The following is a 72,089-nucleotide window of genomic DNA, read 5'->3' on the forward strand; positions in this document are numbered from 1 at the left end:
CTGAATTTCCATAGGCCTAAATATAAAATTTCATTCATTATAATGTAAATAATTCAAGTCATTTGTAAGAGGATGCACCTGGTTGTGTGTTAGGAAAAAAAAAAATTTTTTTTAAAAGAATCCATGACACTAAAATAGAGAAGGAGGAAAGAGGAAAAACACTGTTGTACAGAAGAATGCCAGCTAGTAAATGTGAAAAACAGGATAGAATTAGAAAAACATTTTGTAACTGTCACTGTAATAACTGAATCAGGTAAGAATCATTTGTTAATGTTAAAATTATTGGGTGAGTGGTACTGGAAGACAGGAGAGTCATATGATCACTCCACAGATGATATTTTAGCTCCAAAGAGAAAAATGGTGATCTGGTAAAAATATCCTCACCAAGAGATCAAACTTAATTTCAACAGTAAAATAACACAGTGACATTATATAATGTAACACATTATACACATCACTCATGCAGCGTTCTTGCCAAAAATGTTTAACCTGAACTTAATCATGAGGAAATAATCAGACAAATCCAGGTTGTGGAACATTCTACAAGACAGTTGTTTTGGACAGCTCAAAATACCAATATATGTCAGACAGAAAAAATATAGAGGGATTATTCTAGAATATGTTAAAGGAGATTAAGGAAATAACCAAATGCAATGCATTATCTTTGTTTGGATACTGACTCAAAAAAAAGTATAAAGGACAGTTTGGGGACAATTTAGCAAATTTGAATATGCACTCTCTATCTTTTTTTTTTAACATTTATTTATTTTTTGAGAGACAGACAGTGAGCAGGGGAGGGACAGAGAGAGAGGGAGTCACAGATTCTGAAGCAGGCTCCAGGCTCTGAGCTGTCAGCACAGAGCCCGACGCAGGGCTTGAACCCATAAATGTGAGATCATGACCTGAGATCAAGTCAGATGCTTAACCGACTGAGCCACCAAGGTGCCCTGAATATGCACTCTATATTTAACATTATTAAATACAACATTATTGCATCAATGTTAAGTTTATTGAGAGTAACCATTTTTGTTGTAATTTCATAGGTTATTACCCTTGTTTCCACATGCTGAAGTAACATGTACAACTTAAGAAAATGTGTATAAACACACACACACACACACACACACACACACACTCACAGAATGCAATGCGGCAAAATGTTAAGCATTAGTGAGCCTAGGTGAAGGATATTTAAGATATTCATTATACTCTTATTTTTCTGTAGGATTGAATTTTTTCAAAATAAAAAGTTGGCTAAAATATAATAGGCAGGAGGTGGGGAGGAGGGAGAAAGAAAGAGGGAAAAGAAGAGGGAGAGAGAAGAAGAAGGGGGGAGGAAGGAAGGAAAGAAATGAAAGAGGGAGGAAGGGATAAAGGATACAAAGAAGGAGAGAGGGAGGGAAGGAACGAGCGAATAAAGGAAGGAATGAAGGGACAGAGGAAGGGAGAAAGGATAGAAGGAAGGAAGGATAGAAGGGAGGGAGGGAAGAAGGAGGGAGGGAGGGAAAGAAGGAAGGAAGGAAAGAAGGTCCAGCAGGAAATACCTAATGATGAAAGACCTTTAATCCTCATTGCCTAATTAGGAACACCAGATTTCCTTGATATAAAACCTTAAATATAATGTTCCCATAATCACAAATGCACACAGAACAAGATACTTAAAAGAAAATTCATCCGTGCTTTTTTATAAAATTCAGGATTAATCTTAACATTTATAATTTCAATTTTAATATATTTATATCATGAAACCATTATGTAGCCATCAAAACACTTTCTCAAACAATACTGAAGGGCACCAGAAAACACTCACAGTATAATATTATGTCAAAGAAGCAATAAATAAAACTCTGTGATCATTTGTATTTTCTATTACAGCATTATTAACATATAATAGAATGTACAGATCTTGGTGTCCAGTTTTATAAGTTTTGGAAATTGTGCACACTAGTGTAACTATCGTCCAAAACAAGAACTAGAACATTTTCAGAATCCCCCCAGATAGTCCCCTCTTGCCTCTTTCCAATTGATTCTCTTCTCCCATCCTCACTAGGCAACCATTTTCTTATTTTTATCTCTATAGACTAGTTTTGCCTTTTCTTGGACTTCATAGAAATGGAATTATACAACATTTACTCTTTTGGGTCTGGCTTCTTTTGCTGAATCATTAGATCCTTACACTTTGAGACTCACTCTTGATGTTGATGTTTTAGGAGCTCACTCTTTTGCATTGCTCAGTAATATTTGATTGTGTGAACATACCATTTTATAAGTATTCCATTGTCTAAGTCTGTTTTTCCTTCTCCCTGTCAATAAACATTAGAATGTTTCCAGTTTTAAATGTTTATGCATAAACTAATATAAATATTGCCACGTCTAAAGTTTTGTGGACATGTTTTTCTTTCTCTCGGGAAAATACCAGATGTGGAGTAAGCATTAAAGTTAACCTGATAAGACACTGCTAACCAAGTCTCCAAAATGTTTGTCCTATTTTACATTCTCACCAGCGGCGATGAGAGGTCCAGTTGCTTCACATCCTCGTCAACATTTGGTGTTGTCGATCTTTTTCTTTCTAGCCATCCTAATGGGTTGAAATGGTACTTCACAGTGGATTTAATTTGCATGTATTAATTGACTGATGAAGTGGCCACGTGTCTTTCTATACGTATTGTTCATTTACATACATCATCTTTTGTGGTTGCTTTAAAACATGTGCAGAAAACATTGGCTATCCCTCCATCCAAAAGCGGAGCCTAGTTGCCCTCACCTTAAATATGGGCTGTACTTCGTAAGTTGCTTTTAATGAATAGACTATGGGAAAAGTGGTGCTGTGGATGTCTAAATTACAACGTAAAGATATCATGACTTCCTCCTTGCTCTGCTTTTTGGATTGCTCGCTCTAGGGGAAGACAGTTGCTATATCATGAGGACATTCAAGCCGTCTAGAAAGAAGCCCACGTAGCAAGAGAATGAGGCCTCCTGCCAACGGCCCTGTGAGTAAGTCATCTTGGAAATGAGTCCTCCCGCTCCAGTCAGGCCTTCAGTTGACTGCAGCCCCAGCTTGTACCTCAAATGCAGCCTCACGAGTGACACTAAAACATAGCCACCCACCTAATCTGCCCCCAAATTCCTGGTCCTCAGACAGCATGAGATAATAAATGTTTGTTGCTTTAAACTAAGTTGTAGACTAACTCATTATGTAGCAATAAATAATGCAGTCATTTTTAAATTCACTTGGCCTTTTATTATTGATTTTTAGGAGTTCTTTATATATTCTAGATACAAGTCTTTTATCACGTATATGTGTTCAGAATATTTTTTTCTCTCAGTTTATGACTTGTCTAGTCATTTCTGAATGGTGTCTTTTATAGAGCAGAAAAAACTGCACGATCCAATTTAACCTTTTCTTTCTCTGATGATTAATGCCTTATGTGTTTTTTTAAGTTTATTTATTTTGAGAGAGAGAGAGAGAGAGAGAGAGAGAGCATGGTGGAGGGGCAAAGAGAAAAGGAGACAGAGAATCCCAAGCAAGCTTCGTGCTGTCAGCGCAGAGCCGGATGCAGGGCTCGAACTCACGAACTGTGAGATCATGACCTGGGCTGAAGTCGGACGCTTAACCGACTGAGCCACCCAGGCGCCCCATATCTCAAATAAATTTTTTATGTATGGAGTGAGATATGGGTCCAAGTTTATTTGTTTTCTTCCATATGGATATTCAGTTGCCCCAGCTGCATTGTTAAATCCTTTGGATGGACCGGCACATTAGTTGATCTTGATTTTTTTTTTGTTTCAAATAATATACAGACAAAAAAGCTACAAGTGATACTAAAAATGTTAATGACGATTACTATTAAGTGGTAAAATTGTAAGTGGTTTTCTTGCCTTTAGATTTTTCTGTATTTCCATGATTTTTAGCAATGAACCTGTAATACTTTATAATAAAAAGGTATAAAACATTTAATTTTTCTTGTTTATTTTTCCTCCTTTTCTTGAACTATAACATAAAATCTGTAAAATTGTGGCTTTTAAATGCACATAAACAAATGTAACAAAAAGCATCTTAACTAATTTAAATGGCGGTCCATCTGAACAAGTGGACACATTGTAAAAAGTACTGTAAAAATTATTTTATATTTGAACTCCATTTTTATGACTTTGCTTTACATTGAATAATTCTGAAAGTCCATACAATTTGCCAAGTAGAAAGCTGTGGACAGGGCTTTAGAATATGAACACTTTGTCATTTCAGTTTTGGAATTATTCATATTCTAATTGTCTCTGTGCTGGCAAAGTGTTTTTCAAAGGCTCCGAAGTCCCTTTTTCCTTGCCTAGGTTAAACAGTTATGTCACAATCTACACCATTCTTTGGAAACTCTTTCTTGTAAGTTCAAAAGTAAACATCAATTTCTATGTGTCTGAGTATCACAAATGCAGTCAAAATGAAAGCAGTTTTCCTGTAACATGGTATTATGCCCGAAGAGATAAATATATACTGGCAAAAGAGGAAGACAGGCTAAGTATCAACAGTGAAAATTTATAACTCATCAGTTTCGATCACAGAAATGTCACATAAAACTCTCTTCTTTCTGTTTTGAATTGCCTTTGGATTCCCTGAGGTTCGCCTGAGGTTTGCATTTTTGCCTTAAATGATCAAACACCCGTTCTCTCAGTGTGGCTTTCTCACTTTAGCAGCAATTCAAAGGAGCTTAGAAAATTCAACTTCACCAAAATACAGGCAAACCTTTGGAAAACTCTCAGCACACCTGGCTGAGCAGCATACGTTTGAGCAGTATGCCAGCCTGGCTTTCAAGCATCTCTGTGTTCATCCGTGGGACACGCATTAGCTGCACACTTTGAGGGGTGGGTTGTATCTCAACCCGGAGGTTGAAAGTGGGGGTACAGACAGGAGCCTGACAGCAGCTCTTCTAACAGATTACATCATCAAACCATTTACTTTTACTGCTAAAGCCACAGTGTCAAGTGTACTAACACACACGTCTCGGTGACACCAAATAGAACATCAGAAAACCGTGGGAGAGCAGCACTGTGAGAAACACATCTACCAGAGGGGACCTTGCAGCATGGAACAAATAGTTAAAATGGATAAACGCTGGTGGGAAAAAAGGATCCTGGAAAAGTGATCCCCAAACTGCAAAATGACCGGTTAGGACTGAAAGATTTCATGTGGAAACTTTTCTGCAGCTGTGACCACTTGTCTGTATTAACAACAGACCTGTTTTGTTTTGTTTGGGGGTTTGACAAATTACAGTATCCTGTGCTGTTCTCTTGTCTTGTGGAAAACTGAGGGGAAATGTAACACTATGGACTCTTCGTCCTGTATTTTTTCATTTTCCCCAGTTCTCTTGAGCTCACACACAGTCGCAGAGGAGCTGAGAAAGTCTTCGCACTTCAACTGTAGAGTCAGAGGGAAAGGCTTGATCTTGGCGATTGTCAGTCAGGCACTAATGGAAATGAAATCTGTCCACTCTGGAAACCCTGGCTTTGGTGCTGGGCGATCATGTGCGAACTGGAGGGCAAGTGGCTGGGCCGGAACCTGGAACGCCTTCCCTCTGCCTTTGCCCAGTCTCCTGTCCTCACAGTTTCCATGACTGCCTCTCCCAACCCCACGTCTCTGCTTGCACTCATCCAATACCAATTAACAGTTTCATCAAAAGTAGTTGTGAAGCGCCTAATGCTGACAAAGGCAAGGTACCATACCAGGAAGTGAAATCATTTCCTCTCCTCCAGGACAAATGTGAAGTTGTAAGAAAACCAAAATGAGTTCAGAAAGGATTACTTTTCAAAGACCAGTAGATGCGATGCTTGTGTTTTATTTTTCAAGCTTAGGGGGAAGGAGTTGGTATGTTTTAGGCAAAAAGGAGAATATTCTTTGTGCTTGAACCAAGGCACCCAACATACACACACATACGCACACACACACACTTAATGATTTTTTTTTTAACAAAAATGAGTTTGTCTTTGGATGATAACTGATTGAGGAGAACTACAGTAACAGAGTGTATGTCTACTACCTTCTATCCATTGTTATTACATGGGATCTAGAAGGAAGATGAGGATTCCCTGTCTCTTTCCAATTTCTACGTAGAGATACCATCTCTGTTTTTCTCGCAGTCCCTTCAGTGGGTTGAATGGTGGCCCCCAGCAAGATGTGTCCAGGTCCCAGCCACCAGAACTTGTGATGGGACCTTATTTGGAAAAAGGGTCCTTGCAGAGGAAATTAAGCTCAGGATCTCAAGATGAAGTCATCCTGGACTATCCAGATGGGCCCTAAAAACAGTAAGTGTTCTTATAAGAGACAGACTAGAAGAGGAGAAAATGGGACAGAGATTGAAGTGGTAACAGCAACAGGCCGAGGAATAGCTGGTCTGGAAAAGAAAAGGAAGGAATCTCTCCTTAGAGCCTTCAGAGAGTACACAGCCCCCCAACACTTTGACTTGAGGCTTCCGGCCTCCAGGACTCAGAGGGAATACATTTCGGTTCTTGTAAGCAGACTCGGGAGACTAATGCAGTCCCCAAAGGTCTTTATCAGCTGCTTCTCCCTCGATCACTGATTCATTCATTTGTTCAGAAAACAAGGTGACTGACGTGTCAGGCACTGAGCAATGCGCCAGGAACACCAGGCTGAAAAAATAATTTTTTTTGTTCTCAAGACTTTTATAATCCGGTATTACTGGCATCATCATCATCATGCGCGGGCCCGAGAAGAAAGAACTCACTACTTCCTGGGATGGTCACAGTAAGGGTCCAGAGGAGAGACACATGAAAGTTGAGGTGTTTGGTAGTTTAGCAGGTTGGGAAAAATGGGAAGGGAAGAATTCTGGGAAGAGAAAGGAGCACAAAATCGTGTAGCCTCAATGGGAATTGGTTGTTTTTAAGGAAAATTCCAAAGTAGGTGTGGTGAGAGAAAAGGTGAGACAAGTCAGATTACAGAGAGCCAAGTCAGCCAAGCTGAAGAGTTTGGAAGGCATCTTGTGGCAAACGGGAAGCCACCAAGGGTTTTAAGCAGGGCGAGAATACCATCACTCCTGTATTTTATAAAGATCGCTCAGGTAGAGGTGGGGACAATGGCTTGGAGACTCAACCAAGGCAGAAGGATTCAGAAGGAAAGTAGTGACATGATCTAGGTGGCAGATGATAAGGGGCTGAACTAAAGCACAGTTGTGGGGCTAAAGCACAGGGACGGAAAAAAAGAGAAATTTACGTAAGAGTCTGAAATTAGAACAGTTAGAAAAGTAGGAAGCAAAAAGAGAAAATTCTATTACTGTACCCAAGAGAGATGAGGGTTCAAGAGGGGAGCAACAATGGTCAGAAGCCACTGAGAAGCCAAGAAATGTGAAGACCAAAAGGAACCCATTGGGTTTGTCCATCAAGAGACTACTAGTGATTCTGTCAGAGCTCTTTGAAGGTAGATGTTGTCCACTAGCAGTGGCAATTGTTGACAAGTCCATTAGCATCAGCAAAATGAGAGGGGTGGTTAATAGCTCGTTAGCTGTCAGAGTGTGCTCCCTGCTCCTTCCCCAGCATCATCTGAGAATTCAGAAATGCAAACGCTGGGGCCTCATTCCCATTGATTGAGGTACTTGGGGTGGAGGCCAAAACTCCATGTTCTAACAAGCCCTCCATCCCTTCTGGCACTGGCTAAAATTAGAGAACCTACACACCTACACACACCAGACAGGGCCTCACTACTGAAAATGTAATGTTGTGGACTCACAACATCAATATTATTTGCGAACTTCTTACCCGGGCAGAATTGTGAACCCCACGCCTGGCCCACTGAATCAAAATCTGCATCTTTAACAAGATCCTAGGGGTTCAGATGCACTGCTGAAGAATTTCAATCTCAACAACTTCCTTGGCCAATGTCTCAGATTATGTATTACATAAATCCAGTGAATGGCTAATTCAAAGAACAGGAGAGAATGCAATATATAACACACCCAAATTTCCTCGTCTCAAATGGAATAATAAGAGATAGAAAAGAGCCTAAATGTCCATCAACTGATGAATGGATAAAGAAACTGTGGTTTATATACACAATGGAATACTACTTGGCAATGAGAAAGAATGAAATCTGGCCTTTTGTGGCAACGTGGATGGAACTGGAGAGTGTTATGCTAAGTGAAATAAATCATACAGAGAAAGACAGATACCATATGGTTTCACTCTTATGTGGATCCTGAGAAACTTAACAGAAGACCATGGGGGGAGGGGAAGGGAAAAAAAAAAAAAGTTACAGAGGGAGAAAGCCAAACCATAAGAGACTCTTAAAAACTGAGAAGAAACTGAGGGTTGATGGGGGGTGGGGGAGAAGGGAAAAGTTGGTGACAGGCATTGAGGAGGGCACCTGTTGGGATGAGCACTGTGTGTTGTATGGAAACCAATTTGACAATAAATTTCATGTTAAAAAAATGGGCTATAGCTTACATGAGCCTGGGAATATTCCAGGAATAAACAAGATAATGTAGGTGCTTTCTAGTTCTTTGGCATTCAATGCCAGGTTATAGAATATTTGTTTTTCTTCAAAGAGCTAAAAAACTCACTGAAGTTCATTTTATTATTCGGGAACACTAGGACTGTGTTCAAAAAAGTCTCCTGCTATCCTCGATGGAGACAGGTAAATCTTCACATGACTTAGGAGGGAATTGCTTAGGGTAGCAAACCAAGACCATTATAATCTGTGCAATTCACTATGTATAAAAACATAGCTCAATTTTAAAAAAGCAGAGAACTACTATTTTTATTTTGTGTGACTATAGTATGACCCAGAGGTTCTCAAAGTGTCCTCAGACCGGCAGTCTCAGTGTCCCCCTCTGGACTTGTTAGAATTTGCATTAGGCTCCACTCTAACCTATTGGATCGGGATCCCTGCAGATGAGACTCAGGAAATTGTTCTAACAAGTCCTCCGGTCTATTCTGATGTACATTACAGCCTGCAAAGCACTGGTCTGGCATCAGAAACACTTCAATAGAAAACCCTTCTGCCTGGAGCGTCTCCTGTTTGGCTCTTAAACTCTTCTCCATTTAAGTGGTTTCATTTATCTTTCATGTCTTTTCAAGTCTCCTTCTTTCCTCCTTCCTCTTTTTTCTTCCTCTATCTACCTATGTCTTTCCGTTCTACTTTTTCACTTCCTATTTCTTTCCTAGCTCACTTTAGCTTCAAACTGCCCAATTCTCGAAGATGCATACAAATCTAGCACTTCTGCTCAAAAGTTTGCCAGCCTAAGCAAGTCTATCAGATACCCATGCTCAGCATTATGAAAGGAAAGAAACAGTACATCAGCCGCTTTGTCCTTGGAACAATGCAGCTTGCAGAAATGACAGTATAGAACCAGCCATTGCACAGTTCTTTGGTATTAATGCGACTTTAATTAGCAAGAGCACTCATGATAGTCATGTGCTAATTGTCCACAAAACGTCTGATGGCACGCAACAGTACAAGATTTTCAGTCTACAGGCAATTTATCTGAACAATGGGCCCTGTTTTAGGATTAAGTATTCACGCCTTCACCGCAGGAGGTGGCTAATAAGCACAGCAGGAATAAATATTAATAATATTAATATTCGTAAAGAGTGTTCTTTTGTTCAACTAAAAATAGTTTGTCTTTATTATACAGCCTACTGTTAATAATAGAATTGCTCCTAATTACTTGGTAGTAAATACAGTCCAGGCCTTCTCCTAGGAGCTTTACAGTTATTAATGTATTGAAATCTCCCACAACCTTATGAGTTCGGTACAATTACCATCTCCATTTCACAGATAAAGAAATGGAGGCATGGAGACATTAAATAACTCAACTAGGTTCCCATTGCTGGTGAGTGCTAGAGATGGGATTTGTGTAGAGGGTACTGTATGGACCCTTTGGGGTCCCAGGTCAGAACCACTGTGTTATACTGTTTCTCAGGTGAAAATGAGTTGAACTACACAAGACACATTTGGCTTTCACACTCCCTCCTATTTCACATTAAGAGGCCAGATTTATTAAATATTTTCATGTCCTAACACTTTCCGTTGGAGAGCCTATGGTGTAGGAAGACAAACCCTAGACTGGGAGCCAGAAATCCTCAATTTTGATCTTCGTGTTATAGGCAGCTTGCGGGATGATTATGGGAAAGTCACGGGTTTAAGCTCAACAGGTAACAATTTCCTCTCCTGTGAATAGAGGATTACATTTTATTAGATCATATTCACGGTTCTCTCCAGATCCAATATTCTAGGAATTCTAAGAATAAAATGTAGTCCCAGGGAATAATTAAATGTAGGAATATAATGGTACACAGAGGCATAGTTAGTCAATTTGCTAGGTATTCCTTTAGCTATCATATAAACAATAACATGAAATAATTCTTGATTATTAAGGCAGAATGGAAGTATTTGCTATCACACACGTGAACAACATGCATAGAAATACATTAAAGACGAAGGTACATTTGCTCAATATAGTAAAGGCCAGAGCTGACGAACTATACTAATTTCCCATTGTTGCTGCAACAAATTATCACAAAAATAGTGGCTTGAAACGAAACAGATTGATTATCTCATAGCTCTGGAGGTTAGAAAACAAAAATGTGTTTCATGGGGCTAACATCAAAGTTTCAAAGGGCTGCATTCCTTCTGGAGGTTCTAGGGGAGAATCCATTTCTTTGACTTTTCCAGCTCTTAGAGGCTGCCCACATTCCTTGGCTGATGGGTCCCTTCATTCATTTTCAAAGCCAACAGTAGCAAGTTCATTTCTCACATCACATCACTCTGACCTCTTTCCTTTCCTCTTCCACATATAAGGACCCTTGTGATTAGATGGACCCCCACCGAGATAATCCAGGCTACCCTCTCCTTCTGGAGAGGGAGATTTTACTCACATCTATGTAAGCAACATATTAACAGGATTTGGGGGTTAGGACATGGGCATGCGAGGGGGGAGTCATTTTGTGCCTACTATACAGGATATTTTTGGGTTCTCCAGGAAGGCTTATATTTCATATACTTAAGAACAAAACAGTGTTCACAGTGAAGAGGAAAATACTCAATTCTGGAATATTGTCATCTTAATGAGGTTGTCACATTTAGAAAAGGAAGTGCAAATGTCTTACTGAACATTTTCTAGAGTTGAAATTGCTTTGAGCACAGAAGACTATCAGAGCCCAAAAAGACTACGGGGGTCATCCAGCGAAGTCAACCGTCCTTATTTAACATACGCAGAAACTAAGGCCCAGTGGGGCCAGTGAGTTGCCAGTGATGATACAAATGAGCCTCCGGCCTCCCGGCTTCGTTCTCAGGTGTAGGCCTCTTCTGTCACATCTTGAGGCTGTCTCTCATTTTTTTCACCCTACCAGTAACTATTTAGCTAAATGTCCTTTGGCATATCATGCAACTCAGACACTCTTTCACAGCTACTACTAATGATTAGAATAGCCCTCTGACTCTTCCTTTTTCTTTAGGGAAGTATGTGGAGAAGCACAGTACTGCAGGGAAAAAAAAAAAAAAAAAAAAGCCATGGTCTTTTGATTGCCATGTGACGATAAAGAGTAGGAGGAAAACTATGCTGTGGTAAGGAAAGCAGCTAAACCACAGACGAGGGGCTCACGGAAGAAACATTTTGTAAATACCTTTTCTCCCCCTTAAAATGCGTCCGATGCGATGCCTTACTTATCATGAGGAGACTGAATTCCATATGGGCCGTGTATGAAGCAAAAACTATATTAAACACACAAAAAATGTCAGGATCACAACAAACTTAGCTGACTCCTTAAAGTATGCCATCATTTTTCTCGGCCAAATGCTTGTTTTGAAAAGGAAAATCGTAACTTCTGCATGGCATAGAGCAGAAAGAGGGCAGTGCCCGCCCTAAACACAGGCAGCATGAATGGCATGGTCAACCTTCCCACCCTTTTCTTAAAAAGTAGAAAATTTTAGCTTCTCCTTGGAGAAGGGCAGCAAAGCCCTTCTGAAATACTGCTGTTAGAAACCCTACCATTAGGAAATTATACCGACAGATTAAAGGTTAAAGAGTATATGATGACTTCAGTAGATGCCAAGAAAACACTGCTGAAATACAAAATCCATCCCAGTTTTTTTTTCTTTTCATCGTAACAAGCTAGTAATAGAAATTTTCTGAAATAAATTTGTTACGGAGGACCTACTAGAATTCTATCTAGTGCAGAAGTCATAATGGTGAAACCCCTGTTCCCAGATTCTAATTAGCTTTCTAATGCTTCACTCATAATATGAATAAATAGTCAAGGATCCTTAGACATTTGGTTAAAACCTCTAACAAGAGAGGCGCCTGCATGGCTCAGGCGGTTAAGCAGCGGGCTCTTGGTTTCGGCTCAGGTCATGATCTTACAGTTCATGCGTTTGAGCCCCAGGTCAGGCTTTGAGCTCTGACAGTGCAGAGTCTCTGTAGGATTCTCTCTTCCTCTTTCTCTGCCCCTCCCCCACTCTCACTCTTAAAATAAATAAACATTAAAAAATAAAAAAAACTCTAACAAGCTCATAGGTGGAAAAAACAGCACAGCATAGGGGGAAAATGAAGGAAGCAGAAAAGCAAATAAAAATTTTTTTTTAAAAACAAAAACTACAGGGGCTCTTAGGTGGCTTAGTTGGTTAAGTGTCTGAGTTTGGGTCAGGTCATGATCTCCCAGTTCATGAGTTTGAGCCCTACATCGGGCTGTCTTCTGTCAGCACAGAGCCCCTTTTGGATCCTCTGTCCCCCTCTGTATGCCCCTCTCCTGCTCACTCTCTCTCCTCTCAAAAATAAACATTAAAAAAAAAAACAAAAAACTATAGACAGGAAGGAAGGGTGGGAAGAGGGAGGGAGATAGAAAAGAAAGGAAAAAAAAGAAAGAAAAATACATTCAGAAAAGAGCTCTGGAAATTTAAAAATAACATGGAAAAACAAAACAAAGCAAAAACAAGAGAAAGGTTGGAAGATAAAGTTGAGAACATCTCCAGGAAAGTAGAATGAAAAGATAAAGGCCTTGAAAATAGTGGAGAAAAGATAAGATAATTAGAGGATCAATGCAGGAGATCAATAGCTGAATAACAGAAATTCTGAAAAGAAAGCTCAGCTAAATTGGCAGACAGGACATTATTAAAGAAATAATATAAGAAATTTCCAGAACTAATAAGCATAGATTTCTGGACTCAATTTCAAGGCCCAAAGGCACCCAAGGCACATCACTGTGAAACTGCACAGCACTTGGAACAAAGAGAAGATTCTGTAAGTTTCCAGAAGGTTACATAAAAATAGCATTGAATTTTGGGGCACCTACGTGGTTCAGTTGATTAAGCGTCTGACTTCAGCTCAGGTCACGATCTCATGGTTTGTGAGTTCAAGGCCTGCATCAGGCTCTGTACTGACAGCTCAGAGCCCTGGATCCTGCTTCAGTTCTATGTCTCCCCTTCTCTCTCTGTTCTCCCCCCCAAACCCCTGCTCAAGCTCTGTCTCTCTCTCTCTCTCTCTCAAAAATAAACATTAAAAAAATTAAAAATAAAAAAAATTACTAAAAAATAGCATCGAATTTCAAATAATAGCACTTTTAGTGAAAAATTAAAGAATTAACGTCTTCTAATTTTTGAGGGAAAAATATTTTGTTTTCAAGCTTATTTATTTATTTTGAGAGGAAGAAGCAGCAGAGACAGGGCAGATAAAGAGGGGGACAGAGGATCAGAAGCAGGCTCTGTGCTGACAGAGAAAGCCTGATGTGGGGCTCAAACTCACAAACCTTGAGATCATGACCTGAGACAAAGTTGGACACTTAGCCAACTGAGCCACCCAGGTGCACTGGGAAAGATATTCTTTCTTTTTCTTTTCTTTCTTTCTTTCTTTTGTGTTTTTTTTTTTAATGTTTATTTATTTTTGAGAGAGGGAGAGTGAGAGAGCACATGCATGTGAGAGAGAGAGAGAGAGAGAGAGAGAGAGAAAGAGACAGTGCAAGGAGGGGAGGGGCAGTGAGAGAGGGAGAGATCATGACTTGAGCCGAAGTCAGATGCTTAATGAACTGAGTCACCCAGGTACCTGCCACCCCCCCGCCCCAGGAGTATAGTATAGTTTGTATCTTAGTGGTGAACAAAATTTTTAACCATGTCAATATTAACAAAAAACGCGTAATATAACAAATAGGAGTAAGTGGGACTAAAGAAGTCTGTGTTGGGATAATATAAGAGAGTTCAAACCTTATCTTTTAAAACATAAAATAAATAGGAAATAAAATAAATGGGAAAATAAAAAATAGAAGTGCAAGAACAATATTAAAAATATAAAGTAAATATTATTAGAAATAACTTAAAAATTGGAAAATATTTACCACAGTGGAGTGATTTTTTATCTGTGACATTTCTGGATTAATTTCAATCGATTGCTATTTCCCACCCACCCCCATCTTGAGCTGCATTTTCTTGCTTATTTGAATGCTTGTTAATTTTTTACTGGATGTCAGATGTTATGAATTTTATTTTGTGGGGTCCTGGATGTTTTTGTATTCTTATGAATATCCTTGATTCTGCTCTGGGACATGGTTAAGGCACTTGGAAACCGTCTGACTCCTTTTAAGTTCTCTTTTAGAGGTGGGACTGAACGTCTAGACTAATCATCCAACCAAGTACCCCTTGTGAGGATTCTACCTGATATTGATACCTTGTGTCAATATCAAGGAGGTCTTTCCACTCTGGGTGGTAGGGATACAAACCATTTTCATCCTGTGTGAAGTTTGGGGACTGTCTGTTTGATCTTTTTGTGAAGGCCTTTTCCTGACTTTAAATAGTTTCTTTGCACACCTGTGCTGATCCTTAGCCAGCAGCAGATTCTCAAATTCTCTGCAGAATTCTAGAGTTCTTTTCAGCTCTCTCTCTCTCTCTCTCTTTTTTTTTTTTAGAAAGAGACAGAACGAGCGCACACACAAGCCGGTGATTGGCAGAGGGAGAGGGGAGAGAGACTCTTTTTTTTTTTCAATATATGAAGTTTATTGTCAAATTGGTTTCCATACAACACCCACTGCTCATCCCAACAGGTGCCCTCCTCAATACCCATCACCCACCCTCCCCTTCCTCCCACCCCCCATCAACCCTCAGTTTGTTCTCGGTTTTTAAGACTCTCTTATGCTTTGGCTCTCTCCCACTCTAACCTCCTTTTTTTTTTTTTTCCTTCCCCTCCCCCATGGGTTTCTGTTAAGCTTCTCGGGATCCACATAAGAGTGAAACCATATGGTATCTGTCTTTCTCTGTATGGCTTATTTCACTTAGCATCACACTCTCCAGTTCCATCCACGTTGCTACAAAGGGCCATATTTCATTCTTTCTCATTGCCAAGTAGTACTCCATTGTATATATAAACCACAATTTCTTTATCCATTCATCAGTTGATGGACATTTAGGCTCTTTCCGTAATTTGGCTATTGTTGAGAGTGCTGCTATAAACATTGGGGTACAAGTGCCCCTATGCATCAGTACTCCTGTATCCCTTGGGTAAATTCCTAGCAGTGCTATTGCTGGGTCATAGGGTAGGGGGAGAGAGACTCTTAAAAGGGCTCTATGCTGAGCATGCAGGGCTCAGTCCCCCAACCCTGGGATCATGACCTGAAGGGAAATCAAGAGTCCAACCCTTAACTGACTGAGCCCCCCAGGCGCCCCTCAGCTCTTTCATCTGCGTTGCTCTGCCTTGAGAATTCAGCAGTCCTGGTACCTTTGAATCTTGAGCTCAGTATCCTGGATTCAAGGAGCCCGCCAAGCTGTTCAGGTTTTCCCCCACTGTACTTCAGCCTGGAATTCTCCCCAGGTAGCAAACAGGCATTTATAGGGCTCTCCTCATTTATTTTCCTTCCTCTAGGGCCACAGTTCTGCACTGCCTGTTGTCTAAAGTCTGAAAATCACTGTCTTATATACAAAATCAGTAGGCAAAATCAACTGAATTTCTAAGCTCCAGAAGCAAAATGTTAAAAATCTAGTTTTTAAAAAACATACCATTACAACATGGATCAATCATACAAACATAATGTTGAATAAAAGAAACACGACAGAGAATGCATAAAGATTCCGTTCATAAGAAGTCCAAAAACAGACAAAAGTAAACTACATTATTTAAGATGGCATATCTAGGTGTTAAAACTAAAAAAAGAAAAATAAAGTAAATTTGTGATTATTTAAAAAGTCAGGACAGTAGTTACTTCTGGAAGGGACTGGGGGTTGCAACTTGGAATATTTGCTACAAGGCTAAAAATACCCTATTGGTTGACCTGAGTACTGTTAACATGGGTGTTCACTTTAAAATCATTTGTTAAACTGGGCCACCTGGGTCGCTCAGTAGGTTAAGCATCCAACCCTTGGTTTTGGTTCAGGTCATGATCTCAAGGTTTGTGAGTTCGAGCCCCAAGTTGGGCTCTGTGCTGACAGTGCAGAGCCTGCTTGGGATTCTCTCTTTCCTTCTCTCTCTGGTCCTCTCCCGCTTGTATTCTCTCTCTCTCTCTCTCTCTCAAAATAAATAAATCAACTTAAAAAAATTATTAAAATTATTTGTTAAACTCCAAATACAGGTGTATTTTCTATATATATTAAACTTCATGATTAAGAGAGTAAAGAATATATTATTTGTAATAATAAGAAAAATATAAGATCCATATGTTATCTAACAAATAAAGTATAATACCTTCATGGAGAGAATTATATAAGGCATTAAAGAAAATCCTAAAAAACAAAAACCTTCAATGATACACCACATAATCTATAGGGAAATTTAATATTCTAGAGATGACAATTCTCATTAAATTAGCTTGTAGATACAAAGCAAACCCAAACAAAATCCTAACAAGGATTTTTGTGGAATTGACAAATTTATTCTAAATTCATATGGAGCTGCAAATGGCCACAAATTGTCAAGATACTCTTGAAAGAAGTAAAGTGTTGGAAACTTTGGAAATATGGTAATCAGGGTGGTGTGGTCCTAATACAAGAACAGATAAATACATTGATGGAACAAAACACAGAGTCTGGAAACAAACCCATGAGTATATAGAAAGTTAATCTGTGACAGAGCTGGGATAGGAGTAGCTCAAAGAAGAAAAAAAAGGGGGCTACTCCAAATATAATGCAGGGATGATTCAACTATATGTGGAATAAAACAGAATTGAATTTCTTTTTCAAATGAGTCTCAAAAATCAGTTGCAAGTTGATTAAATACTTATAACCTAAAAGTTTTTAAAATTTTGAAAGATAAAACTATAAAACTTTCAGGTGTACACACCATGGAAATACATCTTTATTACTTTGAGTTAGGGAGGACATAACAGTGTATAAACTATAAAGGAAAGGACTGATATATTTGTCTATATTTTAGAAATATTACCTATCAAAAGGTGCACAGAGGATACAAATATGTTAATAGAAGAGAACAGCGCTGGAGGCACATGCATACAATCATCCGATTTATAACAAAGATGTCACCGCAATGCAGCGAAAAATGTTTCAACAATTTGTTGAAATTGTCGGGCCAACTGGGTATCCATATAGGAAGAAAAATAGGAAGCCTGACGTCCTCACACTATACTACCAAAAAAATTTCAAAATTGGGCATCGGGCTGGCTCAGTCGGTAGAGCATGAGACTCTTGATCTCGGGATTGTGAGTTCGAGCCCCACAACAGGCATGGTGTCTACGACTTAAATTTTTTTTTCAGAACGTACTATAGACCAAAACATGAAAGCTGACACAGCCAGACTTCTAGATTGAGAACATATAACCTTGGCATAGGCAAAGATTTCTTAAAGATGAATGTTTAACGTAATGTTAAACATTATTATAAAAGTAATAAATTGGATATCATTAAAATTAAGCACATCTGTTTATCCAAACACAATACGAAGAGACTGAAAAGGCAAGTCATAAACTGAAAGAAGATAGTTGTGTTACATGTGTCTAACCACGGACTCGAATCCATAGTTTACAAAGAAATACAGATCAAAATCAGAAAAACTGACAATCGAAAAAAAAAGAAAAGAGCAAAAGAAAATAAAAGAAATTTACGAATGACGATTTAGCCTATGAAAAGTTGTTCAACATCGTTAGTTGTCAGGCGAATGCACATTAAAGAGAAAACGAGACAGTTTGGCAAACATGCAATACATCAATGCCCAGAAATTCCACTCCTGGGTATAAACCCAAGGAAACTGAGGACTGTTGTTCATCAAAAGACAAGTACAGGAATGTTTACAGCAAGAATATTTAATTGCTTGACACATGAACCCACGTGCACATCAACTGTAGAATGAAAACCTGCAAAATGGCTGCACCGTGGAATACTACACAGCAATAAAAAAGAAGAGCATTTTTACACACATCTCTCAAATACAATGTTGGGTCAAAGAACCCAAGTAAAAATAGTAGATGTTATTCCATTCTTTAAGAGTTAACACCAAATAAAATTAAACCAGCATGGTAAAAGTAGAGTACTGTGAGTTTGTGCAGTTCAGGAGCTTCAAATAGAAGGGAGGCATAAGGGATTCTATTGCAGTCCTGGACATAGCTTATATCCTGATGTAGGTCATGGCTACCTGGGTATACACAGAGACAGTAGCTCTGTACACGTAAGACCATTCACTTTGCCGAATACAAGTGAAACCTCCACGATAAAATATACATGCGTTGTAAGTTTACCGGAGAAAATATATTTGCAAAGCATAATTTGCAAAGGAGTAGCATCCAAATATATGAACATTTTCTGTATATTTGAAGAAGAATATTAACAATCCAATAGAAAAAAGAGGCATAAGTGAAAATAAAACAGAAATGTATGAAAACAATATTAGAAGGTGTTCAAAGATGTCCAATCCTGTCAGTTATCATGGCAATGCAAACCAAAATTGCAAGATACCGTTGCCAAACACCAGAAAGGCAAAATTTTTAAGTTTGTTGATATCGGGGGGTGGGAGGCCGGGCAAAATGAATGAAGGGGAGTGAAAGGTATAGGCTGCCAGTTATGGAATGAGTAAGCAACAGGGAATCAAAGGCAGTGCGAAGAATACAGTCAACGATGGTGTAGTAGCGATGTAACAATGTAACAGCAAAGAGAGTAACTACACTTGTGGTGAACATACCAGAATGTACAAACGTGTTAGCTCACTAAATTGCACACCTGAAACGAATGCAACATTGTGTGTCAACTATACTCCAATAAAAAAAGAAAAATGAAGTTCATCAGTACCAAGTGTTGGCGAGGACGGTAGAACGATCAGAACATAAATTCTGATTGTTGGTGGCACTGATGATCCCCATCTACATCAAGTTGCAAAAACAGACAAAACTAAGCTATATAGTGACTGGAATAAATACACAGATGTATGTGTTATTTTTCACAAACGTTTTCATTGAGCTTCTATATCATATTTATATTAAGAAAAAATTGATAATATTTGGTTTAGCTTCAGAGCCTAAGTGATCCTTTAAATATCTTGAAAAAAAAAAAACACTTTAGCCTTTTAAGTAATTTCTACACTCAACAGGGGCACAAGCCCACAGCCCTGAGATCAGGAGTTATATGTTCCACCAACTGAGCCAGCCAGGTCAGGTGCCCCTTAAATATCTTCTAATTCTAGTAAATCAAAGGGTTCATTAAAAGTCTTTCTACCTAGCTCTAATATTCTAGTTAGCTGTGCTTTCATAAATTGGAAGACTGAAAAGTTTTATATAGAAGCTGGACTAATAGGCACTCTTTTTCTTTTTGTAATATGGTACCTGGAAAAACATCATTTTGCACCCCTGCCTTTTTTCAAAGTATGTGAACACAATGTTCAAGGACATTGAAACAATTTACTTTACAAGTTCTACCAGACAGGGAGCTAGAAGGCAGGGAGAAAGAAAAAGATAAGATTTGATTCCCAAGGACCTCCTAATGTATGAAAAGTCTGTTGGAAAATTAGTATCTTTACAAAGTAAATACTTTAGTAATCATTCTATTCTGTTGGTGTTGCATAAGCCTAAAACAGATTTAAAGTGAGGAAGAAATGGAACTGACCAGCTGAAGCTGTACTGTGCTTTCAGAGTGTCATTCTCTTTAGACATTGCACGTTTATTTATTTTATGTTTATTTTTGAGACAGAAAGAGACAGAGCGTGAGCGGGGGGAGGGGCACAGAGAGAGGGAGACACAGAACCTGAAGCAGGCTCCAGCCTCTGAGCTGTCGGCACAGAGCCCGACGCGGGGCTTGAACTCACAATCCATGAGAACATGATCTGAACTGAAGTCAGACGCTTAACCGACTGAGCCACTCAGGCGTCCCTGGACATTGCACGTTTAGAAGACAAACTCCAAGTAAATAAAATTCAGTGTCACAAAAATGTACTTTTCTATTAGTAGTTATGGAGACATTACCAAAAACTCCTTCCACAGAACCTCTGGAATAATGAAATATCTCTGACTTGTCCATATTAACCATTGGACTAAGAAAACATGCCACAGTTATTCATAACTATTACAAGGACACTTTGGTGCATATATTGTAATTTTCTTTTGGTTAAAGGTATGATATGGTATGTAGGGACCTTATAGAAATTGTCCATTTCTTCAGGATTATCTTTGTCATTTCATGAAATATTATTATTTATCCTTGGCATAATTAAATTACCCCAATAACCCTTAATTAGATATGTGAGTATTACTACCTTTTCTCCTCATTCTATCCCCTTATCCTCTAGATTCAAAACACAGCCCAACTTGCAAACTGGATATGTGTATTAATTTCACTTATAGGTTCTATCTGAAATTCATCTCTTAAACATTTACTTGCTATGCTGTTTCAGTGAATCAGGAGACACAAAAATCTTGTGTTAAAGCAAAACAAAACAAAAAAACCTCCTTCAGCATAACTCTTTATCTGTAATACCTCACAAACCTGAAACTGAAATTCACGTTGCTTTTTAAAATTGCTTTTCCCTTTTTTTTTCATTTCTGTGGCGATAAGGAGAAGAAAGTGGTGGTTAGTAAATATTTGTGAAAGCAAAGTGAGCTTACTGACAACCTGACTTCCTGGTTCAAGGCCAGTCCAGCCACGGGGCTGTCCCAGCCACCCACAAGGCCAGGTAGAGTGGCACAATCCCTGCAGCAGTTACCTGAGGCTCTCAACAGCAGGGCCCAAACTGTTCTCTATTACTCTTGCCCCATTTACAATGGAAGGCTTCTTGGTTAAATCACTGTCATTTTTCCGGTCAACTGTTGTGCCCTTTTGTTCAGCCATTTTGACATTATAGTGACCTTTAAAACTGAAAGTCCTTTGTAAACAAAAATGGAATTGGGGAGAAGCAGCAGTGTCCTTACTTTCTCTTACAGCTGTAAGAGAAAGAGAGAGCTACTTGCGAGACCCTCCCACCACATACAGTTGAATGGTACATTTGCTAAATAGAAAGCAAAAGGCTTTAATCTCCTTGAAAACATCTACCGAAGTGTGCGCCACCTGTATGCTCTATTGCTAAAGCCTTAATTTCAGTGTTTGTTCTGAAATAAATGGGGCATTTCAGCTATAAATCCATGTCAAATAAAATATAATAAAATCAAACTAAAAGGAAAATCAAAGTAAAAGCAAAGTTATTAAGCATATTTTCTGGAATGCTAATATGTCCTAGTATAATTTAGACTTCCCCCCCTCTTGGAAATTTTAAATTGTAACATTTCCAAATAGACACCATAGGGGTAAGAAAGTGGGACTGAACGAGTAGATGTGTCAAAAGAAGAAAAAAAACAAAAAATCGATGGACTCTGTAACCCACTTTTAGTGTTTATTATAGAGTAGACATCTAGTTCACACCTACAAGTGTAAGTAAACAAAATGATGGAGTTTATAAAATAGTAAGAACAGTATGATTCGATTTCATTATTTTTAAATCTACACATCTAAAAAAAATCTATACATACATTTGAGGAAAATACAGATATTTTCAGTTATGAGGTTGTGTATGTTTTGTCTTTTTTTTACTTTTCAAAAAATATATATATATACATAAGATGTATATGGTTTTATAATATGTATACTTAACTTATAATATGCATACTTAACAGATACACTATATATTCTATGTATGCATATTTTACATGTGCATATATATTATATATTTTATATATAACTTTTCTTTTTATATATACTATTATTCCTAACGCTAAAAATGATTTCTAATTTAAAAATAAATTACACTATTTCATCGTGACTCAAGTGGTTGCTAAATTAAACTTTGAAAAGTTTGACAATTTATTTCATTCATTCATTTATTCAAACATTTATAGCAAATTTTGAGCATTCACCATATGTCAGGCCCTCTTATAGGGACCAAGGACACAGCATAAGACATAGGATATATGGCAGTGCCCTGTTCTTTTCTCAGGCAACCAAGAGTCAAGTCCCAAACCCACAGAAGTCAGCTGTTTCCCAACACTCTCTAGATGATTTCAACAAATATTTATTGAGCAACTTCTACGTGCAGAATATTGTGTTCAGTCTTCAGAGGATGAAAACAAAAGACACTGGGGTGAGACATAGCTTCAGACAGTGAAGACCAGTGAAACGTTGAATGTGTGTGAGTAAGTAGTGTTCACCGTGTGAAGACACATTCTAAGCTCTTTGTGAACTGACTCATTCAGTCTTTACAACAGCTTTATCAAGTAAGGTCATATTATCATCTCCATATTAAAGATGAAGATATTGAGGCTCAGGTAGTTTAAGTGTCTTGTACAACAGGAATGAGATGGCAAATGGCAGAGCTAGAATTTGAACCCAGGACATCTGGCCCCTAGCACCCAAGCTCTAAGCCACTGCTCCATATAGACGTGGATTTGGCAAATAAAAGGAAAGAGTGCATTCCAGAACAGGGGAAAAGACGTTGAGCACCTTTGGGAGTAGACACGTGGGAGGGATACGACTAACAATGGCCAAGGCTTTATAGAAAAAGTATATGTAGCCTACAATGAGGAAACTTAAGTAATGGGAGTCTGGGAGCTTTGCCCTAAAAGTTACATGTGGATACATTAAAGGTAAAGCTAAACATGAGGAAAATCTGATAAAAGAATTTGAAGCCAAGTGGGTTGCAAACACACCAGAAAGTAAAGAAATTTTTGTTCTGAAATATTTTGTAGTGATCAAAGTTGAGAAACTTCACGTAGGGAGACCCAGTGAAGTTATAGGCATGGGATAACTAAGAATGAGAGGGTCCGTCACGGCCACAAGAATGCCAGGTTCTGGGACTGGCCAGGCGAGAACATGGGGCAGCGTTTTGAGTAGGGCGGTCAACAGTAGGACCTAAGGGAAGAGAATTTTCTATAGAAAATGACTTTTGTGACCAATCTATCAGGCAGTTATTGTTGCAGCAGACCCACCACAAGTCTGACAGAGATGGGACCAGAGTGATGGACAGATACCTGGTTGGTGCTGTGGTCATCAGACCAGGATGAAGACATTATCTGATGGAGAAAGAACAAAATGCCATGTGGATTCCACAGTGGACAAGGAAGGGAGACATCTCCAAAAGCGGAGACAGAAGTCAAGAAGGGAAAAATAAATGAAAACAAGAGGAAAAAAAAAAAGTCAATGCAAGACAGCCCAGATCAGAAAAAAGATTTTAAAGAGTTAAAAAAAAATCAATATTTAATATTTTCACACATCTTCCATAATATTTGAAATATGTGCTTTCAGAACTTTACTGTGATCTTAAACTACATAAGTTGCCCATGTTAAAAATGAGAAAAAGTTGAATTCTGAAGGGCACTGACTTTTTTTTTTTTTTTTTTTTAGAAAACAACTATGATTGCAGTTATATTAATCACACACAAAGAAGCATGACAGTAACTTAACTTTCTTGGAGATTTCTGAAGTCAGATATACAAATCACATATTAATGTTGCTGCTTTTTAGAATCAATGCTGATCTCTTCCTGTAGCCGAGCCCTGCAGTTCAAAGGTATATAACGTTAAGATCTGAGCTCACTGCTGCTCTGTAGAGATACGGCGTCACAGAATTGTCCCAATGCTTAACAGGCTCAGGTTCTCATTTGCTGAGCAGATCATGCTCCCTGCACAAATGGCTTCTGCAGAACTGACTGTCACTGGGGAGGAAACAACTATTGAAAAGCATCCCCTGTCCTGCTTGGGAACACAAAGAGCCATCACATTCGAGATAAATAAAGGAGAATCCTTTTGCAATGCAGAGAATCAGAGTCCCGCATCAGAAAACTGGTTACTTCTTATGAACCATTTTTACTTCTTTAAAGCCTTACCCAGTAGGAGAAGGCAACAGGGAAGAAATTCTTTCAAACACACCAACTTCTGTTATATCTCATAGACAAAGAATCTGTAGTCTTTTTCAACCTTTAGGGTTCCCACCAACACACACAAAAGGTATCAAATTTTTACTTGTGCCAAAGACTGATCTTTTTCTCCAGCTGTTTACTTACCGCTCATCCACGAACCAATTACTAAGTGTTTCTAGAAGAAGAGTAACATGTGGTGACCCACCCCTGGCACGGAGATTCGTTTCATAAGACGCCCATGGCCAAGCGGACATGAACTGCCCCTTGAACATCTCCCAGACAGACGCCATGACCCATTCACTCCTGACGGACCATATTCTTCATAGCCTCTATTCTAGAGCACATGGGATGTCTGCTAAATTGTTATTTGTTCCAAAGCATGCTTTTGCTGTGACAGATGCCCCCAACTCCTTCTCCCCGCTGAGCTCACGGAATCACAGCTGTGTTGTACCACAAGTACAGTGTTGTCAAATCTTTGCTTTGTTTAATTATTCAAGTTGGTTCTACCACAGAATTAAGCTGCCTGGGGGACATTATGGGATTTCAGCGTGAACAACACGCATGAGCAGAGAGATGCCAACCCCCGCCAAGGGTCTGCACCAACCCCGTTTCCCACTCACAGTGGCAACCGAAAGCTTGCCCCCTAATAACCAGAAGCAGAGCTAGGTGGAAGGGTTTAATCAGAAGCTGGTTTGCCTCCATGCTGTAACTTAGTCCTTCAGGCCGGGAGCCCCGCGTACACGTTCAAGGCCAGCCTACAAGTTCAGCCTACAAGTGGTTACCACCTCAAAACTCAGGTTCTGGCCAATTTATGAACCCTAGATCAAGGTTGTGGTTTCCCGAATTTAACAGAAAGGTGAAGGGCAATTTTATCCTCTGAACTTACTTTTTCTTTATTCTTCCCAGGGTATTTAAAAAGCATAGAGAAGTGTTTATCTGTGACCTAGACATGGCCTAGTAATCCAGTGGTATTATGACAAGACTAACTTAAAGTGTTTATTTCTTTCACCCCATAAAATTAAAAAAGAATAGAATATTAGGAAAGGAAAGAGGCTTTAGAGATCATCTAGTTGGAGACCCACACTTTGCAAAGAGGAAATGCAGGCTCAGAGTGGGAGAGTAACTTGAAAAGAGTCACACAGCTAAGGAGTAGCACCCCTCCTGCTGTGTCCCAATTCAGGGCTTTGCGATGATGCCACACCTCCTCCAGTCACTGCAGCAGAAACCAAAAAAAGGCCCTTTCCTACCATCCTGCCGTCCTTTCTTTCTCTGCAGCTTGGCAGGGGTGCGTGTCTTTCTCAGAAGGGAGGAGAGACTTCCCTGTGTCGTCTCCGTGCTGCATTAGTGTAAACCGTAGTTTAGGCTAGAGCGAGGAGGAAGGGGGGCAACTCGGGGAGGTCATACTTATAGGGCAGAGCGCCTCCCCATTCCTTGCAACATCCTGGTGCCTCGGTGTCTACGGGCTGAGAAATCAGGGCATAGAAAGGGACTTTTCTTGGTCAGCGTGTAACCAGGAGCGCAGCTGCGCTGGCGGCCGCACAATTCTCCAGGAGCAACCAGGCATCGGTCCAGCACCTCTGAGAACTGACTTCTTCCCTGCACCCGTGGAAAGATGCATCGCTCCAGCACTCCCAGGCTGGGAGGAGAGAAGCAGACCACAAAGCTGCAGAAGTGGAACCAAAACGTCCCGTTCGCAAGTCTCAGTGATCATTTTCAGTGGATTACTTTACAGAGCAGCATGGGGCCAACGGGAGGGGTGTGTGGTGTAAAACACACGCTCAATATTTCAATGATTGGTAGGTTTAGCTAAGTTCTATTTGTTTTTTTTTTTTTTACTTGACTTCAAGAAACATAGATTTCTGAGAATTTTAAGGGTCCTGAGAGCTCAGCGAGTACAAAATACCAATTAACTGAGGCATCCTGCCTGTAACAGGCTTAGAGCCTTTCAACATATTTTATATTTAAAACAAGTTATAAAACTGAATTTGGTAACTTGTACTAATAAAATATTTCCCAGGAGAGGGAGAAGACTAAGACTGTTACCTAAGTATTTTATGGGCTTGTGAATTCCACATTTAAGTGCTTTCGTTGTACCTTGAGCATAGACACAGGTGGCACAGGGCTGGTTATGATTCCAGGTAGCTTGCCAAAAAAAAAAAAAAAAAAAAAAAAAAGATTCACAAAATGCCTACTATGCGCCAGGCGCTTTACAAAAGGCAAAGGCAGATGGCAAAACCAAATAGGATTTTGTCCTGCCAGCTTATAACAAGAGCAAGTCGCTGGACTCTATCTGCATTAACTTCCTTACCTAGGACCCTCTTCCTAACCTCCAGTCCTGAACTTGAACAGCTGTCTCCTCTGTACCCGCCCATTCCAGTGCATTTCTCAAGCAGAAATGTCCAAACCTGAATGCATTATTTTCCTTCCAAGATGGATTTTCTGATTATTATAAATGATATCACTATTTTCCGAGTCGTCCAAACACAGGAACGTGGAGTCAGTTTTCATTCCACCCTTTTCCTCCTCCTCAACTCAGCCACACCCTCCTATTGATCCTTGCATTTGGTAATATTTAGAGTCCCTTCCTCTGCTCTGGTCGCACTGCCTCACACCTCCATACCTGGGGCAAAGGTGCTCACATGCGCTTGCACTAGTAACTAATTCTTCTCTCTCGCCCCGCTGCCTGGCTCTCTCACTACCTTGCATACCATTCCCGAGAAATCTTCCTGAGATATCTCTTTGATCTTGTCACTCACTTGCTCAAGCATTTTTGAGCAGCTAGCCTTGGCTTTCAGAAGAATTTAATTGCCTTAGCTTGACATTCGCAATGTCCCCTCCTCTAGTGGTTACTTACTGTCTATCATCTCCTCCCGGCTCCCCAAAGATATATTCTCTTCCACGTGTGCCATTTGCTAATGCTTTTTCTCTACTTGAAATGCCTTCGCTCCCCTCCACTCATTACCACCCTGGCGACTTCCAAGGGGCTGTGCCTCCTCATCAAGTCACTTTCTCCTAATTCTCTGAACAGATGTTATCTGTACCACCCATCTGCCCACATTGTATCATATACTGTCTTATACTACCGCTATTTTTCTATATCTTCTATTACATACTTATTGCGTTATCTGTAAAGTACAAAGGGATGTACAGGTTAGGGATTCGATGATAAATAAGAATTATAGTATAGGAAGAGAACATGTACACAAAGAACATTAATATTTACCATCACATAAGAACGTTAAAAAGTAGGAAACCAGAGCAAAGAAAGAGTACCTGCAAATAAAGGTCTCAAAGAACATTCATGGAGAAGGCAGCATTTGACCTAAACCCTAAAATTTGGATAGCATTTTATGATATCGTAGACATAGTGGATTCTCCAAGAACATGTGTTAATTGAATAAACAATAATGAGTTAATAAATCACAAAAATTGATACAAAGCATAAGGTAGTTTGTCAAAAATCACCTGCTAACTTAATGACAGAGATTAGAAACGTTTACGTAAATGGCTCCTGAGCAGTTCTCAATCCAGATAGACATTCCAGCATTTTTTTTTTCTTTGCTCTCCAAGCCTGCCCAGATCCTGTATCATGATCTACTTGGAGACCTGCAATATGGTTGTGTTAAGCCAGAGCTGGGCAGGATCTGAGCGTCAGCAGAGCGAAGGGCGCAGACCGGCCTTTCCAGTGCCTGTAACTGTGAGCTACTCCTGGAAGGAGCTTCTTTCCAGGGGGAAGAAAAAACTCCAGTTTTATCCTTCCTGAGAACAGGAGAATGTCTTGAAGGCAGCCTCCCAGACCTGCCATTTGTCCTGTTTGCAACAAGCTCCACGGAGCCAGTCTTTCAGTCCCCATCACGAGTGGGGAAATAAAGGTATCGAACATCAAGGAACTGCTTGAAGTCACAGAGCAAACCAGTAGCGAGCGGCGATAATAACATCGAGGGGCTGGGGTCCTCTGCCCCAAGTCCAATGGGTCATGCCACCTGCTACTTGGAGTGGCCAGAATGAGTCCCAGGGCTTTCTGTGACAGTGGAACCTTCGGACAACCCTGGTCTCTTTATGTATTAACAGACCGTATCAACCCTCCCGCCTGCCACGTACTGAGCTCCCCACTCCCACAGACACCGACATTACAGGTACCTAAAGAGCAGGCTATAAATATTAATCGAGAGAGTGAAGTTCATGCCTGAGAACGTTATGACAGCCGAAGTAACACATAGGACAGAAATTGCTTCCACGGAATAAGGAGACATCTTTTCTCTGCGTGAAGCCTCTGCCTGCAATGTAATTTCCTATGGCGGTGGCAGCGTGAAGGAAAGAGTAGGAAAGCCAACCAATGTGGTTCTGTATAATGAATACATTGATGAGGTCTTGTGAAAGTAAATAAAGTCCCTGTAAAACACTGGGAAGTTTCTTTGAAAATAGCCCGTAAATTGATCATAAAGGCTACCTCAGCCTAAAAGCCAAGGCCATGAATACAATTAGGACTCACTGAAAGAATCCAGACCGAGGGTGAGGGGGAGTCTAAGTACTGAGCCTACGAAGGGAGCAAGAAGAGAATGGTTAGGTAGGAATGTTAATTGCCTCTTGAACAGACCCCTGAGGAGATTCGGCCCCCTTCATCCTCTTTTGGGGTAAGGCCCAGTGATGGGGATAAGAAGTTAACGATAAAATTTCACAGCCAGACTAAGTTCTTGGCTTCATGCAGTCAAGAGCAGTTGTGATTATTCCCAGACTTGGGGTATTTCTCGAGTATGGTTGAGCTTAAAGACATAGGAAACATACCAAGGGTGGTTCCAAAAATCCTTGAATTTTTATAAACCTACTAATTAAGAACTTAATTTTTTTTAAGTTTATTTATTTTGAGACACAGAGAGAGGGGTGGGGAGGGGCAGAGAGAGAGAGAGAGAGAGAGAGAGTCCCAAGCAGGCTCCACACTGTCAGTGCAGAGCCTGAGGCAGGACTCGATCTCACAAACCATGAGATCATGACATCAGACGAAATTGGACACTTAACTGACTGAGCCACCCAGGTGCCCCATTAAAAGAAATCCTTTTTAACAAAACCAAGGCTAAAGTTTCTATAATCAGATCATCTTCAGAATTATATCACAAAGTTATAAGATTGGCTGAGTAAATTTAGTGCAATAAATGTCACAGTGATAACTTCCTGAAAAACTGAGAAGAAAAGTAACAAATCACTGAATCAACAAAATACGAAGGGATGTAGAAATATGGTTATGTTAGGATAGGAGGCATAGAAAAATATACTGAAAAAAGTGCTTTTCCAAAGATGATATAATTTAAATTGCACTAAAAAAAAACATATATGGTGGAATTTTTTAATTATACACATACAAAAACTTCTATAAATCACCTTAACAAAATCAAAACAGGAAATATTCATTCACATAAGGTATACATAAATGCTGTAAAATGCTGAGCACAAGAGACAGAACTTCAACTAAACATAGAAATGTGATGTAATTAAATAGTTATGACAGTACAGACTATTCCCCTTGCCAAATTAGCAACCATCAAAAGAAATTTTATCTGGATTAAATCCCACAAAAATGAGCAAATTATATTAATCAGATTGTAAAGGTCAATTAATAACCATAATACAATAGATAAAGCACATAATTATATGAACTGTAATACAAGTCAATAAAGTTTTATTGTACTTAACAGAATTGGGTAAATTATTATATTGTCCTAGATTTTTGTATCAAAAGTAAATTTAAAGTAACTGGACCACTGTATAAAAATGTTTAACGAATACTTATTCAGTGCCTACTATCTGTAAGTCAACCATTACACAGAATTTCTTTGTTCGATCGTGGCCCTGTTAATTTGAAGGTGGACCACGTTTTATCCCAAAACATCCCAATGAGTTTTATCACAAAAACTCATTTATGCCCTTATGTACACTTAAACTTTCATTAGGACTCTGGCTACCACAAAATGCATGACTGCATTTCAGTAGAAAAAGAGGTGCTACATTACAGACACTTTTGTGTGGCATCCTCTGGTCTCACCTCTTCCCACTACCCAAACCACATTGAACTATCCAAGCTGCCCTGAATATGCCACACTCTTTAACACCATCATAACTTCTGCACAGGCTGTTTTTTCCACCACCTCCAACCACCATTGCCCTCCCAAGCACATACTGAAACACATGCACACACTTAGCTGCTTTTCAAATCTTCAATACGTGCTTCAGGGCTACATTCAAATATCATGCTGCCTTATGAAGCCTTAATGTTTCCCCACAGCTAAGTCAGGCCACTATTCAGACCATTTTTAACAAATATGTATAAAATAACTTCCTTATAGCATCTAACAAACTGAACAATAATTTATCTATGTATGCATTTGTTTTCCATTAGACTGTAAGTTTCTCAAGACAGTCTGCATTTTATTCTCCTTTATATTCTCAGGTTTCAGCACAATAACTGGAATTTAATGGCTGCATAATAAATGATGAATAAAGAATGAATAAATGAATGAATGAATTCAGTGAATGAAAAGATGGGGGAAGAATCAGAGTGTCAAAATTACCCTTCCTGGCCGGCCGCTAACTACCCGAGGAACCGAAGAGCAATAAACCTTCTGAATCCAACTTCTTCCTGTTAAATAAGAGAGTTGGATTGGATCATCTAAAGATCTCTCCAATAGTAACAATAAAAAAGAAATAACATTTTTTGAGCTCCTTCTAAATGTGAGACACCGGCTCAGTGCTTCACACGCACATTAACACTAATCTTTATGACACTTGTACAAAGTGGGTACTATTTATTCCTGTTTTGCAGATAAGAAAATTCAGAGTTAAAGTAACTTATGGCTCCACACATTGTGAGGGTAAATTTAGGACTCGTGCCCAGGTCTGTCTGGTTCCAAAGCCCACACTGTTCCCTAAGACACTAGTAATAGAGGATGTTGGCAACTTGCAGGCATATTGTAAGTGTTAAGATTATCCACTTTTGTATACAAGATTCCATGTCATCGAAGAATGGTGATAATTCGGCCATTCTGTTCTGGGCTACTAAGCACATATACCACACCAGTTATTACTGAAATCCACTTCAGATCCTGGCAATCAACTCCTCCCTAGATCAAACTGAAGGTCACAAGATATCTCCATTCCCAGTAGATAAAACCTCTACTAAAATGTGTTGATGTAAAACCTCACTAAAATACTGATGTCCTCGAAGAAGGTGGAGGGATATCTGTTTAGAATTTCTTTGTAGCAGAGAGAAAAGATTCATTGCCAAACCCAAGGCCTAGCAAGTTTCTGAATAACAAGATTTTGATATATATATATATATATATATATATATATATATATATATATGTCATTACTTATGGCGGGTCGTTCTCTGCTTATTGGAATGAAAACAAAAACAAAAGATATATACCTTAAGATCAGGAAATATGACTTTTTCATATCCTGTTATCAGCATACTATGAGTTCAATGCATAATTAGATATTTACATATCTTCCTCTACTCACAATTTACATATCTTCCTCTACTCACTGATAAGCCCATCGTAAATTGAAAATATCTTTAGTTGAAAATTCAGGGGCACCCGGATGTCTCAGTCAGTTAAATGTCAGACTCTTGACCTCATCTCAGGTCTCGATTTCAGGGTCATGCATTCAAGCCCCGTATTGGGCTCTGCATTGGGCATGAAGCCTGCTTTTGTTAAAAAAAAAAAAAAAAGAAGAAGAAGAAAGAAAGAAAATGCATTTAATACACCTAGCCTACTGAACATCATAGTTTAGTCTAGCCTATTTTAAACATGCTCAGAACACTTGTAATAGCCTACAGTTGGGCAAAATCATCAACACAAAGCCTGCTTTATAACAACTGTTGAATATCGCATATATTCTATTGAATACTGTACTGAGAGCAAAAAACAGAAGGTCTGTACTGGTACAGAGTGGTTATAAGTGTGTCAGTTGTTTATCCTCATGATCGCATGGCTGCCTGGGAGCTGTGGCTGGTTGCCACTGCCTGGTATAATATAATATAATTGTTATATATATATATATATATGAATAATGTTAGCCTCAGAAAAGATAAAAATTCAAACTTCAAAGTACAGTTTCTACCTTTTTTTTTTTAATGTTTATTTATTTTTGAAAGAGAGAGAGGGAGAGACAGAGAGCGTGAGTGGGGGAGGGTAGAGAGAGCGGGAGAAACAGAATCAGAAGCAGGCTCCAGGCTCTGAGCTGTCAGCAACCTCTACGTAAGGTTCCATATACTCAACACAGGGCTCGAAGTCATGAACCGCAATATCATGACCTGAGCCGAAGACAGATGCTTCCTCGACTGAGCCACTCAAGAGCCCTGCCAAAGTACAGTTTCTACTGAATGCATACTACTTTTGTGCCATCATAAAGACAAAAAGTCAGAAGTCGAATCGTTGTTAGTTGGGGACTATCTCTATACCTAGTCATACGTTTTGCTCTTTACGTTCATGAGCTTTTTCCCTCCATCTCCTTGAAACATGGAAAATATCTGTTCAGTGTAGTTTTTCATTTGCTTTCGCAATTACATGGGGTGGAAATTTTTGGAAAAATAAACACCAAGATCTCAGAAATTATCTCTGGGAATTGGGATTATAGGAAACTTTCACTCTTTATATTACTCATTTTGGCATTATTCAAATTTCCTATAAAGATCATGCATCGGTTTTGCAATTTGAAAAGGCATATATATAATCACAGTCTTTCACAATGAGTTTAAAAAAGTGTATCATACACATCTGATGAAAAAGAATACACACGATAAATCAGAAAGTTCAGGTTTACTTTGCCTCTAGATGACTTGGGAACTCTTAGCATTAGAAGATAATGCAGATGTGCAGAGTATTATCTAATATCTGGCCTTGAATGGGTATCTAGGGATTGACAACATCTCAAAGGATGCCATGTAGTATTGAGTCATAAAATGCCTTTAATTTAAAATCACCTCCAAAGTATACTCCAACATTTGGCACAGGGAATACTACGAGCCCATGAGGGAAATGTTCTAATCCTTCAGCATAAGGACTCCAGGTCATGTTCTTCATTTAAGCCTGCATCACCTCTTAATCTTGACAACAAAATCCTCTCCAAAATTTTGGCAAGCGTATCAGGAATGATGCTGCCAAACAAGCATCATTACGGATCAGTCTGGTTTTCCCTCTGCTGAAACATGAAGCTATCTAACAAAAATTGCTTGATGCAAATCACAAACAGGTTTTCCACAAATTTGGCTCTTTGGTTTATGAGCAGAAGGAAGGAAAATTACCCGATAGTTACCTCTGTCTGCCCACCGACACTATCTATCAGATGTTGGCCAACTATGACCCGTGGGTCAAATCTGGCTCTTCCCTGTCCCATCTCTTAACTGTTTCTATGATCCACAAACTAAGAATAGTTTTTTACATTACTGGATAAAAATCAGAAGAAGAACAATGTTTCATGACATTTGAAAATCACATATAATTCACATTTCCGTGTCCATAAATAAAATTTTATTGGAACACAGTCCACTGATTCATTGATGTATTGTTTATTGCTGCTTATATGCTACAACAGGGTTGAGTCATCCCAACAGTAACCATATGGCCCTCTGGAATGGTGGAATAATATCTCCCAAAAATTCACATCCACCCAGAACCTCAGAATGTGAACTTATTTGGAAATAGGGGTCTTTGTAAATGAAATTAAGATGAGGTCATGTTGGGTTAGGGTAGGCCCTAGATTCAATGGCTAGTGTCCTTATAAAAACAGGAAGGTACACAGATACACAGAAGGAAGGAATCTATGTGGAGATAGAGGCTGAGATTGAAACGAGGCATCTACTAGTTCAGGAACACCAAGGATTGCCAGCAGCCATCAGAGGCTTGAAAGGAGACATGGAATGGTTTCTTTTTCAGAGCCTCCAAAACTCTAAGAGAGTAAATATCTGTTGATATGAACCACCAAAAGAAACAAATTTCAGTTTTTTGTGGTATTTTATTATGGCAGCCTAGGAAACTAATAGATCTGTAAAATCTAAAGTATCTGGCTCCTTCCATGAAAATGTTGCTGACTCTTTTTTTTTAATTTTTTAAAAATTTATTTATTTTGAGAGAGAGACAGAGAAAGCCAGAAGGAAAGGGGCAGAGAGAGAGAGGGAGAGAGAGAGAGAATCCCAAGCAGGCTCCACACTGTCAGTGCAGAGCCTGACATGGGGCTCAAGCCCACAAACTGAGATCATGACCTGAGGCCAAACACCAAGAGCTGGACACTTAACCGACTGAGCCACCAAGGTGATCCTGTTGCTGACTCTTAATACAGAGAATTGTGCCCTGGAAAAAAACTCAACACAGGATGTTACCCTAGGCTGATTTAACCAGGGCAATACTGGGTCTGGAAAGGGCATAAAAGAATTAAAAGACCACAGGGCAGATAGAGGACAAGGCAGTTCTCACCACACAGGCTCATACTTACAGTTTTTTCTTAAATTCACAGAAGTAAAGAATACTACTTCTTTATTTTAGTTGTTGACCACACACTGTTATGTCACACTGCATGAGTTTCAACAACAGCACTTTGACTTAAAAGTTCATGAGAACCTCACCATTCCATTTTCTGTGAGTGTAATAGGAAGTCAGTGTCTTAGTTATGTGGGGCCAATGGTCAAGAGCAGGCTGGGAGAGGTTATCTGGCTCTCTCTAAGGAACGGTCCCCCTGTAACTACACCTGAATCTGGCTGAATACGAATGCCACCCCCCCATTTGAGTTTCTAGGAAGTGCTGTTGAGATCACTACAGAGTCTCACAGCAGTACCTCAAACTCTTTAAACTCAGAGGCATTCAATAAATATGTGTTAATTGATTAATGAATATCCACTTCTATTCACTGGTAATATTTAAAGAAGACTCAGGGTTTTAGTACTTTCCATCATATTTGAGATCCTTGTAATCTCCAATACTGGTGTTCTACTGGATATAAAAACATGGTAAGAGGGTAATGAAATGCTTCCTTCTCAATAATCACTTAATTTTTGTGTCACCCGAATTTATCTGGCTCAAGACTAGATTTGTATCTTGGCTTACCTATTCAAATAAAGGATTAAACACACCTAGTGAGAAGAAGATGAAATGTCACGTGTAATTATAACACAAACACAAAAAACACACATGATGCCGGCCACGGAAGATCGGGAACTCTGTGCCCAGGATACCAAACAACTCAAAAAATACTCACATTTCAGTTATGCACCAAATTATAATTTGCCTCGCATGACAGGAAACTTCTAAGACTTTGCTGATTCTTACACCAACCACCACGATTCTCCAAGTGGAGCTGAAGGTTCAAACTTGGTTTGATGAACCCCTTGCTTCTTGGCTAAGAAAACACCAAAATTGCCAACCAGGCAAGCTACATGATGCAAAGCTCCCTTCCAAATCTTCTTTAGTATAGAAGATATGGGTCAGCCAAAAAAGCATCAATTCCCCAGTAAAAAGCTGGTACATGAATATCCTGAGACAGCCATTTCCAGCCCATCTGGGCACCAGATCCCCAGTATTCTCATTTAAGGTGTAGTTGCTACCTGAAAGAGTGGAGGCTTACCTGACCGAGCTTACGGGTTCGTGTGCACAGCCATGAGAACAAGGGACAAACAGAGATACTGAACTTACATGTAGTTATTTTAAATGTTTTCATCTTTAAAATAAGAACATTTCATTTTTTAAAACAATACACATTGGGGGCACCTGGATGGTTCAGTCAGTGAAGCATCTTACTCTTGACTTGGGCTTGGGTCATGGTCTCACAGTCCAAGAGTTCAAGCCCCAAGTTGGGCTCTGTGCTGTGTCAGCATGGAGCCTGCTTGGAATTCTCTCCCTCTCTCTTTGCCCCCACCACACTCATGCTCTCTCTCAAAAGAAATACATAAATTTTAAAAAATTGTTTTAAATATGTTTTCTGTCAAGAGGAACTGGACGAAGGACAGCAAAACAAAGTACAAGAATCATAGTTAATGCACTGGATTACCTTCTGTGCCACATCTTCCCAGGATCCATTTCACCAGAGAGGAGCCACAGACTTCAACAGTAGGATCTAAGAAGTTCTGTGCGACTCCTGTGAACAGTGACATAAGGATTTTATTAAAATACAAGTCTTATCCACGTTCTGCCATTCACTTGTGGGAGGCTCCACCTGGCTTCTGAACACCCAAGGGGTGTCATGGAAGGTTCATAACTCGCTCATTACTGAGGTAGGAGCCACCCCTGAAAACAAGGATGTCAGATTCCTCATCCTCACGTACTGCTTCCATACGGCACCTAGACTTTCTCAAGCATTTTGATGACTATCTCCACAAGTGCTGGAAATTCAGATACCTCCTGAAGCAAGACAAACCACGTCCTCTCTATTTTCTGCTGTGACCTTTACTTCTTCGACTGGCCTCCATTCTATGCAACCTGGCTCCCCTCATCTTTGGTCCTTTCAGTCTGTGCCTTTCCTAACTTTTTGGGGTTCAGAACAAGCCACGTTTTTATCATCTACTAAATCTACTTTTGACTGGATCAACATTTAAATGGGCTAGTCTACGCATTTCATTTTTTTTTTAATTTTTCCGTTTGATGTGATCTAACAGGCATCACTGGCATCTTACCTGAGGCACTGTACTTAAAAATAGAGAAAAATGATAGAGAGGCAGTTAGATCTTTCAGAGTTCTTCTCTTTCCAATATGGAATTAGCATAAATATCTGCTTACTTTAAAGAAAGTGTCGGGACGCCTGGGTGGCTCAGTCGGTTAAGCGTCGGACTTCGGCTCAGGTCACGATCTCGCGGTCCGCGAGTTCGAGCCCCGCGTCGGGCTCTGGGCCGATGGCTCAGAGCCTGGAGCCTGCTTCCGATTCTGTGTTTCCCTCTCTCTCTGCCCCTCCCCCGTTCATGCTGTGTCTCTCTCTGTCTCAAAAATAAATAAACGTTAAAAAAAAAATTAAAAAAAAAAAGAAAGAAAGAAAGTGTCTAAAGACCTCTGCATAATTGAGGGACACAATGCATCAGGCATCCCTCCTGACTAGCCACCTGTTGAAATTGTTAGGATACATCACTAAGCCAGAATCTATCCATGTTACTGACCTTACTTTTTTTTTTCAACTTTGTTTAACATTTATTCATTTTTTGAGAGACAGAGAGAGACACAGCGTGAGTGGGGAGGGGCAGAGACAGAGGGGGACACAGAGTCTGAAGCAGGCTCCAGGCTCTGAGTTGTCAGTACAGAGCCTGACGCGTGGCTCAAACTCATGGATGACGAGATCGTGACCTGAGCCGAAGTCAGACGCCCAACCGACTTAGCCACCCAGGCGCCCCTTACTGCCCTTACTTTAAGTTTTGATAAATAATGCTGATATCATATTTACTGAAATCTGCAGATTTCCCCTGACATTAAAGTACTTGATGATGGATTTACAATGCCCTGATAACTGCTAAAACTACCATCAGTTTGTCAAGTGTTGACAGTGATCAAACAACTCTGCTTTGCAACCATACTAAATAAAAGACAAATGCTAAGCTTAATTATAATTATAATGCTTTTCAATTTTATGAACGGAATGATGTCGTATAGCTTTATTTTGTAGGTGAAGTTTGAAATTAGTGTTTAGAAAGATTTGTTGAAGTTTCACTTATGGGAAGCCTTAAAAAAGTTTTTTTTTAATGGGAATGCAAGCTGGTGCAGCCACTCTGGAAAACAGTATGGAGGTTCCTCAAAAAACTAAAAATAGAATTACCCTATGACCCAGCAAATGCACTACTAGGCATTTACCCACGAGATACAGGTATGCTGTTTGGAAGGGATACAGGCACCCCCATGTTTATAGCAGCACTATCAACAATAGCCAAAGTATGGAAAGAGCCCAAATGTCCATCGATGGATAAATGGATAAAGAAGATGTGTATATATATATACATATACACATATATGTGTATATGTATATATATATATATATACACACACACACACATACAATGGAGTATTACTCGGCAATCAAAAAGAATGAAATCTTGCCATTTACAACTACGTGGATGGAACTGGAGGGTATTATGCTAAGTGAAATTAAGTCAGTCAGAGAAAGACAAAAATCATATGACGTCACTCATATGAGGACTTTGAGAGACAAAACAGATGAACATAAGGGAAGGGAAACAAAAATAATACAAAAACGGGGAGGGGGACAAAACAGAAGAGACTCATAAATATGGAGAACAAACTGAGGGTTACTGGAGAGGTTGTGGGAGGGGGGATGGGCTAAATGGGTAAGGGGCATTAAGAAATCTACTCCTGAAATCATTGTTTCATTATATGCTAACTAATTTGGATGTAAATTAAAAAAAAAAAAGACATCAGTGTGGATAATAAGCTAATATGTAAGTATGAATATCGTGTATCTAATTTAAAAATAAACAGGATATACAAAACTGAAAAAAAAATTTTTTTAGTATTTATTTATTTTTGAGAAACAGACAGACTGTGAGTGAGGGAGGGGTAGAGAGAGAGGGAGGCACAGAATCCGAAGCAGGCTCCAGGCTCTGTGCCTTCAGCAGAGAGCCCGATGCGAGGCTCGAACCCACAAACCACAAGATCACGACCTGAGCTGAAGTCGGATGCTTAACCAACAGAGGCACCCAGGCGCCCCACTTATGGGAAGCCTTTAAAGAAACATTAGGTTAAAAATAAATCTTCTCAGGGGCAGTTGACCTTTTAGTTGACTCTTGATTTCAACTCAGGTCACAATCTGACAGTTTGTGGGCTCGAGCCCCACGTCGGGCTCTGTGGGGATAGTGTAGAGCCTGCTTGGGATTCTCTCTCTCTCTCTGCCCCTCCCACTAGCTCTTTCTCTCTCTCAAAAATGAATAATAAATAAACATTACAAAATAAATCTCCTGAAATTCTATCAACATACATATTACTCACTTTGAATATGAATTAAATTTGAGAAATTTTAACCTTATAAGAGTCTATTTTTCCAATTTCTTGTGATTCAGACTTATGGAATTATGTTATATTTCTTTCACTCAGATTCATTATTCAACTTGAAGTCACCTTTAAGAGAAAGAGGCAGCGACAAGAGTGACACTGTAGGAAGAAGCTGAAATTTTGGGGAGTGGGACCAATCAGAAGTCTTGGTTTCTGATCTTTATTCTGTTACTAACCAGTTAAATTTAGGCAAATCACCTACTATTTCTGGCCTTCAATCCTACAGTAACCCATTTGCAAACAACAGGGACTATAATGTACAGCATGCTAGCTATAGTTAATAACGCGTTAAGAGACTAAATCTTAAACGGCCTCATCACACACACAAAAAATTTCATTACTATGTATGGTGACAGATGGTAACTAGACTTATTATGGTGATCATTTTGTAGTGTATACAAATATTGAATCATCATGTTGTACACATGAAACTAATATGTTATACCTCAGTAAAAAAAGAAATAGAAAATAAAACAATCGGAGAAAGATAAAACAATAGATTCTCTCGGAATAATTTGCACAACATATAATGAAGACATCTCTAACTCTATACCTAAGGATGTAAAGGAGACCTGAAAACAGAGACCTGTGATGTTCCTGAAGGGTAAAGTCAATATTATAAAAAATGTCAATTTTACACAAATTGATTTTCAATTTGTATAACTTTACATAATCCCATCAAATATGTAGACAGAAAATGTTTCTGGAATTAAAAGGTTGTTCCCAAATTTCATTTGGAAGAATATATGACTAAGAAAATTGACTTTTTAAAACAAAAGAACAAATATCCCTACCAGATATCAAAATACATCACAAAGTTATACTAATTAAAAAAATAGGGGTGCCTGGGTGGTGCAGTCAGTTGAGCATCTGACTCTTGACGTCAGCTCAGGTCATGATCTCAAAGGTTCATGAGATCGAGCCCCACATCGGGCTTTGCAGTGACACCGTGGAGCCTGCTTGGGATTCTCTATCTCCTTCTCTCTCTGTCCCTCCCCTGCCTCACACTACCTTTCAAAATAAGTTCCAATTGAATTAATAATCACAACATTTTTAAAAATATAACAAACACGAGAAAAATATATACGTAATTTTAAGGGAGCAAAGTCATTCTTAAATAAGACAGAAGACCCAGAAGCCATAAGGAAAACAACAGACAGAAACTAAACTTTTATGCACAACAAAAGGCCACAAACTAAGTTAAAAGAGGTGACAGACTGGAAGAAAATATCTGCAACATATAACAGTAAGGAGGTGGGGCACCTGGGTGGCTCAGTGAGTTAACCATCCCATGCTTGATTTCAGCTCAGGCCATGATCTCACGGGTTCGCGAGTTCGAGCCCTGTTATCAGGCTCTGCGCTCACAGTACGGAGTCTGCTTGGGATTCTCTCTCTGCCCTTCTCCCAACTGCATACATGTGCTCTCTCTATATACACCTAAAAATAAATAAACTTAAACAGAAAGGGGGTAAACTGCTATAATATGTAAAGAGTATAAAGCTCCTTCAAATCAAAAATAAAAAGACAGTCTGATATAATTAGGTAAAAGAGTAAGAATGAGCAGAAGAAAAAAAAATGATAAAAAATGTGAAACAACACTTATCTTACTAGTTATTTCCCATCAAATTACAAAACACCGAACAACCGATATTATGCAGTTTTCACAAGGAAATGGGGAACCAGGCATTTTCATCACTGCTCACCTGACTATAAACAATCACATTTCTATAGGTCAATTCAGCAACATCATCAATATGCTATAGATTCTGATAACAAATCATCACCTTTGATGAAACAATATTACTTTGACAATCCATCCTGCAAAAATACCTACACACCTGGACAAATGTATGTATGAGTATTAATAATATCATAGAGAAAAATTTAACACAGCTTACATATTCATCCGTAGGAAGAATTACTAAATACATTTTAAAAGTTCTATATGAACTCTGAAACGTGATGTGGTGGCTAAGAAGAATGAGGTTTTTTCTTGGGCCGCCTGGGTGGCTCAGTTGGTTGAGCATCTACTCTTGATTTTGGCTCAGGTCATGATCCCGGGGTCCTTGGATCTAGCCCTATGTGGGGCTCTGCACTGAGCACAGAACCTGCATAAGATTCTCTCTCTCTCCCCCTCCACCCACTCCCTTGCTCTCTCTCTCTCTCTCTTTAAAAAAAAAAAAAAATGAGGTTTTTCTATTTGTACTCTTAGGGGAATTCTTCAAGATACAAAGTTTTAAAAAGAAGCCACAAAATAGAATACAAAGACTATACAGAATAATTTCATTCACGGTACTTGTAAAACTCATGTACGTATCTGTGTGTGAGCATGAAAATGAACAGGAAAAAAAAAGCTCAGAAAGATACAGCACGACCAGCTAACAGAAGGTAGAGGAATTTCTAAAAGAAGGAATAATGAAAGGGAATATTTATATTCTTTCGCTTGTTAAAAATTGTAGCAAGCAGGTATACCTTTTCTCATTAAAAATTTTTATGGATGTTATGCTAAGTGACATAAGTCATACAGAGAAAGACAGATACCATATGTTTTCACTCTTATGTGGATCCTGAGAAACTTAACAGAAGACCATGGGGGAGGGGAAAGGAAAAAAAAGTTAGAGAGGGAGGGAGCCAAAGCATAAGAGACTCTTAAAAACTGAGAACAAACTGAGGGTTGATGGGGGGTGGGAGGAGGGGGAGGGTCGGTGATGGGCATTGAGGAAGGCACTTGTTGGGATGAGCACTGGGTGCTGTATGGAAACCAATTTGACAATAAATTTCATATTAAAAAAAAATTTATGGAAAAATAGGAGTTACCAAGTGTAGTATTTTTATTAACATAGCTCCCACCTTATGCAGAGCTACTTGGTCATATATTAAACCTGCAGTGACAAAGTCTAGAGTTTTCTTTTGTGACACATTCATTTCTTTTCCTTATTTTTCATATTTATGTGAATAGCTCTAGTTTTTATAAGGTTAAACTAATACAGAAGCTTAACTTCTAATACTGAAACCTATAACACTGAGTACAGGCCTCACCTAAAAGGCTGTATTTCTTCCTAGAGGAAACAACAGCTCCAGAGGGCCACTACCGCTATGACACCTTCGGGACCGCCATGCTCTGGGCTGGACATCAACCCTGAATCACGTGACACTGGTGCCTCTGCAATACAGAGAACAAGATTTGAAACTGATATCCAATCTTCTACGAAATTCCAAGGTTGTTGCTCTGTAAGGGAAAGGGAATGTTTAAACCCAGTTACCAGGCCTCTGAGATCACTTTTTGCTACGTATTTGCAGGGCACTCTAGGGAAAATTGCTTCACCTTCCCCGGCCTCGGTATCTCTCCCATCATTGAAATGGTATCAGCGCTGACCTCACAGAGCTTGGACCCAAAGCTAAGTGTATTTGATTCCAGAACTCTTAACTGCTCCACTAGACAGAGCCCTGCCTCCGGCCATATTCACACATTTCACATTTTGTAATCATGATGACAGTCATGATCACCGTGAGGATTGCAATTGTTGAAAAATTATCTCTTTTTAATATTTTTTTTTTCTCAAGACTGGAAGAAAAAACATGCAAAAATAAAATTTGCATAAGGATAACAAAATATTGCCCAAAGAAATCCAGGGTACAAATAAAGTTAACAGATTGCTGCTAACAAGATTTTTAATTGGCTCTCAGGGAAAAAAAAAAAAAAAAAAGGAGCGAGACAGAGAACCTGAAGAAAGCTCATTATTCTTTCTGGACTTTCTATGAGGAGGGTGGGATTTTAAAAAGACTAATGGTGCATATTTTTCTAATTGTCCTTTACCCTGACTCTCTCTGCTGGCTTTCCCAACGAAGACCGGATGAGATGTCCAAGGAGAGAGGACAAAACCACCACTTATATTAAACAACTCTGGTTTGTAGGATATTTAAGGAAAAGCATAGATTAAGAAAAGATAGAAGGAAAGCAAAATGTGGGGATATGGCATTTGCTTAATCATGTAGAAGTCTAAACATTAATTAAAATTGACATTAATTAAGAAATATAATCCCACTTGCTTCATGAGAGCCGTTGGCTGGCTGGAAGAAAAAGACAACTACTCACATGGAATCGCCCATTCTACTACAGGCCTTCTAGGGCCTTCTGTAGTCTCTTGTCAGCTTCTCCCTTTGGGAATTCTGGGAATTCTCCCTTGGGAATTCTGCCCAAGGGAGAGGTTGAGAAATGGCGGGTTCACTGCAAATCCTTACTTTACAAATAAGTACTTAACAACTGTTCCGCTGATAGACGCTTTGATTATTTATTTTACTTCCAAATCTATTCAGGGGTTTTTTACCAAATCCCCTTTTTCCAAGATGAAAAGAAAACCCAGTATTTATTGAGAGCTTACTTACTAGGTGCCACCTCTAGCTGTCACACGTGTTACCTCAGAATATTCATTGTCTCTCCTATTTTTGTTCAAATCTCAACAGAAAACTTCTTACAAAGCACACCTTAAAACAACGATGATAATAAGACATTATCTTAACAACTCTTTAAGAGAGGAATTTTGATCCACATCTTACAAAGGAGGAAACTTGGGTTCAGGAAACTGAGTCAACTGTGGAAGGTCACAACATAGCTACCAACAGAACCTGAAATTGAACTCTTGTCCTCAAATCCCGTAGTCCTACTACACCACAGCTGTTTCATGCTGGGAGTGGTAAATTCTCTAAAGACAAGTAGTAATTTTAGAGACAGCCAAAGGCACGGTGAATAAACCTGTATTTTGAAACTTAATTGAATACTGAAATGTTTAATGTACCTAGAAGGTGTTAGTGTTATTAAAGTCAGTGATCAAAGTGGGTGATAGAGTACAGTAATAAAAATCATCATCATATAGTATAATTATGAAGTATTAAGACAGAGTTAGTTTCTCATGTGGCTTATAAGGTCCACCCCAAAGAGAAATTTTCCCCAGACTGATCTGAAGATTGGCATTGGTCTGATGGCTTCTGATAAAGTGATAAAGTGAACTGCTTGTTCCTATAAGTGCTAATATAATGACAACGGAAATCAATATTTTTAAAAATTTTTTTCAGTGTTTATTTATTTTTGAGAGAGAGAGAGAGAGAGAGAAAGACAGAGTGTGAGCGGGGGAGGGGAGAGAAAGAGGGAGACAGAACCCAAAGCAGGCTCCAGGTTCTGAGCTGTCAGCACAGAACCTGACGCGAGGCTCTAATGCATGGATAGCAAGATCATGACCTGAGTCAAAGTTGGGACGCTCAACCCACTGAGCCACCCAGGTGCCCCTAGAAATCAATATTCTTAACTTCATATTTTATCCTGTTTATGCATAACCATACACTCATAATTATATTATATATTACAATATATAATGTACTATATAAACAGTATCTTATATAACATATGTGTGTATATAATATGCAATATAATACATAACCATACAATGACATTAACTACATTTTAATATGTTTCATGAAATAGTCCTGACGACTAATTAAGGGCTTAATAAGTTCTTACATAAGAATTAAATGAAAAAATATGGAAAAACAATATAGGCAGATATTTGCCTATATTGTGTCAAGTTTTTACTGTTTTCCCTTACTAAATTGAATGAGTATTTTGATTGTGTCAATAAAAAGACAAATTGAAAATCAAATTATTTTTTAAAGAGTAGTGACAATGTCTACATTAAAAAAAATTTTTTAAAAAGGGGTGCCTGGGTGGCTCAGTCAGTTGAGCATCCAACTTCAGCTCAGGTCATGATCTCCCAGCTCCTGAGTTTAAGCCCTGCGTCAGGCTCTGGGCTGACAGCTCAGAGCCTGGAGCCTGCTTTGAATTCTGTGTCTCCCTGTCTCTCTGCTCCTCCCCTACTCACACTCTGTCTCTCTCTCCCTCAAAAATAAATAAACATCAAAAAACAAAGTAATGACAATATCTACAATATAACAGTTCTTTGTTTGCTTATTATAGGGTACTCTCAAAACATCACAATGATAATAATACAGATTCTGTAACTTCAAAAGCCACAGGTATTTTTTGCATCTGGTGAAAAGAATATAAAACAAATGTAGAGAAAATCACTATCTCTTTTAGTCAATTAATGGACAGAGTATAGTTTAAACTCACTAGAAATACTTAGGACATTTAAAATACAGTGGGAAAAAAACAAGAGGCCCAGCCAAAAAAAAGTGTTAGTATGAGAAAATGAAATGCTGAGAACATGAAAAAATATTTTGAGGGGCGCTTGAGTCGGTTGGGCATCTGACTTCGGCTCAGGTCATGATCTCGCGGTCCGTGAGTTCCAGCCCCGCGTCGGGCTCTGTGCTGACAGCTCAGAGCCTGGAGCCTGTTTCGGATTCTGTGTCTCCCTCTCTCTCTGACCCTCCCCCGTTCATGCTGTCTGTCCCTGTCTCCAAAATAAATAAACGTTAAAAAAATTAAAAAAAAAAAAAAGAAAAAATATTTTGATCAAGAAGAAAAAACCTGTCTTAGCTACACAATCGGGAGGAAATGTCTATTACTTACCAATTGCTATTTTTTCTTCTCTACCTCTTGGGGGACATTTTGCCCCTCCCGGTGCAACTACTGCTGTAGCTGAGTCAAATGCACAAACCTGGAAAAGGACATAGAAAGTTCAAAATCACGATTCTCTCCTCAGCAGAAAGGGAGATCAGTTCACAGTCCCCTTGAGACCTGCTCCTTTTTAACGCCTAAGGCAAGAAGCTGGTAGGGAACTGGTTTCTTAAATTGTTTGAAATTATGAAGTATCATTAAGTTCTTCAATCTTCTCTCTATAAAGTACATTAAATGGGGCTATACTAAGATCTTGTAATTACTAGTTCTTTGCCAGGAGGCAGATAAAACAATTGTTAAGGGACAGCTTAATATATTGCTACTCAGTGACCCAAACTAGCCTCTGCCTAGAGATTAGAGGGACATGGGGCGCCTGGGTGTCTCAGTTGGTTAAGCATCCCACTTCGGCTCAGGTCATGATCTCGCGGTCTGTGAGTTCCAGCCCCGCGTCGGGCTCTGTGCTGACAGCTCAGAGCCTGGAGCCTGTTTCAAATTCTGTGTCTCCCTCTCTCCCTGCCTCTCCCCCACTCACACTCTATCTTTCTGTTTCTCTCAAAAATAAATAAACATTAAAAAATTTTTAAAAAGAGAGATTATATGGACAGAATCTTGCCGATTTTTGATCAAGGGAGTTACAGGGGAGATGACTGTGGCATAGAAGGCCCTGGAGCAGGCAGAGACTACCTACGAGGTAATTCAGACAAAAGAATCAAGAACCTTGAGCTTCGATTTTAGTTTGAAACTGAGAAGGGAGAAAATACCAGAGATGTTTGAAAGAAAAAAAAGCAACATAACTTGACAAGAATGATCCATGAGGTGTTCTGGGCTACAGTAAATGATAGAGTGAGAATTCCAGTCCTCTCTTTGCTATTTAACTATTTTTATATTTTGCAAAGTCAAATCAATGGCAATTTGAGTGGGAGAAAAGGCAACACAAGGGATCACGTGTTTAAAAAGATGGGAAAGAAAGATGGTGGCTAGGGAAAGACAGGTTTACAGGTTGCCCAAACAAGCAAAAATGTCAAGCTTTTAGTTTGTTAGGTGATTTTTTGTTTTAGTTTTTACTTCTTTTTTTTAATTTTTTTTTTAACATTTATTCATTTTTGAGAGTGAGACAGACAGAGCATGAGTGTGGGAGGGGCAGAGAGAGAGGGAGACACAGAATCTGAAGCAGGATCCAGGCTCTGAGCTGTCAGCACAGAGCCAGAAGCAGGACTCACGGACTGCGAGATCATGACCTGAGCCAAAGTCGGACGCTCACCCAACTAAGCCACCCAGGCGCCCCTGTTTTAGTTTTTATTTCTAATTGGTAGTAGAGTGTTTAGCCATACTGAACCCTTCTGAGGTCTTATATCTGGTTCTGTTCTTTGCCTGGAAAATGTGGGAGAGGAATGATTCAAAAATGCCTCCAAGAAACCTAATGAAATTCTTTCAGAACGTGATGCTAATTTTGATGGAAAAATGATAACCTCAATTTGAGGCGGGGGTAAGAAATATACACACGGCAATGCCCAGCTCAGTAAGGGGGCAGCAGAAAATGAAGATCTGAGATTTGCGTTAGCTGTTAGGACAGGAAATGCTGACTGTAGTCTCATCGGCATAGAAGCAGTATTTGAAGCAATGAGAATAAAACTCAAAATCGATTACAAACATGCCGTGACTATCTTTTTTATTAAATATCAAAGTGGGATAGGAGTAGAAGGCATATGCCCCTCGAGGGCAGAGACAGCAGGATGGGGCAGTGAGAAAGTCGACCCGTCCCTGCAGACCACAGGCACTGACTGATCTGGCCAGTTAAAGACAGGAGGACTTCAAGCAAATTATGTAACTCTCTTATAAGAGTGGATTAACTTAGTTGGTATTTGAATTTACTGTAGGTATTAAATGAAATAATATATGCAAAACTGCTTTAACTTTAAAAATTTACACCTACAACCAAAATGTAAATCAAATTCCAACTGTGTCCTTAATGGAAGAATGCCTCATTGTCATCACCCCTCCATTTCCTGCTGAGATTCGCTTCCTTCCCAGGCACCCTTACCATCTTCCCAGAGCGACACTGTGAAGGTCTGTCTGTACCCTCTCACCTCTAATCTCATGTCCCAGCCACACGTCTCATGTGGATTTCCTTCCCAACTGTAACTTCCTCTCTGTAGTTCGACACTCTTTTACCTACATTCCAAGTGACTTCACTCCCTTAAGCAGCACACACACTTTTGTCCCTAGGGAAGGTAGAGGTAAATTCTGGGTGCAACCTAACCATGTTTTTATTCAATTACACACAATCTAATTTGTGGTGACTGTATTCTGGATAAAGTTACCAAGTATGTTTCCAGGGTCAAGAATCTGACCTGAGATTCTGTGTGTGTGTGTGTGTGTGTGTGTGTGTGTGTGTGTGTGTTTCTTTAAATGCAAATTCTCATTTTATGGATGTGGCCCTAGATACTTCTCTCGGGATGCATAAATAAAGTTTCATATTCTTTGGTTAATTTTTAGTGTCTCGGGCATTTTTGTAGCCTCCAAGAGAACTGGAAACGTCCCATAAAATTCTTATTCTCTCTAAGGCAGCATGGTATCCAGGGAAACAGTGTCACAGGCTTTGGAACTACCAAGAGCTGGATACAGAACCCAGCCCAGACCACTTATGAGCAGCAAAAACTCCAGCTTGTTATGTAACGCCTGGAGGACTTGGTTTGGAATACAATGGAAATAATGGTTTCTACCTTGTAAGATTACCTTGGGGATTCAATGAGGCAGAGTAGGCAAAGCACTACCCAGTGCCTGGGTTAAAGTAGATACTTAATAACTATCTGTTGAGCAAACGAGTGTCAGTGACCTTCTCAGTCAGCCCATCCGAAAGCCTAACAGTGTGCTGAACATACTTGAAAGATCCATCCAACTGGAGCAGACCTAACAGGTCTGGTTTAGCAGCAGCTTAATAAAAACTTGTCCATTTACAGATTGCAACAAGTGATTTATAATGGTTAAACGTACCCTTTAAAAAAAAAAAAAACATGACATTATCGTTTGGAATAAAAATAAATGTTTGATATAACTCTATAATTTCAAGAAACACACAGTTCAATTACCTCATTCTAGGCAGGAAGTTAATCTACTTTTTAATATCAGAAAGTATTTATGGCTTTCAAATAACAATGAAAAATTATGCTTTGCATGGTTCCTACGCTATCACGCCTGAAAAGTCAACTTTTTTCCATATGAATTTTATACTGTCACTTCTGGTCGGCCAATTAATTAGGTAATTCTGTAAGACTAGAAACCTGATCTTTTTAATGTAAACTTTGATTGCTCTCTGTTAGTTGTCTGTTACCTTTGGAAACAAAGAGGAGATGGTAATTATCTCCCTCTCCCAACTCTGTTCTTTCATGAGATGATATGGAAAGTTTTCGGCCTACCCCTGGAGAGTAAATATTACAAATTCTAGGAAATGCTACTGTAGAAAAGCTTTGAGAATTTCTGGAGAAAACTTTTCCTTTAAAATTTTAATTTTTCCTGCTTTTTGTTTACCCTTCTATAATCTAGAATGTATCCCACCCTTTGGTAACTTTTTCAAATATAAAATCTTGTGCTAATTGAACTGAGAGGCCTGAAGAGCAGTGACTAAAAATATACTCACACTTATAGTGGTTTTGTAGTAACCACCTATGTATCTGGAAGGCATTCAACATTCCAGAAACTTCATTCCTATTGTACAGGTATTAGTCCTTGAGTCTCCAGATCAGATAACCAGTGACACTGATGTTTCCTGACTATGCAAGAATCTTTCTATTTGAGTGGTATTGGACAGTTAATAAGGAGCACTAAAACAAAGCCTAAAGTTAAAGAAAGTTTCAGTATTTGGTACAAATGAAAAAAATTAATAAAGCTCCTACTACATACAAAAATATTTGGTCCCACTGCAATGTTACAGCCAATTGAGACCTTATGAGAGTCCTAAAATCAGACACCCCTCAATAGACAATGGCTAACACACTAGCGGTATTTCACTTTTCAAACTTGCTTAGCATCAATTTCCAAATCTGTAAAATGGAGACAACAATATGAGTCCATGGGGTTTGTAGTTAGAGTGAAACACAAGCCTAGCATAGGCTCACACAGTGCAGTGCCTGGCACACAGTAAATTCTCTTCCCTTTCTCTTTAAGTTTATACACATCTGCATGAAATCATATAGGATTAACCGTAATGGAGCATTATGAGCTCTGAGTCATTTTAATCCATATTTTACTTCTGTGCAGCTATTGACTGTATGGGTGCAACACAATTTGGACATAGGCTGAGAAAGTGAATGGCTGGTGATTTTAAAGAGGATTGTAATGGACACTATCGTTCAGTTAAATCATCATATGAGAAAGCTTGATATGCTGATGAGGCATCAGTAGGATTTATCAACCTCAAATGGGCACTCATGACTGCTCTGAAGTCTTACTGTGCCCCCAAATCTCAATCATATGTTTCCCAATCATCATTCCATACCTTCTGTAACACAATTAAACTCCAACTCTCCCTCACTCTTAGCTAATGACTCCAAGGACAAACAGAAACCATCAGAAGGGAATTCTCCCATTTTCCCTTCTAGTAAATCTCTTCTTTCCCTTTTTAAGAAAAGGAACAGGGTCTCTCGAAAGCCAGTTTCTCAGCATGTGCCCTATATCTCCATCCCCTCCTGTATTCTTAGGGAACCTCATCCCATTCATTACTCCTTTTCTCGCTTATATCTTACATATATCTACCTAGAGTAGAAAGGTCTACTGCATTAATTTCCAGAGCAGTCAACTTTGCTCTAATATCTTCCATTCAAGACAACACAACCCAAAACAAAAAAGCAGTATAGCATCCCTTTCTAGCTACTACCCTGTCTCTCCACACTCTACCCCGTCAAATTTCATAAAGAAAGGGCCATTTATGCTGTCATCTTCTTCACCTACCATTTACTCGTCAACACTGAATCGGGATTCCATTCTCAACATACTGTAAAAGCTTCTCTGGGGCCTGTTACTCATAACTTCTGTATTCTGTATACAGAATCCTGTTCTAAAGCCAGCCACATCCAATGGAAACTTTTCAGTCTTTATTTTATTTGACTTCTCACCAGCATTTTACAAAACTAACCACTACTCTTTGAAACACAATCTCCATTGATTTTTCCTGACGCCACATTTTCCTGGTTTTCTGTCTACTCCTTGGGGGTTCCTTTGCAGTCTTCTTTGCCAGCTAGGCTCTTTTTCTACCCAATCTCTCTCTCTCTCTCTTTTTTTCCATTCATTGTTTTATTATTTTATGTTATACTATCAAATTCTTTTTTTTTTTTTTTTTTTTTTTTTAGCTCTTTTGAGATATAACTGGCTAATCTCTACCCAGCCTCTTAAAGAGGTTACTCAGGGTGTGATTCTGGAATCTCTTGCTTTTCGCATGTTCTCAGACTTGACTTCAGAAAATATTTATATATGGAATGGCCACAAATCTATATATATTTATATTCCAAACCAGTCTTTGAGCTCCAGATTCTTATATCTGCACATTTAATTTTTCCACTAAGATGTTTTACAAGCATGTCAAAATATGTCCAAACTAATCACTTGAGCTTCCTCCCAAACCCATTTGAACCCTTCCCTCCTCAGGAGCTTTGCTATTTTGTCCATCTGAACAAAACTCTCCAACTCTTTACCTAAGTAATGCCTACTTTCCCTTAGGTTTCCACTGACATGTCACTGCTTTTTTTTTTTTTTTTACATTAAAAAAAATGTTCATTTATTTTTGAGAGAGAGCAGGGGAGGGGCAGAGAGAGACATGACAGAGGATCCTAAGCAGGCTCTATACTGACAGCAGAAAGCTGGATATGGGGCTCAAACTCACAAACCATGAGATTGTGAACTGAGCCGGAGTTAGACGCTAAACCGACTAAGCCACCCAAATGCCCCTTCAACATTTTTTTTTAGTATGTTTTATTTTAGAGAGAGAGAGAGAGAGCACACACATGCGGGAGAGAGACAGAGGGGGAGAGAGAGAGAGGGGGAGAGAGAGAGAGAGAGAGCACACACATGCGGGAGAGGGACAGAGGGGGAGAGAGAGAGAGAGGGAGAGAGAGAGAGAGAGAGAGAGAGAGAGAGAGAGAGAGAGAGAGAGAGAGTCTTAAAGGGGCTCCACGCTCAGTGCCCAACCGGATGCGAGGCTCAATTCCAGGACCCTGGAATCATGACCTGAACAAAAACCATGGAACACTAAGCCGTTCAACCGACTGAGCCACTCAAGTGTCCCTAAACGTCACTGTTTTAAAAGGGCCTTCTTTAACTCTCCTAACTAAATTAGACTATCCTATAGCACCCTGCATCTCCCTTCAGAGCACATATGACCACTCACAGTTATAAACTGATTTGCAATCTCAGTGTTAGATTCTGCCATTTCCCTTACTTTTCTCTGGCTCCCCCCTCCTCACGACACTTCTAACATTCCATATAATTTGCTTATTTATAGTTATGAAGTTTTGTTTTTCTCTCTACTCTGGCATGTAAGGTCCGTAAAGATTTCTTGTCTCTTTTGTTCCCTGATACGTTCCAAATGTCCGGCACATGCTAGAAATTCAATAAATATCTGTTGAATGAATGAGAGACTATGTCTGTTTTGCTACTCACTATATTCCAAACTAATCAATTGCAATGGAATTGAAGTTCAGGTACTATAAAATCTAGGATGAAATATGGAGCACAACACCATAAACACAGTAGGATCTCATGCCCTGTGAATGAATGAAAGCTTTCGAATGAAAAAGGTATAGTTAATTTGGAATCTAGACAACGGTCCTCTTTACTATTTTTTGTTTGTTTTAGCACACAATCTTTTGTTCTCTTTCTCCACATTCTAAGAAGTTTTAAGAGATAATAATATGAAGCCAGAGCTCCATGAGAGGAAAGACCATGCCCTTGTCCTTCTGGTGTCAGCTGATGTCTAGCCCTCTTCCTGGTACTTAGCAGCAGCTGAATAAATAAATAAAATAGGAACCAATGAGGGGAACTACCCAGTGAATATGTGCCATCAGGTGAAGGCCAGACAGCACCAGGCAGCAGTGGAAGAAGCTGGGGACTTGGAATCAAGGGGGTGAGCTCCATTGCTGCGTCTACCTTCTGACAAAATCTCGCAACTTCCATAGGCTTGGTTTTTCACCTGGTGGCGGGGATGAAACTAGAGGATCTACTAAAATGTAAGCTCCCTGAGGGTAGGGACCGCATCTGTCTTGTTCACTGATGTGAAAACAAGGCCTAGATCGGTATGTGTGGCACAGAGTAAGACCCCCAAGAATTTGTGTAAATATCTCTAAACATTCCTTCCAGTGCTAACAATTCAAGGGAAAAATAACTTTGAGGTATTCTAAATAAACATTTCTTTTGCTAGAATCATATACAGATTACCATCGTCTTAGAAATAAAGAGCCTAGTCCCTGGTGAAAAAAATACAAAAAAAAAAAAAACCAAAAAACAAAAACCTGTTTCCTCTCGGTGAGTTGGTTACGGGGATTTACCTGTTTTACATTTTCACCGTGCATTCTGGGGTTCTTTAATTATATTTAGATAAATAATCATATTTGTACACTTAGCGTTTGATCTGGAACCTTTAGCTCTGGGCGCGAGAACACCCAACTCCTGAGGGACTGTATACTCACAACTGTGCAACTTGTACTGGTTCCAGTCTTGCTGGCGGTCCTTCCCTGCCATTATGTAGTTTCCGAGGCAGGATGGGCTCTTGCCATTTCTCAGCCCTTTCCTTCCTCACCCATCCTCTGCCTTCACCCCTCTCTCCCATTGGAGGCTTTCCCCTTGGCTGGCCCGACGCAGGGAGAGGTCAGGAGAAACTGCCCCAGCGCTCAGCGCCCCGGGCAGCCGCAAACCGCCTCCCCCAGCCAGTTACTGCGGACCGCCGGCTCTCCGAACTACGCTCTACACGCGCTTTCGTATCGAAAGGAAATCGTGTTTTCTACCGTAAACTAGGGACCGCTGGTGGGGCGCGAATCTCTGCGTCTACACTTGTTTTCTAGCCCCGGAGCGGCTGCGGGAATTGATTGGTTCCCTCGCGCCCCGACGCTTGGGGTCCCCCCGCGCTCCGCCTGGACCCCGCCCCCTCGCGCGGCCATCTGCTACGCTGTCTGTCTGACTGTCTCTCGCTCGGCCTCTCTTTCCCCTCCACCCCTCCCTGACCACCCCCCCGGCTCCGCCCCTTTCCCCTCCCCCGTCCGGGGCTCCGAATCTTTCGTGGCCGTTGCCAGGGAGACAAGCCGATACCAGGCAAATAGGCATTCGAGAAAGAAAAGGGGGGAAAGCTACACGGCAGTCTGGTAACAAAGGAGCAATAAAAGCAGCCCCCAAATGGAGGGCTGAGGACGCGTCTGCGAGAAAATCCGAAAGCGAGCTAGCAATCCCCCCAAGTTAAAACTAGGAGGGGGATGCAGAGGAAGGGGCATGATTCACGTTGGGGGTGGGGGCTAGCAACAACCTTAAATGAGCTTTTGGGAATCGCCTGGATGGTGGTTTTGGATCAGCCCAGCTGGGTTTTCAAGTTGGAACTCCGCTAATACAAGAAATTCGCGTCCACCTCGGCGGCTGGGGGCTTGGGCCAGGCCAGCGGGCTCCCTTAAGGGTGATAACATGTTTGGCAGGATACACTTCTACGGAAACGTCTTTCCATCAGCTCTGGGGAATATGACTTCGTGAGTGAATGATGCATCTGAAGGCAGTGGACAGTGAGAAGACGAAGCTTCGTGTAACGATGTACAGCTTGGTGATTTTCAAAGCAATACTTGAACAAAGAGTTATTGGCTTGAACCAACCATCTTTTTCACTCAAAGTGTGACCCATTTCCCTACAATAAGCAGAAAATAAAACTGTGAGAATTCCGAGCCAACACCAGGAGAAATGAACCATTCTCTCGACTGCTTCTCCTCTCCATAAGCAAAAGATTATTCATTTCAGGATTACTAACCGTAAACGAGAAAAGGGTCTGATGTGGAAACGAGTGAAAACTCTGGGAGCAAAAATGTAGGCGGTAGGAGAATGTTTATTAGGCTGTATCCTTGATTTTTGACCGCCTCCTCCCCTTCTTTAAATCAGTGCCTTGTCTTTCACACACAAATAGCGTCTGGTTCTTTGGTGGCGAGGGGTGCAGATGGAGGTGCTCGGTGTCCCCTTACAGAAGCTTTTTCTCTAACCCAAACTAGACCGGAGCGTTCAGGGATCTTCTTGCTATTTTTCAACATGCAGTTTCTCGTTAGAACTGTAATCGTCAATCCGGTTGTTTAGCATTTCATCGCTGCTGCCTCCCTCCCTTCCAAGAAAGAACACACTCGCTTGCATGCACACTTACACATGTTCAGAAAGAGTCCATCCGATCCTGGCAATCGGCTGAAAATGATTCATATCTACGTGAATTGCTTCCCAACCGCGTATTTGGATTCATACACTCGAGGCTGTGTCTCGTTTCACCATAGAGAAAAATTGTCATTTCATACAGTGATAAAATGCGAACCGTTATGATCTTTTGTAAATGGCCCTCACTTTATATTGTGGGGGAAAAAATCACTATTTGGCAATAGTCGGGAGTGGGGGGATTCGATGAGCGTCGCAGGCCAATATCGAAATATTTTATTTCATGCCAATGCGGGATAGGGAAGGGAGTGTGGCTTAGGCTCCTTGCCGCTTTTGCATTTTCCACATCTGGCCTACAGACCTAATTCTAACTCGAGATGTCGTTTGATGAAATTCGATCTTCGTGGTTTAAATACCTTTCAATTTGGGGGCGATATAACATTTGCAACCGTTAAAGAAACAAACCCTGTGCAATATCTGTGAAACCAATATGGAACACGGAGAAAGAAAACATGCTGCACACAAATCCTAACCATTGTCTTTAACACTCGCATACACACACACATACACATAAACACACAGGGAAGATGGGGGAGGGGAGCGAGTGGAGAGAGACAGACACGGATACCGACCGACAAGAGTCAAAGCGAGTCAAGTTAACGCTTTCTCCGCCCCCAGCCACAAGTACCCCCCTCCCGCGTTAATTAATTCCAAACAAAGCAAGCCAATCAAGTGATGCATTATTATTTTCAAGCAGAGGGAGGCGAGAGGCATGTATTTTTTAATTGATTTATTTATTTGGAGGACATTAATTCTCGGTCTGAGGCTGATTTTCAAACCATTTGCAAAGCGCGGCTCCATTGTTCGCCGGGCGCGCAGGCTCCGCCCCCTGCTTTGTGTGCGGTGCGCGGATTGGCCGGCGCGCGCGGGGGCCGCGTCAGCGCCCGCGAGCCCATTCATCTGTGCACTTGGGCGTTGGACCCCGCATCTTATTAGCAACCAGGGAGATTTCTCCATTTTCCTCTTGTCTACATTGCGGCTACAAATCTGGGATTTTTTTATTACTTCTTTTTTTTAAAAAACTACACTTGGGCTCCTTTTTTTGTGCTCGACTTTTCCTCCCTTTTTCCCTCCCTCCTGCGCTGCTGCTTTTTTATCTCTTCGACTTAAATTTTTTTATCCGGAGTGTATTTAATCGGTTCTGTTCTGTCCTCTTCACCACCCCCACTCCCCCCTCCCTCCGGTGTGTGTGCTGCTGCCGCCGCCGCTGCTGCCGCCGCCGCTGCTACTGCCGCTCGCCCCGTCGTTACACCAACCGGAGGCTCTTTGTTCCCCCCTTGGATCTGTTGAGTTTCTTTGTTGAAGAAGCCAGCATGGGTGCCCAGTTCTCCAAGACCGCTGCGAAGGGAGAAGCCACCGCGGAGAGGCCCGGGGAGGCGGCTGTGGCCTCGTCGCCTTCCAAAGCGAACGGGCAGGTAAATTCTACCTGTGTTTCTGGTCATTTCTTTGGTGTCTTTCTCTAGTCCCGACGCTTCTTTTTCCCTCCTGGTCGCGCCCGAGGCGCATTCCGCGGAGAGAGGAGCGTGGCCAGATTCCAGTCTGAAAGTTGAATGGAAAGCGATAGCTTAAATTGTCAATTTCTCATAGGAGGGGGGGGGTCCTCTCCTCCACCCCCAAAGGAGTGGTTCCCGGAGAATCCTGGCAAATTCTTGTGTAGACGCGAGGAAAGAAGTGGTAAATCGTCTAAAATGGCGTGTTTGGAGCTTGGCAGAACGTGACTAGCTAGGTGCTAACCCCCCTCCCCCAGTCAGGTTGCAAATGTGTTTGGTGGGCACAAAGGTGTTTGGGTGGCTCTCCGTGTTTGCTGTCGAGATTGGGTCGCTTTCAAGATTTCTGAACTGGTGTGATTGTTGGAGGGGGAGGGGGTGGGGGGAATGGGGAAGGTGGTGGAGAAAGGCTAGGAGGGAAAAGCTGTCTTATTGTATGCTGAGGCGGCAAGCCCTGGGTTCTTGGAAAGGTTGCTGGCTGGCTGGCTGGCTGGAGCTGGGCACAAGGGTTTCAGTATCTGCTGGGCAGAAGGGTTACAGTGTCTTTCGGTGGGGCTTTCCCACTGTTCTAAGCCTTTATTCGTTAGCTGTCTGTGGAATTACACACCCATCCGACTTTTAAATGGTATCCCTGGGGTGGGAAGACTCGGTGAGTCCTTGAAGCCCCTCTCCAGATGGTCAAGAAGAGACAGTTCGGGTGTTTCGGATGGGATTGTGCGTGTGCTTGGCGCCTAGACCACTGCGGGGGGCCACCCCGGAGCTGCCCGGACCCAGGCAGATGGCCACGGTTGGGTGCGCGCGAGAGGTCGGCCATGGGTGGCTGCTTTGAAAACACTGGGCACCCACCACGCCTCTTTTCCTAGAGTAGAGGCCGTGTAGCTTCGCCTGCTCTAACCTAATGGGGAAGGCGAGCTCTGCCAAGAGGCTCTGAACCCGTTAAAAATGTAAGATGAGCCGCCGTGGCGCGCCCCGGTTACACAGAATCGTAGGCGAAGGTGGGCGTGGAAGCGGAGGCAAGATCTTAGAAATAATGGGTTTCCCCGTGCCTTGTTGGTTTTATTCGGACCAGGATGCCGGGAAGCCACCTGAGCTTTGTTTGTGGACTCTCGGCTGCGCGATCCGGGCTCGGGGGCGCCTCGGCCGGCGGGCAGGGCCGGGCTGGGCAGGGCGGGGTGGCCCCGCGGCCCCGCCCCTCCGCGCCCGCCCGCGCCCAGCTCTGCGCGGTGGAGGCGCAGCGCCCCCTGGCGACCCCAAGCCCTAGGGGGCGTAGGACCTTTGCGCGCGCAGCCCAGGCGCTTCTGGCTGGAGCGCTGATGCCCCTGGGAGTTCTCGGTGTTTGGAAGAGCCCTTTAGGGTTTAGGGGAAAGGGGGACTGTGTACCGACTCTGGCTCTGTGCCTTCTCCCAAAGGGCGCTTGGTGTATCGTCTGTTACGTGGCTTTTTTTGCATAGCCCGTTAGGCGAAGGCTGGAATGGGTTACCCTTTGCTTTCTACGTCTGGGGTTCGGCCCTCTTCAATCCGCAGGGCATTTGTTGAGGGGTCGAAGCTCCTGCTGTGTCTTTAGGGCGCCCCCAACGGCACTGCCCCGCTTCTTCGGAGAGCGCTCGTCGAGGCAGGCAACCCTGCCTCCCCATGAGGGGGTGGGGGGGGTCTCCAAAGCGAGAGGGGCCCAGGGGGGAAGCCTGTCCCTCCCGGCCCCAGGGTGGGGGCGGCGATGGCGGCGCCCGGGCCGCTTCAGTGACAATCCCGCCTTCTCTGCCCCGCAGGAAAATGGCCACGTGAAGGTAAACGGCGACGCTTCTCCTGCGGCCGCCGAGCCGGGCGCCAAGGAGGAGCTGCAGGCCAACGGCAGCGCCCCGGCCGCCGACAAGGAGGAGCCCGCGGGCGCCGGGAGCGGGGCGGCGTCGCCCGCCGTGGCCGAGAAGGAGGAGCCGGCCGCCGCCGCCGCCCCCGAGGCGGGGGCCAGCCCCGCGGAGAAGGAGGCTCCCGCCGAGGGCGAGGCCGCCGAGCCCGGCTCGCCCTCGGCCGCGGAGGCGGAGGCCGCGTCGGCCGCCTCCTCGACGTCTTCGCCCAAGGCGGAGGACGGGGCCACGCCCTCGCCCAGCAACGAGACCCCGAAAAAAAAAAAGAAGCGCTTTTCCTTCAAGAAGTCTTTCAAGCTGAGCGGCTTCTCCTTCAAGAAGAACAAGAAGGAAGCGGGAGAGGGCGGGGAGGCCGAGGGCGCAGCCGGCGCCTCCGCCGAAGGCGGCAAGGACGAGGCCTCCGGGAGCGCCGCTGCGGCCGCCGCAGAGGCGGGCGCGGCCTCCGGGGAGCAGGCGGCCGCGGCGCCGGGCGAGGAGGCCGCGGCGGGTGAGGAGGGGGCGGCGGGCGGCGACCCGCAGGAGGCCAAGCCCGAAGAGGCCGCCGTCGCGCCCGAGAAGCCAGCCGCCAGCGAGGAGGCCAAGCCCCCCGAGGAGCCCAGCAAGGCCGAGGAGAAGGCCGAGGAGGCCGGGGCCAGCGCCGCTGCCTGCGAGGCGCCCTCAGCCGCCGGGCCCGGTGCGCCCCCGGAGCAGGAGGCGGCGCCGGCGGAGGAAGCGGCGGCCGCGACAGCCTCGTCAGCCTGCGCAGCCCCGTCACAGGAGGCCCAGCCCGAGTGCAGTCCAGAAGCCCCCCCAGCGGAGGCGGCAGAGTAAAAGGGCCCGAGTTTTGAGATAATCGAAGAACTTTTCTCCCCCTCCCCCCCCTCCCCGTTTGTTTGTTGGAGTGGTGCCAGGTACTGGTTTTGGAGAACTTGTCTACAACCAGGGATTGATTTTAAAGATGTCTTTTTTTTATTTTCCTTTTCTTTTTAAGCAGCAAATTTTGTTCCCCCACCCCCTCCTCCCCCCACAGATCCCATCTCAGATCATTCTGTTACCACCATTCCAACAGGTCGAGGAGAGCTTAAACACCTTCCTCTGCCTTGTTTCTCTTTTGTTTTTATTTTTTGCATCAGTATTAATGTTTTTTGCATACTTTGCATCTTTATTCAAAAATGTAAACTTTCTTTGTCAATCTATGGACATGCCCATATATGAAGGAGATGGGTGGGTCAAAAGGGATATCAGATGAAGTGATAGGGGCCACGATGGGGAAGTTTAAGTGGTGCGTGACATTGCCAAGAGTAACGTACCGCTAGAAATAAATGATGGTGTAAAGGCTTAGTCTTTTTCTTTTTTTTTTAAAGAAAAGTTATTACGATGTATTTTGTGAGGCAGGTTTACAACACTACAAGTCTTGACTAAGAAGGAAAGAGAAGAAAAAAAAAAAAAAACACCAATACCCAGATTTTAAAAAAGATCATAGTCTTAGGAGTTCATTTAAACCATAGGAACTTTTCACTTATCTCATGTTAGCTGTACCAGTCAGTGATTAAGTAGAACTACAAGTTGTATAGGCTTTATTGTTTATTGCTGGTTTATGACCTTAATAAAGTGTAATTATGTATTACCAGCAGGGTGTTTTTAACTGTGACTATTGTATAAAAACAAATCTTGATATCCAGAAGCACATGAAGTTTGCAACTTTCCACCCTGCCCATTTTTGTAAAACTGCAGTCATCTTGGACCTTTTAAACACAAATTTTAAACTCAACCAAGCTGTGATAAGTGGAATGGTTACTGTTTATACTGTGGTATGTTTTTGATTACAGCAGACAATGCTTTCTTTTCCAGTCGTCTTTGAGAATAAAGGAAAAAAATCTTCAGATGCAATGGTTTTGTGTAGCATCTTGTCTATCATGTTTTGTAAATACTGGAGAAGCTTTGACCAATTTGACTTAGAGATGGAATGTAACTTTGCTTACAAAAATTGCTATTAAACTCCTGCTTAAGGTGTTCTAATTTTCTGTGAGCACACTAAAAGCGAAAAATAAATGTGAATAAAATGTACAAATTTGTTGTGTTTATTTATGTTCTACTAAGACTTCTAGGTCTTAAGGTTAATTTTGAGGAACATCTTGCATGCCATCAAGAGTAAATTTTATTGTGGTTTTTAATCTGAAGTTTTCAAACTGAAATTCATAATCAGAGGTGTCAGATTACATACAGGAAGCTCTTAGAACATTCCATGTCTGTAACCATTTACCTGCAATGAATTTTCATTTAAAAACTCAACAATTATTTTTATTGTAGTTATATAGCATGTCAGAAGATAATCATTTAATACGAAAGTGATGTGACCCGAAGACTCTTTAAATGTCATATGGAAGTTTCCTAAAATACATTTTTTGTCATGCAGGTCCAGAAACTTAAATTTATACTGAGTGAGAGTCTATTTAATCCAAACTGCAGATGGGCCGCAAAAGTGGCCAAATGTGTTTCAGAAATTGATGGTGTTTTACCTGCCGTTGTAATTGCTTAGTGCTTGGCTAATTTCCAAATATTGCTTAGATTATGTGTTATACCTTAGGAAAACAGGCTTATGTAAAGAAGTGATGGTGATGAATGGGCAACATTGTCAGTTTATGGGCCTTTTAGTACTTGCCTCAATTCAATAGTTGCAAACTTTTTTTTTAAAATGAAAGTAGTGTGTTAGTATCTTGTTACTCAAAGGAGAAAAGGTAGAGAATAATACTTCCTTATGTAGTAATAATCCTTACTAGTTTCACCTTTGCTCTTACCACCCCATAACTGGATTTTTTTTTCTTCGCTGGACCCTAAACTGAATTGAATTTGAAGATAAAGATGTATCAAATACCATTACTTCATTAAATGCGAAGGAAAATAGTTTACGCACACCTGCTTCGCTGTTTTTGAGCAGTGTGCCTTGTAGGGTTCACAGTGAGTCGGTGAACCACATTTGTAGCAGCCGAACACGGAATCTTAAACCCATTAGAAAAATAAATTAGCTCTTGACATGTGCTATTAACTGGAATAATGGATCATAAATAATAGTTCATGACCTCTCTTACCTAATACCCTCCCCACTAATAAAATAGCACTCGGAAAAGTATGTACTTTTAGTTGGGGTTTCTCGATCTTGAAGGATGTTTGAAAGGTAAAAGTCAAATCTGGTAACCAAAGGACTGCTATATGGGGTCTTTCCAACCTTAGCAACTTTTTCTCAAATACCTACTCTGCCAAGTACAGGGCCTGGTATGTGGTAGGACTCAAAAAAAAAAAGGGGGGGGAGGTTAAAAATTAACTCGCCAGTAGTCAAAAATACTATGTAGCCAACTATATTGCTAGGCTTGTTTTTTTAACAGCTTGAATTAAGGTGCATTATTTTGATTTTAATCTTTGCCTAAAACACTTTGGGTGGTATTGATGGAGTGGTGGATTTTCCACCAAGTGATTAAATGAAATTTGACATATATCTTTTCATCCAAAGTTTTGTACATCACATTGTTTTCTAATGGAAAAATGTTAATATGGCTTTTTGTATTACTAACAATAGCTTTGAGATTAAGGAAAAATAAATAACTCTTGTACAGTTCAGTATTGTCTATTAAATCTGTATTGGCAGTATGTATAACAGCATTTGCTATGGTTATGAAATACTTCCTCTGGATTATAATAATCATTTGATTCAATTCCTATTGTAAAATAAAGTTTTACCAGTTGATATAATCAAGCTTGCTAAAATAGGATTTTTTACAAACTTAATTTTAAAATGGAAGTTTTAGAGAAAAACAAATCTTAAGTGTTGATGGTAAGTATAACTATTACTCAGTTTAAGGGATTTGGAAGGTATGCGTGACGGACTTAGGATACAAAGTTAGATCCACTGAAGGTGAGTTAGCTCATCTGTTAACAAGTCGACTGAAAACTTTAATGATAGGTCTTGATATACGTTTGAGAAACGATGTAGTGTATCTACATTTTCCCCTCATGTATCTAAACAATAAAATTTTGCAATTAAAAATTTGGGGAAAGGGTGCTTTTTGCATTCATATATTTTGGAAGGGGGGTATAGTCTAATGTAATTCAAGTTAGCTTTAAAAATTAAAAAAAAATTGGTTAAGTAACAGAGCTATGAGCTTTAGTTTTCCTTTAATCATTCACTGTGCAATATCAAGCATTTTTTTTTTCCTTCCCACTTCCCAGCTATGTGAAAGTGCTTCAAGCAGGGTGTGGCAAATTTGAATTTTAAAATGCTTTCAGTCTGTAAATGTTCCAGTCCCTGCTGGGGATTCAAGTTCCAGCACTCCTTTAAATTACACCCAACAGTGCTATTTTTAAAATGGGAAATAAATACTTCTGAAAGATGTGAATGTTACCTATATTTTATGTACCTGAAAAAGTAATAAATTACTAATCCCTGAAATACTTCTGTCTACAGTTCCCATCAACTGCTCAACAGCAACGTACAACCCCGAGATCTAGAGTCATGCTCAACCAACTGAGCCAGCCAGGCACCCTCAACAGCAACTTTGAAACAAAACAAAATACCCCATAAGATTTAGCAGCTGCAAATATATAAAATAATTACTACAAGATTTCTAGGAATCCTGATAACCCCACTTTTAGTGTTTTGATAAAATGAGAGCACAAGACTTTTTAAGTACTACTAGTAAATGAAAAATGAGAGTATCTTTGTCAATTACTGTTACAACTTCTTTCTGGGAAAGGTGACTTTTTGCTTAGGATTTCAATACAACACATTTCAACTGAATTCGTTAAGTTAGCATTACAAGCTGTCTTCCTAGCAAGTGGGACACTGTTCCTTAGGTTTGAAATGTGAGTTAAGGACTGGCTGGAAATAGTGCTACAATTCAATACTTGTGTAGTGGGGTGGGGGGAGGGGTGGAGAAAAGGGAAGGGATTCTTGATAAATTGGAAGTGTAAGAAAGACTTCAAAGCAAGACTTTTGCTTTGATACATCCATATTTTGGAAAGCACCGTCCAACAGAAATATGAGAGCCACATGTAATTTTAAACTTTTTAAATAATCACATTTTAAAAAAATAACATTAAATTAATAATCCAAAAAATCTTCAACATGTAATCAACATGAAAAGTATTGAGACATATTACTTTTTTTTTTTTTTTCTTACTAAGTATTTGGAATCCCAGTGTATTATATACTAACAACATACCTCAGTTTGGAGCAACCACATTTCAGGTGCACTCTCGTCACATGTGGCTGCCACACTGGAGAGGACAGGTCTGAAGAACCAGAATCTGAGAGTCGAGGACTAAGTAGGAATGTTGAGTACAGACTTTGCAAAGGGTAATTTATGTGATTAATTTCATGAGCTTCGTTTAGCTTTGGAGCTAACAGTCAACTTTTATTTCTAAAGTACAAACCACTCTAAGCCGTTAATACGGCAATAGTGTTATCAATAAATATGTTGAGATTCTGAATCGTCTTGTTATAGACTGAACTTTTGGCCCTCCTCCCGTCCCGTTCATATTGAAGCGCTAACCCCCAGTACTTTAGAATGTGACTGTATTTGGACACAGGGTCTTTAAAGAGGTGATTAAGTTCAAATAAAGGTGTTATGGCGGGCCCTAATCCAACATGACTCGTGTTATTATAAGAAGAAATAGATTGTCCACATTGAGAGACACCAGGGGCGCATGTGCATGGAGAGAAAAGAATCATGTGAAGACCCAATGAAAAAGTGGTCATCTACAAGCCAAGGAGAGAGGCCTCAGAAGATATCAAACTTGTCAGCACTTTGATTTTGGACTTGCAGCTTCCAGAATCCAGAGAAAATAATATCTGTTGTTTAAGCCACCCAGTCTGTGGTACTTTGTTATGGCAGCCGTAAGAAACTCATACAGAACTTCTAGGTAAGATTGGAAAGATTGTCCCTTCCCAGGGATGTAAAGAATTTTACAGGCTTGCTTTTTCTCTTCCCTCAATGGAAAAGAAACTGCTTTCTAGCTTGAGAATTTATTCTTGTTTTTGTTACCTTAAAAGAGAAATGATAATTTAAAAATTAGAAAGGTAAATTATATTGCTATCTTAATTATTAATGAGTTGATAGGAAAGATCTCTGGAACACAAATAGTAAAAAATATTGTCTAAAAACACTATGTTATGTTTTGTCTGAATACGTAACTAATGTTATGTCTGATTAACCATCTCTATTTTCCCTTGCAATTACTTGTGCAAGAAACTGAGTTTTTTGTTCTACAGTATCCAAGTATGTTGCTGATTGCCCTCATGCTGTCATTTACTACATTATTTTGTCTTTCCTGTATTTCTTGTATTTTCTGTAAATTGATCAACAGACCTAGAGAGGCTTGATCAGATTCAAAGGGCTGTATCACACAGGTGATGTATTTCTATCAGGAGGCACACAATGTTCGGTCATTTCTCTTTTTGTGATGTTTAAAGCCATTGATTTTTTGCTTAAATCCATTAATACAGAGTTGCCAAATGGTGTTATTCTGATTGTCATTCCTTTTTCATTTATTTGTTCAGTTATTTCTATAAAGAGAAACTATCCCTCATCAACCATTTGGTTGTCCATCGGTTGTCCTTTGTTAATGGAAATGCAGAATAAATGTTTAATTCTTTCACTTTATTTACTGATTTTCAGAGTAATGAGTTGGTTCCCTAACACCCTTCAAGGGTGACCAATGATGGTATTTGTTTGTTTAGTACCATTATACATTTATAGATTTAAACTTACTAATGTAAGTAATATAAATGATGCTCAAACTGGCTCATGGCAGATTACGCTTTGAAGTTATAGAATTCAATAAATGCAATCAGTTTACATTTTATTAAGATGCTACTCAAGTATATGCTAAAAGGTAAATGAAACTCTATTTTATTCACATGAAATGGTTTTACGTATTTAAGTGTTGGCACATCCCTAATTTTAGTTGGGGTTTCATGCTGAGAAGCCGTCTGTTTATACAATTTCAAAGAAATGGGAGGCATTGCAATTTTTTTCTTACCCTCTAATTACTGCTGTATAATCATATTTAAATGTCATCAAAATCTACCAATATAACACCTTATTCCATGTAGTAAGAAAAATGTCTGGAAATGTATGAGTTTGAGGAGACTCAGCAGTCTCCGGTCACAGAGACTTACGTGTTGGTACTTGATAACGCAGCGCACCAAATAGAACACGTTGTGAACGTACATTACTAATTCCACCAGCAAGATACTAAAACTGCTCTCCTGGGGTATGGGTCAGTGAAATTGGTAATTTTGAAAGAAAAAATATGCTTATTATATAGCCCAGAGTCTCCTGTGGCAGGATTAATTAATGGCTCTCATAAAGAAGTTTTGAAGAAGTTGAATTTAAGTGACCATACAGTAATAATCTTTTCTAAGCAAACTACCAACTAGAGCTACTTATTTTAATGTTTTGGAAAAACTGGTAAGCATAGGCTGAGACAACAGGTCATCTAAAATAGGTAATATGTTAATAGATTTGAAGACGCTTGGTGAATTGTAAAGAAAAAGGGGCCTACGGACTTGGTCAGGTCAATTTCTAAAATATTAATTATTAAGAAGAAAACTGAATTATCTCAACAAGGGTCATTTTTCTCTTCTTTAGAATGCTATCTAGTTCATGAATTGGATTATAGTAGGACAAAGAATGTCTTACTTTCCTTTTTTCATATGCTTCCCGATATTTTAAAAGCCTAAGTTATTGCTAAGAATTTAAAAATTTTTTAAGTGAGAATTTAAATTTTTTAAATTTATTGGTATATAGCTTCTACACTTAAAATTTTATCTGGTCTAGAAGTGAAATTTATCAGAACTCCAATGATGAATTTATTTAAAACAAACCCAAAATATGCAAATACCAGAGTTTCCTCCAAACAATAATGAAAGTTATTCAAATCGCTTGAGGAAATCTACATTTTTTAGCATTCTTATACAGAGCACAAAGATTTTGCATGCTTATTAATGCTTAGTGAACAAAGAAGAACTTAATATACAATCAGTAAAAAATACAGTAATATCAAATGAAGATTATTTCTTGTGAAGTATTTCTGCCATAACTTCTGGAGACTTGAAACACAGAATAAGCATATTTATTGAGAAAGTGCAGGGGTTTTTTGTTTGTTTAGATCAGGAAGACTCGTTAAAACTAGTTGTTCATAAAGCATGCTTCCTCCCTACTTTCTTACTGTTCTGAATTCCAATTTTGTTATCAAAAGTATATTTAGAAGTAATATATGCATATTTTAGATATGTAAACTTATATACAAAATAAATTAATAATAGAAACACATTCATACTTATGCATAATTTGATATATATTTTTCTAAAGACATAAATATGATTTTATAGTTACATTTATTTAATACAAATATACCTCTACAATATATTATAAAATCAAGCATAAATCTGAATGTGTGCTCTCTATTTTTAATAATAAAAATTTTAGGGGCACCTGCGTGGCTCAGTTGGTCAAGCATCAATCAGACCCTTGATTTCAGCTCAGGTCATGATCCCAGGGTCATGGGATTGAGCCCGGCATTGGATTTGGTGCTGAGCATAGAGCCTGCTTAAGATTCTCTCTCTCTCTGTCTCTCTCTTTCTCTCACTCTGTCCCTCTTCCCAGCTCATGCACACTCCCTTTATTTCTCTCAAATTAAAAAAAAAAATTTTTTTTAAGAAATCTTTAAAAAAAATTTTTTAAACAAAATTTCTGTATTTTTAAATTTTGTCACCTCCTTTATTTGTTCCTTGAAGTTTTTGGAACTTACCATATCTACCAAACGCTCCCTAAGATTATAGGTAACAATGGTTGAATGAGGTTTTAGATTTGGTTAAAGGAGGGTATTTTGACCAGAAGTTGAATTCGCTAAAGATTCTTTAGTTGAAAATCTATAATTTCGTTTCAGCACTCATTAATTTTTTAAAACATAACATCTGGTTATAATAATAACCATCATGGGTCTCTGACCTATGGTAAAGAAGAACCAGGCACAATAAAGACTACTGACTTGTCTTTCTTTTTTGTTCTTCTATACATCTCCTTCTTATTGGTTAGACTTGTGATTATAATATTATTTACTAATGAAAGTACAAGAATGAAGTGATGATTAGTCACTTAGGTGCTGGAGTCAAGATCTGGTTCTGCCACATGCAAACTTTTAAATTTTTTTTTTTTTTTAACATTTATTCATTTCTGAGACAGAGAGAGACAGAGCATGAACGGGGGAGGGTCAGAGAGAGAGGGAGACACAGAATCTGAAACAGGCTCCAGGCTCTGAGAAGTCAGCACAGAGCCCGATGCGGGGCTCGAACTCACATACCGCGAGATCGTGACCTGAGCCGAAGTTGGACGCTTAACCGACTGAGCCACCCAGGCGCCCTGCAAACTTTTTATATTAGGTACATCACTTCATCTATCTGAGCCTCAGTGTTCTCATATGTCCAACTGAGAGTTAAAAGAGTGCCAGCTATTAGGAATGAGTGCACCTAGTCTACTGTCTAGGAGTTGAGAAGTATTCAATGGATGTTTGCTATTATTATTTATTTCATAGTATTTACATTTTTTTGGTTCAACATTGAGTAATACCTTAGATACTCTGCTGGTACCCGGAAATCATTTGCAGTGTGTTTTAATTAAGATGTTTAACATAAAGATTTTTTTACAAGACAGATTTCTACTTAAGAATCTATGTCATACTTCATTTTTCATTTTGGCAAACATAATATGTTCTAGGGAAAGGACTGCAATCTAGAAACATAAGTGAATGTACTGCATATCTAGAATCTGTTCTGGCGGGAAAATCGCACATTAAAAATAATACCAATACTACTACTAATAATTTATAATGTGATTTTTTAAAATGTCAAACACAGTTAATTATCGTATGGCCTTGATTACAGATTTTAGATGAAAATCAATTCAAATATTCTACAAAACAATACTTGGTATATCTTTTAAGTTTATATGTCAAGTTTATATTTGATAACGTTTTAGTAAACAGCAGAAAAACATAAAATACGGAAGATACATATTCAGTTTATCTACTGTCAGATTATAAACCATCTGAAAACTCAGTAGTATGAAACAACAACAGTTTATTTTTTCTTTTTTTAAAGCGTTATTGATGTGCAATTGCTATACAGTAAACTTCACAGAGTTAAAGGGCACAATTTGATGTGTACACATCTGTGAAACCATCACCAGAATCAAGATAACAATCATATCCATGAAGATTCTGTGGGTCAGGGATTGGAGCAGGCACAGCAGGGACAGCTTGTCTCTGATACATGATGTTTGTGGTCACCAGTTAGTGTTCCTTGAATAACTGGAGACTGCTGGGATAGCGAGATTGGGGCCATATGTCTGGGATCTTCATGCTTCTTCATGGGTGTTTGCTAGGATTAGAAGGCCTCAGATGGTTCCTCGACACTGGTCTTGGTTCCTGAGCTGGGATGGCTGGAACAGCAGAGAGAGATCTAGCAGGTCTCTGCACCCTCTACACTCACGGCTGTTTCAGGATACTTAGACATGCTGCGAGGCAGCTGGCTTCTCCCAGAGGTGGAGTTTCAAGACAGTGTTCCAAGGGACAGGAAATAGAGGCTGCCAATCTCTCATAGCCTTGTCTCAGAAACTGGCACAGCTCACTTCCGCTATACTTTATTTGTCAAAATAGTCACAGAACCCATTCAGACTCTAGGACAGAAGTACATGGACACCACCTCTCGGTGGGAGAAGTGTCAAAGAGATTTTGGCCATCTTGAAATCACGACAATGCCTATTGGATATGCTGTATTCCTGAGTAAAGGAAGGCTTCAAATTGAAAACTTGAATAAACTATTTTTTGGTGGATTACAAGGGCAGTAGTAGGGGAAGGAGGTGGAAGAATTTCCATCAACTCCTCTGCCTTTATTGCTCTTTATCAAGCAATGTTCTTCAAATAACCTGGAGTTGTTATGCCCTGATATATTATAAATGGGTGCATTTGGATACAAATACATATGATCAAGCCATATGGTAAATACTTTTGTTTTTTATTATAGGATATTATATCCTTTAATGGCATATTTTAGCCATACAAATTATTATCAAGATTCAAAAACCACTGAGACATAATTTACGCAGTAAAACCATTTGAGATGTACATATCAGATTCCATTTATGTTATCTTCTTTATTTACTTTTGTAAATTTTGTACTTTATTTACTTTTGTAAAAATCCTTTTTTTTTTTTTTTTTTTTTTTTTAAGACAGATAGCCTATACGTGGAGAAGGGGGCAGAGGGAGAGATAGAATCTCTCCACGCAGAGCCTGACGTGAGGCTCGATTCCACCACCCTGGGATCATGACCTGAGCTGAAATCAAAAGTCAGCTGCTCAACCCAGGTGCCCCCATTTTTTTCCCTTAAAGTTGGCTGGGGCAGGGATGGGATGTAAGGGGTGGGGAGGATTATAGCCCTACAAGTAGATGTGTTATATTTTAACAAGCTTTACTAGAGATAATTTCAAATAGATGGTTTCACATTTTCTGAATAAATATAATCTACTATGAAGATCGCATATTGAAGAAGTGTCATTAGCCATATATATTTAAGTATAAAGATATATATTTCTTATATGTTCAACCACTAGGTGAAATGTGTACGTCTAGCATAAAACCGAACAAAAAAATTTTTTAGTTGGTGAAATATACCAACTAAAGCTCAACCTCTCAGGAGAATGTTTTCCCTGTAGTCTTTTGAGAAACACAAGGGAAAGGCAGTATATAAGTAGAGTGTACCCATGGAAGAGGGGTTCCTGATTCACTTGAAGGGGGTTAAATAAGTGTGTATTAATCATTAGTTGTAATATTTATCTTTACAGGGAAAAGGCCATTCTTGGAAAGAAAGAATGACCTCCTATCATCCTTTTTGGTCCCTCTCAACCACAGCTCTCTCAAGCAATACTCTGGTGGTTTCTTAAGTTTCTCACGATACCTTTATTCCTAAAACATTTCCTCTTTTGACTGAAGCACACAGGAATGAAAAGATGCGAGACAGAATGTTTGCGTGCACATGTGCTTGCCTACATGTATCCCCCTATCGGGGAGATTACCAAGAACCATTACAAATGTTAGTTACCTGGGGGGCGCCCGAGTGGCTCAGTCAGTTAAGCGACCACTTCGGCTCAGGTCATGATCTGGAGGTTTCTGATTTCCATCCCTGCCTCGGGCTCTAAGCTGACAGCTCAGAGCCTGGAGCCTGCTTCAGATTCTGTGCCTCCCTCTCTCTCTGCCCCTTCCCTGCTCACAATCTGTCTCTCTCTCAAAAATAAATAAACTTAAAAAAAAAATGTTAGTCACTTGGAATACTAGAGTTAGAGCGTGAGCAGGTGGTAAAGACTTTTGATCATTAGATACATCTGAAGGTGATTTACAGAAGCAGGCGGTGTCTGTTGAGGAATAGAGTTTAAGGCAATGATATTCTTTGGGAGAAGAGAGGCAACACCCAAAGCAAGCAATGAAAGCAACATGTTTCCTTTTTTATCAGTATGTTTTATATATGCGTATAGAACATTTAAAACATATTTCACATCTGTTTTTTAAGAGTTTCACATCAGGGTTTTCTTGTAGCTTTTTGTTTTCTGTTTTTTGTTTTCTTTTCTTAGTTTCTTCACAAAGTTAAACCACTACCATAAAGTTAGGAGGTCATGTAACCAGTGTGAAAAGCAATTAAAATTAATTATTGTGTAGAGGTTAGATACCGTTAAAGTATCCACTAACATTCCAGACCTCTATCTCTGTGTGCAGGGTGATCAAGTGTTTGACATCTGTCGTATTAATTGATTAGCATTGGAAGAAATAGCAGTCACACCTGGTGGATAGTAAATAAAGCTAGAGAAAAGAGAGACTCAAAAGTATTCCCATATCACCCAAACTTAAGTCACAGTGCTTCCAACATGGGCGTTCAAAGTGAAGCCTTTTTGCTCTTTCTCAAGAAAATCTTACAAAATCTTTCTCATACAAAATCTTCCCTGATGATGTCAGAAAGAGTAATTTTAGGGACGCCTGGGTGGCTCAGTCGGTTAAGCATCCGACTTTGGCTCAAGTCACGATCTCACGGTTTGTGAGTTCGAGCCCTGTATCATGGAAGCTCGAGCCCCACTTTGGGCTCCATACTCTCTCTCCCTCTCTCTCTGTCCCTGGCTTACTTGCACGCATTCTCTCTTGCTCCCTCTCTCTCTCAAAAATGAATTAAAAAAAGGGAGAGAAAGAGTGATTTTATCTGTAGAATTCAGTGCAGAACCAGAGTTTTTCAAACGGCTATCAATACTTATTGAGAGTCTTTTTAAAAATGTTTATTTATTTTTGAGAGAGAGAGAGAGTGCATGCGCCTGGAGAAGGGTCAGAGAAAGAGGAAGAGAGT

The 72,089-nt window shown here is 40.1% G+C and overlaps 1 protein-coding gene and 1 long non-coding RNA gene across 3 annotated transcripts; one reads left to right on the forward strand and one right to left on the reverse strand.

Moving 5' to 3' along the window:
* Nucleotides 1-10,079: 10,079 nt before the first annotated feature.
* LOC122238426 lies at nucleotides 10,080-54,031 on the reverse strand. Its single transcript, XR_006217344.1, has 5 exons — nucleotides 53,567-54,031; nucleotides 45,843-45,930; nucleotides 42,359-42,482; nucleotides 36,327-36,413; nucleotides 10,080-10,171 (listed from the first exon to the last, which is right to left on the reverse strand). It is a non-coding gene; the product is annotated as an uncharacterized LOC122238426 (long non-coding RNA).
* A 2,019-nt stretch (nucleotides 54,032-56,050) lies between these two features.
* Nucleotides 56,051-60,717, forward strand: MARCKS (myristoylated alanine rich protein kinase C substrate). Of its 2 annotated transcripts, none has more exons than XM_042987036.1 (2): nucleotides 56,051-56,737; nucleotides 58,576-60,717. In XM_042987036.1, the coding sequence occupies exons 1-2, from the start codon at nucleotides 56,636-56,638 to the stop codon at nucleotides 59,479-59,481; spliced, it is 1,008 nt and encodes a 335-aa protein (XP_042842970.1). In that variant the 5' UTR covers nucleotides 56,051-56,635; the 3' UTR covers nucleotides 59,482-60,717. The 2 variants fall into 2 exon arrangements, with proteins under 2 accessions (XP_042842970.1, XP_042842971.1); XM_042987037.1 differs by lacking the exon at nucleotides 56,051-56,737 and adding an exon at nucleotides 57,215-57,458.
* Nucleotides 60,718-72,089: the final 11,372 nt, after the last annotated feature.

The sequence above is a fragment of the Panthera tigris genome, chromosome B2 (assembly GCF_018350195.1).
Source record: "Panthera tigris isolate Pti1 chromosome B2, P.tigris_Pti1_mat1.1, whole genome shotgun sequence".
NCBI classification, from domain to species: Eukaryota; Metazoa; Chordata; class Mammalia; order Carnivora; family Felidae; genus Panthera; species Panthera tigris.

Bases quoted from the DNA above. Each gene is read 5' to 3' on its own strand.
- MARCKS (XM_042987036.1), top strand. From the start codon at position 56,636: ATGGGTGCCCAGTTCTCCAAGACCGCTGCGAAGGGAGAAGCCACCGCG. The intron at 56,738-58,575 runs GTAAATTCTACC...TCTGCCCCGCAG, and splicing joins CTTCCAAAGCGAACGGGCAG to GAAAATGGCCACGTGAAGGT.